We start from the raw sequence: 72089 nt of genomic DNA on the forward strand, positions 1-72089 counted from the left end.
ATGGACCTGCTCTATTTTATATATGCTGAAAGTTTCAACACTTTCCGCAGGTTATTTTAATATGATGCTTTATTGCATAAATCTAGCATATGGTAAGCCTCTCCACTCTACCTGCAGTGCACTTCGTGTCCAAGAAATATTACATTTGAAATATTCATAGCACATGAAAACATAAACAACAAAATTTTAAAAACTCCTACAAATCAACATATTCCATAGACCCACACTGTTTCAGTAAGTGATTTTAATGCAAAAGGACAATATCTTTTTGCTATATGGAGACAATGTTTTGAAATGTAGAATATAACAATTTAGAACCAAGTCACAAGAACATAGTTAAGCCTAATAATGTCTGTTTACCGATACATCAGGCGTTTGCTGAATACATTTGACTTGTTTGTGGAACAGATGGTTACCGAGGGAAGTGTAATGCTCTGATACAAACCAAATTGTGAGACAAAAAAACAGGAAAAATAGAAATATCTTACAATGCATAAAGGGACCGTATTTACAGCAGCTAAAGAATATCTAACTTGGATACCTGGTTGAGTTTATTAGAAGGTAATGTAGCCGTAACGGATGATGGGCATATTCTTACACTATAATTATTTACGCTGCCTTCACAATTGGTATGCATTAATTGAGCACAATGATGATTAATATTCATACATTATTGCTATATTAATTAAGATGAACTTTACTATGACTTAAATTCATCTTCACATTTCCTGCCCACTAATCAGTCGTGGTGAGCAAATTTCCAGAATTGTTGGATTGTTAAATTGATTTTTATATAGAAGATATCTTACAAAAGTGCTGATCTTCTGTTAAATTTAGTTAAAGAGTAATTGTGCATTGTTTAGGTGTTTCTAAGCATTTTTGCAGTGGGTTTTATTATCCTATTCTGTAACTTTTTGAACAAAACCCATCTTCAGCTGTACAGCTAGGTAAAGACGGGGCTAAGAAATTAGTCTTCATCTAACAGCCTAGCAGAAGAGGTCACTCCAGCTGTGCCTGCACTATTCTCTCTAGTACTAGCACAGCTATTCTGTATAAGGGCTTAGTCAGACGGGCGTTTTTAGCCGCGATTTGCGCATGCGCATGCGTCCGGCGATTTTATAAAACCATTGCTTTGCAATGGTATCGGACACATGAGCACTTTTTATGCGCTCGTCCGATAAATTATAGAACAGAAATCGCAGATCGCACCTATCTGCGATCTGCGATTCCTGTTCTCTTCTCTATATGCGCTCAATGGGGCCGTCGGCAGCAGCGCCGACCCCATTGAGAACATATAGAAGACAAATCATTCTTCTCTGCCACAGCTGTAACAGCTGTGACAGAGAAGAACGATGTTTGCCCATTGAATTCAATGGAGCCGGCAATACAGCCGCTCCATTGAAAGCAATGGGCTGCCGGCGTGCGCGGGGTGAATTGTCGGGAAGGGCTTAAATATATAAGCCCTTCCCTGCAATTCATCCTAAAATGTGTTAAAATAAAAAAAAATTGTATACTCACCTTTCCGCTGCAGCCAGAGTCCAGCCGCGGCCGCTGTCAGTTCTCCTGAACTGCTTCTCGGCACTATTCAGCCGGCGGGGCTTTAAAATCCCCGCCTGCTGAATGATCTGCCTCTGATTGGTCACAGCCCTGACCAATCAGAGGCAGGTTTCACTCACACACCCATTCATGAATTCATGAATGGGTGAGTGACTGCTGCCTCTCAGCGCTGAGCCAATCAGGGGCAGGTCTGACTCACATCCATTCATGAATTCATGAATGGGTGTGAGTGAGACATGCCTCTGATTGGCTCAGCGCTGAGCCAATCAGGGGGCAGGTCTGACTCACACCCCCTTCACACCCACTGCAGGACGGCCGCGCGGAGCTCCGGCTGCCGGGAGAAGGTGAGTATATATATATTTTTTATTTTTACACATTTTAGGATGAATTGCAGGGAAGGGCTTATATATTTAAGCCCTTCCCGACAATTCATCTCGGGCTCGCCCGCAGCGCATTGCTTTAAATGGAACCGGCTCTATTGCCGTCTCCATTGAATGCAATGCGCTGGACAGCTCCGGCCCGTTTCTAATGAAACGCGGCTAGGAGCAGATTTTCGGGCGATTTGCGGGCGACTTGCGCGCAGCGGTCACGCGATTTGCGGATGCGCATCCGTCATGCGATCCGCAAATCGCGTGAAAAAACGCCCGTGTGACTAAGGCCTTACACTGTATTAATAAAGCCTGCTTTATATATTTTATTGATTTTGTATACTACTTCTTCTTGCTCGTACCCTGGCACTGTATATGGAGAAGCTGTTCTGTGCTGCAGACGGCTTCTCCCCTTCACAACGCTCACTCCATGCCAAACCTGCTGCCCTTTCAGGGTCTCGGTGCATCGGGTTGTGACTTATAGTACTGTACACCCAATGTAGAGTATAGTTACACTTTAAATTGTTCAATTTATTTGTATTGAATTGTTCATACATCTTAATAAATACATGAAACGCAATATGAGAATTTAAAAATGTTTTCACGTAAAATTTTAATTCTTTTTTTTTTTACTTTTTATGTTGCATTTTAAAGTGATCCTCTAGTCTCCCCCTTAACAAGGTTTATTTGCCTCAGTATATGTGTGTCAGTTACTTTAGAATCTACTTTTTCTACTGTTCTACTAGTAGACTGTACGTTATAATCATGATACTGGCAAACAGCTCTCCATCTTGGTGAGTCTGTGATAGGCTTGTGTTTATACAGAGCAGCCAATCTGAGGAGTGAGAACTACAGGGGAGGAACAGAGCAGCAGCCTGAACCAATCATGAGGTACTGGGTGTGTCTCAGACTGCCACACATCCCCTGAAGGCACTGTAGTCACAGAGCACAGCTTAACTATAACAGGGCTGAGCTAAAAGGCAACCAAGCAGCAAGCAGTGAGAAAAATAAATAGCAAGTGAGCATCACCTCTAAGTATTGAATAACATATCATTCTTAAGCTCACAACAAAGAGAGAACTTGAAACTACAGGAGCAGATTTAAATAGAACCTGTCACATCCCCACAGCACCTCAACTAAGGTATGGTGCTTTAAGGGGGCATGACACGGAGACAGGTGAGGTATTTATTATATTCACCCAGCCCTGTGATACAGAGCTGTCAGTCTCCAAAGATCCTGTGTGCATGCTCATCTATACAAGTCTATGGGAGCGTGCATGCACAGGTCTCTGAAAAGAGTCAGATTTTCCAGCGCCGCGGACACTGTTGGATTCAGGAAGCAGGTGAGTATGAGAGTATTCATCACATCCCCTTACAGCACCATTACATAGTTTATGGTTTTGTGGGGACATGACAGGTTCCCTTTAATAGTCAAAATGTGGCAGAATTTTTGTTCAAATTGAGCAAAACTTCTTGCACACATGCCATTTGCTATATCTATTAAGTGTTTTAGACACTTTGTGCCTCACTAGATAAAGGGTGGGGCTTAGTAGAAAGGGGGTGTAACATGGCGCTAACATTGTTCTAAAGTTAGCCAACTAAGAGGTGATATAAGGTTAGACAAAAGTTTCCAAGGATGTGCCAAATTTTTCATACAGCATGAGTTGTAAAAACCTGTTGTCAAGGCTGTCTCTTGAGACTTGAGGTTCTACAGGTGCTCTAGATTTCCCCTGCTCAGGTGTGGGTGATTGTGCTGGATGGGCATGTGTGTGTCTCCAGTCAGCTAATCACTCTAGGTCAGTACACATATAGCTATCTTCCCAGGTGTGGGTGTGGTCAGCTTTCTCTGTTCTCATTCTCTATCTGTGTGTTGTGTGAGCAGGTTCTTTGTGTGGTGGCTGCAAGAAACGTTTGTGTTTTGTTTGGTTATGTCACTGGACTCCTGGTTAGTGTAAGGACTAGCAGTATAGCCAGGAGCCATGACGTAGCCCACGAGCTTCCATATTTTGGCCAAAATGTCAACAAATACCTGTCATTTATAGCATTAACATGTGCTACTAGTGTTTGTGTATTGGCTGCTGTATGGTGTGATTATGGCTCTGTGTTTCTCTTTATCCTGTCCAGTTGTCCCTGTTGGTGGTGGTGTGTGTATGCGTCCTATCCAGGGTGCGTGGACTCCTAGGAGCAGCAAGCGCTCAGATATGAAAACTGACGGACGGCCCTTTATTGGGGCGATGTCCCTGCTTAGTTAGGTCCTTGGTCATCTTCCTTTGTAGAAAATAGGGAGAGGTGTTAATTGGCAGTTGTTTCACCTGGTGTTCCCTATCCACCGGTAACATTCAGGTGGTCCCGGTGCTCACTTGCCCACATGAGCATAACACCTTTATACAGCGAAAGCTGTCAATCAATGTAAGGCACAATTTAAAAGTAGATATATAGGGCTTATTTTATCTCATGCAGTATTCCAGTATGTAAACCTACAATATATATTGCCGAACACCCACCCTTATGCAACCCTCCTACAAAGAATGGGAAGAAATGACAAAAAAACACCAGGCAATTTTGTCCCAAGAAAAGAGTATTAGGCTCTATTCACATGAGCGATTTATTGCTACTTTATCACAATAATATGCCGTCCGAAAATTAAGACCATCTGAAGCACTGGATTCCAATGCATTTGTTCAGAAGGGAGATTTTCCAGCACATAAAATCGGACAGCCAGAAAAGATAGCACATACACTACTGATTCCACTGAGCTGCTTTTACTCGCGTTCGGAAAAGATAGGTCTTGTAACGTCTTTTTTTCCCGAATGCGCAGACCATTCCCATAGACTCCTATAGGAGTCTATGAGAGCCGTCAGAAAAGGGAAGTGGGAGGGAGGAGGAGGGAGTTTAGTAGCGGCTCGAGTTGCCCTTCCCCTTCCCTTTGCCAGCAGCTCCTATAGACTAGGGGGGGAGGGGAGGGAATTTAGCATGGCAAGTGCTGCTAAAGTCCCTTCCCTTGCTGGCAGCTCCCATAGGCTTCTATGGGAGCTTCTATTGCCCCGATCAGCCGGAAAGCGGAGAGAGAGAGACTTTAGCAGCACTAAGGTCTCTCCCCCTGACCCATGGAATTCCGGGCTGTGGCATATAAATGCTGCACGCAGTCATGTAAACGGACGAGAAAACAGAAAATTTAGCCACAACTTGCTTCTGTCATTCATGCAATTTTCAGCTGTGATGCAAGTGGACGAAAATCCCAACGCCCATGTGAAAGAGCCCTTATATTGTGAACCAGCACCAGCAGAAGATATCTCCACTTTGTTTTTAGCATAGGCCTTATTCTTATTTTTGTGTTAATTTGTATCCATTTGGTGCTGTTCTTGAGTGAAAATGACCAATTATTTGTTCCCAAGTGATGATAATGATAATTGCCTAGCCTAAATACACATATAAGGTCTATGATGAAATTCCGACTAACCATATATTAAAACATGTGGACAGATAAAAACGATCAGAAGTAGTATGTCAGTCACCAACATTTACCTTTACAATACATCAATTGCTCTGAACCAACTTGAGTTAAAAAGTGTAAAAATACATGTGAAATATATATGATCATTGTACTGATGGAATGTGTAAAATACAAGATGATCGTTTTTAAGTGGTTTGAAAATTTGCTCCACGTAAATGGCACTTAAAGAGGAACATGTAATACTGACAAAGCTGTCATGAAGATGTAAGGAGAAAAATCCAAGTTTGATATAAGAAGGCACGGTTTCAGGAAATCGAAGTTGGAAATAAAGCTTATAAAGGCAGCTGTTTTATATGTTTATCAAGTCTGTACACGTCTCAAAAAATGAATATGTATAAATGCACTTAGATGTCGATGTGTGACTGTTTCTCTTTATTTTTAGTTCCCAAAATTCTTTAAATAGTCACTAACTTTTCAATAAACTTGTCCTTATGTGATATCCAGGGGCATTGTTAGATCCTTAGATCAAGTGCCTGTGCCCCACATCGTAAGCCAATTGCCCCAAACTTCATAGCAGCTGCACATTCTGTAATGGTGGTTGCGGACCTCCCAATAATTAGAAGCGCTCATAAGTGAGGTCCACAGATGCCATTACATAGTGCAGTAAGGAAGTCTGACTGCATTGTAAATAGTTCTTCAATGATCTTGAATCTCACACATCCATCGCAGTGCCCATTCTGGCAGCATGTGCACTTCTGACCTGCTCCTCTGACTTCTGCCCCTCACAGTTAGAGAAACCAAAGAGCAGGAGACAAAGGAGAAGGACAAACGATGCATACGCTGTTGGAATAGGCGCTATGATGGATGTGTAAGAGAACAGCTGATTAAACTACAATTTACAATGCAGTCATTCGGCACACAGGAATTTGTCTAAGCATAAAGGGGACTTATTACTTTAGGGGGTATAATAAGACATTATTGTGAGGGTATAAATGAGCTTATTACTCTTTTACAATTCAGAAAAAGAATTATATTTAAAAAAAATATGATATAAAACAAAAGTGATTAATATAAAGATGGGGATGAGCGATTAGTGGAATAATCAGTTAGTGTCTGTACCAGACCAATTTCGTGAAAATCATTGTGGCCAATTCTGACTCCCATTAAAGTCAATGGCAGTAAAAATTGGGTTCACTAATTTGCCCTCCAGAAGATCCTCAATGCCATCGATGTAGGGGGATAAAACGAACCCACCATAAAATATCACCTGCCTAACTCAGGAGGAAATGCAAAGCTGGTTAAAAATCAACAAATTGCCGGGCTCAGATGGAATACACCCAGCGGTTCTAAGAGAACTAAGTGTCGTGATAGACAGTTGGCTATTTCATATATTTAAGAATACTATTGAGACCGGGGTTGTACCACTGGATTGGCATATTGCCAATGTGGTTCCAATATAAAAAAAGGGGTCAAGAAAAAACCTGGTAACTACAGGCTGGTGAATTTCACTTCAATAATTAGAAAAATTTTCAAGGGGTTTCTGAGAGACGCCATCCTAGAATACCTCAAGCAAAACAACGGTGTAACTCCTCATCAGCATGGGTTCATAAGAGGCCAATCATGTCACACCAATTTGATCAGCTTCTACAATGAAGTAAGTTCTAGGCTGGACTTGGAAGAGTCTATTGATCTCATATATCTGGATTTCTCTAAAGCATTTGACACCGTGCCGCATAATAGGCTGATATATAAAATGAGACAGCTTGGACTGGGTGAAAACATGTGTAGTTGGGTAAAGACTCTGATTGGGTCAGCATTGCTAGTAGGGTGCCACAGGATTCAGTACTAGGCCCCATTATATTCAACATATTTATCAATGACCTGATAGAGGGACTGCACAGTAAAATATCGATATTTGCAGACAATACGAAATTATGCAAGGTGATTAATACAAAGGAGGACAATGTACTGCTGCAAATGAACCTAGATAAGTTGGGGTCTTGGGTAGAAAAATGGCAAATAAAGTTGAATGTTGATAAATGTAAGGTTATGTACATGGGCAGGAGAAACGGATGTCACCAATACAAACTAAATAGAGTACTGCTATGGAAAAGTGAAATGGAAAAATACCTGCAGGTACTAGTTGACTCTAGACTTAACTGGAGGAATCAATGCCAATCAGCTGCTGCAAAAGCAAATAAAGTCTTGGGGTGCATCAAAAGAGGTATAGGGGCAAAGGACAAGAACATTATTCTTCCACTATATAAGACACTTGTCAGGCCTCAGATGGAATACTGCGCACAGTTCTGGACACCAGTACTCAGGAATGATGTTGCAGTACTGGAGGAAGTTCAAAGAAGAGCAACTAATACATGGAATGAGGGGACTGGAATACCCAGAGAGGCTATCAAAATTGGGATTATTCATCCTGGAAAAAAGACAGTTAAGGGGCGATCAAATAACTATGTATAAATACATTATGGGACAATACAAGGATCTCTCCCATGATCTGTTTATTCTCAGGACTGCGACATTAACAAGAGGGCATTCTCTACGTCTAGAGGAACGAAGGTTGCATCACCAACATAGAAGGCAGTTCTTTACTGTAAGAGCAGTGAGACTGTGGAGCTCTCTGCTTGAGGATGTAGTGATGGCAACCTTGATAAAGGAGTTTAAGAGGGGACTAGACATCTTTCTAGAGCACAATGATATTACAGGATATAGACATTAAATAGCCAGCGGGGTTGTTGACATGAGTCTTGAAGTCGGGTAGGAACTTTTAAACTTTGTTACAGGGATTATTCTAACTGCCATTCTGGAGTCGGGAAGGAATTTTTTCCCCCAAAAGGGATAATTGGCTTTTGCCTCATGTGTCCATAGTCAGGTGCTCCCTGCCACTGGCGGCATTTTTCAACAGGCTATCACTTCTATTGGGGTGGTATTCATTTTTATGTTCCCATACTTGGGGGTCCAGGGCTGGCTGCTAAACTGGGATACACTGCAATATGAGGTAGTTGTCAATGTTGGTGAAGGTGGTGGTAAAGGTGGTGGCTCAACTTTTCCCACTCCTCCCTCAGAATCCTACAGCCTGATCATCAATTGCAGAGGAGAGGCCTGAAGTAGGTGTGCTATTGCCGCTACACAAAACTTTCTCTCTGTGCTCAGAAGCTATTGTAGGAACAGGGAGGAAGAGGGAGGAGGATGAGGCTGACTTTTTGCCCTGTGGCCCAGGTGGTCTCTCCAAGACAGCAGGAGGTAAGAGTTCATGTGACTGTTCATACATGTTGTGTTGATGTTGTTTACGTTCTTGCTCCAACTTAAATGCTTACCACGGGTCTTATAGTGGACCACTTCTTTGTCATCACATGCAATTTCAAAAAATGCCCAGGCTGCACCAGTTCTGTGAGCAAACTGAGCTATGGGCCTGATATTGGTGCAACTAGTAGCTCACGGTGATGGTGCATCTCTTATGTTTGTCTGCAGCACCCTACTTCCTGTCTTAGAATGTTGCTGCCCCACAATGTCCGCCTCTTCCTCCTCCCCATGCAAGCTACTGTCATGACTCTCCCTGTCTGTCCATATTGGGTCAAGCGCTTCATCATCTTCCACCTCATCTCCCTCTTTGTCATCCTTTTCTTCCTGCGTGGACTCTGTCACTATGTCACAGTGAGCATTGGAAGCTGGCACCTCCATTTCCACATGCCCCTGAGTACACATTGCCTATGGAGGGCTCACTGCATAGACCCACCCTCATCTTCCTCTCCAGAGAAAAACAAAGGTTGGGCATTACTGCATTCAATATCTTGCTCTTTTGACTCTTTTGGTTGTTTCAACTGTCCTGTTGACATCCATCATGCTGAATGATCAAACAGCTCCTCAGACTAATTAATGTGGACTGTTGCGGAGGGTGCGGGGGATTTGCACAGGGTTAAAAAGAGAGTGCATCCACTCTACAACCTGTTCCGTGTGCTGTAGATGTAACACATGGACAAAATCATTTCCCCATTCCCCCTGTTGCCTATATGCAAGATGGAGGACACGTTTGGTGAAATCAGCAATGCTTCCTGCCTGCTGATTGGCTGTACGAACACTCCTTTAGCAGGCATTATGGGAATTTTGATTTTCTCTCAATTTTAGTCTAAAATCAGTTTGAACTTACTCAATATGATTCTGCAAAAATCAGGACGATTTTATTGCCCAGTTGATCAAGACGAACAACGCTATATAAAGAGAAACTTGATCAATGACAATAACTGAGTCTTAAATATGGAATGGTACAAGAGTTTGCCACCTAAAATAAACATAGTTAGTCATACCATAGTTATATTTGATGAGTAAGGTATATAATACCAATGTCTGTGGAGCAAGGAGGGCAAGCATCATGGTTCCTAGTTAGCTAGTTCCCTCTTGTACTTGTTAGCAAGTTCCACTTGTAAGGCTACCTACAGAAGGGCATTTACACTATACTTTCCAAAAATGACCATAACATAATATAGACTGGCTCATAAATAATTAAAGGAACTCTGTTACCTACTTTTAGCCCTATAAGCTAAGCTTAGGGGCTAAAAGCATATGACCTGCTGAGTCTGGATATGTAAGCATTATACTTATCTCCCCCATCATTCCCCTAGTGTGTGCACTGAAAGTCATCATTCAATACATTGAGTGTCGCTGCCAAGTAGTCTACTCATTATAAAATTAGAAAAGGTGGACTACTTAATTCTGACACCACAAATGCATTGAGTGATGGCTTTCAGCACTAACACGGGGGTAAGTATAACATTTACATCCCCGGACTTAGCAGGTCACCTACTTTCAGACCATAAGCTTAGCTTATAGGGCTAAAAATAAATTACAGATTTCCTTTAATGTCATTATGATAATGTGTTGGTGAGCTGCACTGTTGGCTATACACCAATTATACTGGTAATACATAAAATCAATAGGTAAATTACTACCATGAAGCTCTATGTTAGCCTAGGGATGATCTTGCTGTTATGGTAAAATTACTGCACCGATTATACCATTTCATACACAGTGAAGTTTTGTCCAAAGTTCTGGCCATGCGCCGTATTTAAAAAAAACGATTTGCACCTATCGGTAAGACTGGACTCACACCAATGCTAGGTTCTTCGACTCTGTTCTACAAGTTGAGCAAATAGAAAAGCTGGAAGTGCCAAACTCGGAGAGTGCTGAACAGACTCCATTGACTATAATGGGATCCGTCTGGTTTCCAGACTGCCTGCAGAAAATTTCTTGGAGTCAGCAATGAAATAATACCTTTACTTTATACCATTCAGCCTCACTAAAAGTGAACATTTCTCTCTATTTTGGGACGACAGCTGCAATTGTCACCTAAAGCTTTCAGCTATTAAAAGTGATTTTTAAAAGGATCATCTCTTTGAGTTTCTACATGTACTGTTACAGATAATTTCTCATTGCATTTTCAATAAAGGGAATCTGGCTAAAATTGTACTATATGACCTTTGGATTAATAGCCCTGCCATTTGTCTGTCAAACTAATAGAGAGTTTGGGGAATTCTAGAGACTCATCTGGTTGCGATAGAATTTCCGCCTTTGTCTCTCTTCTCAGGACACTAATGGCTTTTTGTCAGCCCTCTTCACTCAGTGTATGAAATGTAGCCATTTGATTTTAGTTGTCTATTAACTTCTAGCATTATGACAAGAACAATGCAGCCCCTAAAGAAGAGAAGTTCAACCAGACAGATTAAATTTCTGCAACTGCTTTACTAAGAAAGTGCTGTTTTTAATTGTCAGCAATGTTTCTCAGAGTGAAAAGTATCAATTACTAATTAAAACCGTCTACCTTGGCAATTGTGGAGTTCACAGAGCATGTAGATCAACATATTAATGATTGTGCTCATTGTGTTACTTTCTTTGCTTATTCATGTCCTTCTAATACATCTTTACCATGGGTTCATTTATATTTATATGCTTCTTGCACAAATGTTTTAATCCTTGTAGACCCAGTGAATGAGATATGCAATTGTGGTCCCTGTACAGAAACTCCCATGAAAAATACAAGTTGTTCCTGTTTGTTTTTCTCTACTGGGGAAGCAGACTATCTTTTTTCTTTCTTCTCTTTGCTCATAATGCCCTCAGGTGTATATTATTTTATATAATTTGTATCCATACATTTGTATCAGCGTTTTTGCTACAATGAAAACATTAAAGATCCCAATATTTGCTCAAAAGGATACCTCTTTTTCCCCCATATTACTTGACCAGTATTACACTCTCTAATAAAGAACATATTTATTAGTAGGTCAAAGGGTAGGCAAAAAAGCAAGACGAGACATCCATTAGAGATACAGCTGAACTGCTGAATACAAATATTTTCCTGCTCCTCATTAACAACAACAGTACTCCATATTGACTGATTATTCTTCACCCAAATACCATCAACCAAGGGAATGACCTATTGCCATTACTGTAGAAATAATTACCAGAAAATACAGAAATGTGTATAAACAAATCCTATGTTCAAATATTAAAATAGTATAGAAATGTGTATAACTACAGTACTGTGCAGAACTTTTCGGCAGGTGTGCAAAAAATGATGCAAGTAAGATTTTTTTCAAAAATAGAAGGCATCTGATTGGCCCCTAACATTATTCTGCAGCAGAACAGCAACCTCAAACATACAACCTGGTTACCACGGGAGGTGGTGAGTTCTCCTTCAATGGAAGTGTTCAAACAAAGGCTGGACCAATATCTGTCTGGGATGATTTAGTGAATCCTGCACTGAGCAGGGGGTTGGACCCGATGACCCTGGAGGTCCCTTCCAACTCTACCAGTCTATGAACCAATGTCATTAAGAACTATCTTTAGCATAAAGAAGAGCAAGGAGTCCTGAAAGTGATGCTATGGCCACCACAGAGCCCTGATCTCAACATCATCGAGTCTGTCTGGGTGGGAAAATTATAATAATGGACAGGCTTGACTATCAAATCATGACAACGAGTCTATTGAAAAATAAAGAAAACTATTGTATTTTGAGATATGATCCCACCGTAGAGAAAAGGTAAATAAACTATCTTATCTCATTCAAATAGGGATGGAGTGGAGGGTATTATCTTTAGAAGCATTTAAATACATCTTTAATCCGGTACCAATAATGGCAACATTTTATGCTTTACCTAAACTACACAAAAGATTGACCTCCATCCCCGGCCAATTGTTTCTGGCAATGATAATTTGACTTCACATGCCAGCATTTATGTTGATACTATTCTTCACCCCTTTGTGACAGCTCTTTCCTCCTATCTACAAAATACTAGGGATACGATCAGAAGATTCAAGATATTGTTATCAAAGAAGAAATAACTTTGCCTACCATAGATGTGGAAAGCCTTTACAGCAATATCAAACATGATTTGGGCCAAAGAGCTGTAGATTGTTTTCTTTCAACTAGAGGTGTTCACTTTAGTGCACATAATGTGTTTCTTTTGGAGTTACCTTGGTTCATTCTACTTCACAATTATTTTCTTTTTGATAATTGGTTGGCATTGCAATGGGCACAGCCTGTGCACCTACATACAGTTAGGGCCAGAAATATTTGGACAGTAACACAATTTTCGCGAGTTGGGCTCTGCATGCCACCGCATTGGATTTGAAATGAAGCCTCTACAACAGAATTCAAGTGCAGATTGTAACGTTTAATTTAAAGGGTTGAACAAAAATATCTGATAGAAAATGTAGGAATTGTACACATTTCTTTACAAACACTCCACATTTTAGGAGCTCAAAAGTAATTGGACAAATAAACATAACCCAAACAAAATATTTTTTTTTCAATATTTTGTTGCGAATCCTTTGGAGGCAATCACTGCCTTAAGTCTGGAACCCATGGACATCACCAAACGCTGGGTTTCCTCCTTCTTAATGCTTTGCCAGGCCTTTACAGCCGCAGCCTTCAGGTCTTGCTTGTTTGTGGGTCTTTCCGTCTGAAGTCTGGATTTGAGCAAGTGAAATGCATGCTCAATTGGGTTAAGATCTGGGGATTGACTTGGCCATTGCAGAATGTTCCACTTTTTTGCACTCATGAACTCCTGGGTAGCTTTGGCTGTATGCTTGGGGTCATTGTCCATCTGTACTGTGAAGCGCCGTCCGATCAACTTTGCAGCATTTGGCTGAATCTGGGCTGAAAGTATATCCCGGTACACTTCAGAATTCATCCGGCTACTCTTGTCTGCTGTTATGTCATCAATAAACACAAGTGACCCAGTGCCATTGAAAGCCATGCATGCCCATGCCATCACGTTGCCTCCACCATGTTTTACAGAGGATGTGGTGTGCCTTGGATCATGTGCCGTTCCCTTTCTTCTCCAAACTTTTTTCTTCCCATCATTCTGGTACAGGTTGATCTTTGTCTCATCTGTCCATAGAATACTTTTCCAGAACTGGGCTGGCTTCTTGAGGTGTTTTTCGGCAAATTTAACTCTGGCCTGTCTATTTTTGGAATTGATGAATGGTTTGCATCTAGATGTGAACCCTTTGTATTTACTTTCATGGAGTCTTCTCTTTACTGTTGACTTAGAGACAGATACACCTACTTCCCTGAGAGTGTTCTGGACTTCAGTTGATGTTGTGAACGGGTTCTTCTTCACCAAAGAAAGTATGTGGCGATCATCCACCACCGTTGTCTTCCGTGGACGCCCAGGCCTTTTTGAGTTCCCAAGCTCACCAGTCAATTCCTTTTTTCTCAGAATGTACCCGACTGTTGATTTTGCTACTCCAAGCATGTCTGCTATCTCTCTGATGGATTTTTTCTTTTTTTTCAGCCTCAGGATGTTCTGCTTCACCTCAATTGAGAGTTCCTTTGACCGCATGTTGTCTGGTCACAGCAACAGCTTCCAAATCCAAAACCACACACCTGGAATCAACCCCAGACCTTTTAACTACTTAATTGATTACAGGTTAACGAGGGAGACGCCTTCTGAGTTAATTGCAGCCCTTAGAGTCCATTGTCCAATTACTTTTGGTCCCTTGAAAAAGAGGAGGCTATGCATTACAGAGCTATGATTCCTAAACCCTTTCTCTGATTTGGATGTGGAAACTCTCATATTGCAGCTGGGAGTGTGCACTTTCAGCCCATATAATATATATAATTGTATTTCTGAACATGTTTTTGTAAACAGCTAAAATAACAAAACTTGTGTCACTGTCACAATATTTCTGGCCCTAACTGTATGTAAACCTTTTTTTAGGGTGGTGGAGTCCAATGTGGTCTTTACGGATGAATTGGATGGTCCTTCTGATCGTATTTTACTATGGGGGCGCTGTATTGATGATATCATGGTCTTTTAGCAGGGGGATGGGGTATCTTTTGAAAGCTTTGTTGCAACCCTAAATAACAATACTATTGGTATGAAATTGACATATCAGTACCAGGAGTCTCATATTCAATTTCTTGATCTCTTTATCAGATTGGATAGTGAAGGTAGAATCCAGACTGACATTTTCTGCAAGGAGACTGCTACCAACAGTTTCTTACACTGGCAAAGCCGGCGTCTGCCAACATTGAACAAAAGGCATACCAACTGTTCAGTATTTGAGAGTGATGAGAAATTGTTCAGACTTGTCCTCTTTCAACTCAGGGAACTGCTTAGATGGAAGCATATATCGGCCGGCCATGAAAACGCCGGCCGATATATGCTCATATAAGTAAGCCCTTAGTCCTCATGTCCACGGGGACAGATCCGCAGCGGGTCACCCTCACGCATGATCCGCTCCCCATAGGGATGCATTGAACAAACGCAGGTAATTAAATACCTGCGGATGTCATTTTTCCTTGAGGCGCGGATTGCGTGTGCGGGAAAACACCCGCAGCTTGCTCCATTTTAGTGGAGGTGTCCTGCGGGACGGCTCCCCCAGGCTTCTATTGAAGCCTATGGAAGCCGTCCGCATCCACAGCACACCCGCAGCTGAATTCCTGCTCTCCGGCGCAGGAGTGTGGGAGAGCAGGAGTTCAAAAGAAAAAAAGAGTGCACGGCGCAGGCGCGCGGCAAGCTTCCGGCGTGCCGAGCACATCCGCCGGGCCGAAGAAAGAAGATCCGAGCACGACGGAGGGGAGATCCACAGCGTCCGGACACGTAAGTAATTGTTATTTTTAGGCCTCATGTCCGCGGGAAAGGAGGGACCCGCTGCGAGATTCTGCATGAAGAATCCGCGGCGGGCCTGATTTTCCCCGTTGACATGAGGCCTTAGTCTGTATAATCTTTTTTTTTTTGCTGCTACAGTATATCTGTTTTTTTATATCTCTTTGAGGTGAAATTTTATATGTGATTAATAAAAGTTTATTTTTAAGGGGATCCACTCAGGGTTGTTGCTTTTGGCAACCAAAGATCTGTGGTTAGTTCTCCAAAATGTTTGAAACTTTTTTCACAAGTATACCTAGAAGAACTGATACTGTTTTGAAGGCAAAGGGTGTTCACTCCAAATTTTGTTCATTCACTTTGCAATGTTCTACTTGACAAAAAAAACTATTAAAACTTCTATTTTTAAAAGCATTATTACCTTGAAGGATTTTTTTCACATCTGCCTAAAAGTTTTACAAAGTACTGTATATTGTGTTAAGCTACGCTAAAATTGAATAATTCATTTATATCCCTGCTCTTTTTATGATGAGAAGTCCATTGGGTGGCGCTATTCAGTGATTGACAGTCTTTCCTGTAGGACTGCACAAATAGCTGTCAATCACTAATAGAACCGCCCATTGCACTAAGCATAGAAAAAGTTGGAATTTAAATGTAAAAAAATGCAAGTTATGCTGAATCTTTTATTTAACTGCAAAAAAGATTCAGCTCACGGAAGTCGAGTAAAAATTGTTTAGTCCTTTATTTCTCAAGATTCCATCAATTTCAGTAAAATCTCATAGATACGGTCCTGGTGACATGTCAACGCATTTGAAATGCACTTAAACATTCTTTCTCAAGGCACAGTGTCACTACAACTTCCCCATCCTTAGACAGGGTTATAACAAATGATCTTCCCCATTTGAAACCCTCATAACTCACATTTAATGACACTCAGATACATATATTTGATATCAATGGTAACAGAAACTCAAAAATTTTCATTTAGCAAAACTGTGCAACAGTAAGACCGTCCTTTTTGTCTGTAGCAACCATTTCTTAAGCTGCTGTGGGCAACAAGGACCTTCTTACTGTTGGACAGTTTTGCTAAATGAGGCCCAAAAAGTTTTATTCTGCTGTAGCCATCAGTAGGGGAATATGAGAAAAAATGGCTGTGTGGAAGGTTCTGCGCAAACATTTGTGATGTTAGCCCTACCAATTGCAGTTGTTACTGACCCTGAAACCGGATGACAAAGCTGGCGACGTTCTTTCCGCAAGAGCATGCAAACTCTAATGGAAAGCGATGGTTTCATGTAATCTTTAGTGTTCAGTGATGAAGCCACCTTCCACCTTCCAGGCAAAGTTAACAAATGGAATGTCACAATCTGTGGGAGTTAAAACCCACATGTTTGCATGGAGCATATGCGCGATTCCCCCAAGTTGAGTGTACGGTGATGATGATTATCTCTTCAGTCACATCCGACCTTCGGTCACTCCATGGATCAATGATCTCCACGTATTCCTGTCTTTCACCACTTCTTTGAATTCCGTGATTGATATGTTACTGGTGGCCTTGATTGTATCTAGCTCTCTTTTTCTTAGTCATCCTGATCTTCTCTTTCCACTGACCTTGCCAAGCATCAGTACTGTTTCCAGTGAGTTAGTTCACATCACGTGTCCAAAAAAAGAGCTGCTGTTTGAGGATTTTGCACTCCAGTGATCTTTTCGATTTGACGCAATCTAACATTACCCTGTTCGTTGTCATGGCGGTCCAAGGTATCCATAGCATTCTCCTCCATCACTAGAGCTCAAACGCATCAATTTTCCTTCTGTCTGTTTTTCTGAGCGTCCAACTTTTGCAACTATACATTGTTATAGGAAAGACGATTGCATTGACCAGTCTGGTTTTTGTTGCAATGCTAATATCCTTGCTTTTCCAGATCTTTTCTATTTCTTGCATTGCAATCCTACGAAGTGTAATCCATCTCTTGATCTCAGGTCCAGATTGCCCGTTGCGATCGATTTTGGATCCAAGGAAGATGAAATCTTGGATCGTCTCGACTTCTTTGTTGTTAATTTTTATGTTCACTGTACCATTGCCTACCGCTGTCATGACTTTTGTTTTCTTGCTGTTGAGGTACAGTCCCATGCATTTGCTTTCCTTTTGCACTCGTTGGATAAGGTATTCCAGGTCCCTTTCACTTTCCGCAAGCAGGGTGCTGTCATCTGCATATCAAGGGTTGTTGACATTTCTGCCACCAATTTTGACTCTGATTTCTCAGGTAAATGGCTGGCAATGTGTTTCGGGGTTACACCATCAAGCCAGATAAAGCGGTATTGTGTACCCCGAAACGTGTTGCCAGCCATTTACTTGTATGTACAAGTGTGTATTATTGCATATTTGCTAATAAAGAAACTAAAGAAAAACATTCTACGAACCTGCAGCCTTCAAATCATTACAAGCGGACCTGGAATGGGGGGAAAAGGTTAAATCCAGATCCCCTAAGTGAGGTACGTTGATCTTCTCCTACTCCACTATAACCTCTAACTCACAGGGTTTAAAGTAGTGCAAAAAGGGTTAACTTTTTTTTCCCTCACACGGTATATTGAAACAGTCTTCTCAGAAACTTGATGTTGGACTCTCTGATATCAAACTTAGCAAAGAGGCAAACGGCACCCAGCAATTGACGACAACTGCTGACCGTGACTCTGTATGGTAACTCAAAGGTGCTTTAGCCTAAATTAAAGAATATCAAATGTCCGGCAAGTTAAGATGAAAAGGCAGCACTCCTTGGTATTCAGAATGAAAAGCAGCACTTTATTTCATATCAAAAATAGTAGGTACAAACACAGGACACAGTGCACAAAAAATAGGGACAGCTGTCTCACGTCACATGGCGCTTTATCTAGCCTTAACCTGTGGCGCGAAACAGCAATCACGTCCTGTTTTTGTACCTGATATTTTTTATATGAAATAAAGTACTGCTTTTAATTCGGATTACCAAGGAATGCCGCCTTTTCATATTTACTTCCCAGACATCAAATATATAGCAGTATCATTGAGCATATCAGCAATCTGTGAACAATAGGCTTCTGTCCATACTAACCACTGAACCCCCTTTATCAGACATACTAATTACAATGTCATCATAATTTCTGAGCCCCCTCAGTACCTGCCATTGATTGGGGTCAGATTAGATGTGTGCTTATTTGTATTTTTATTATCAAACAACAATTTTTAAATCCATTTCAACCAAAGTCTTGGAAAGTTTCCATTAGGGCGCATTCAGATGACCGTATATCGGCCGGGTATTCATGCCAGCCGATATACGGCGTCTCTCCCTGTAGGGGGAGGAGGCTGGAAGAGTCGGGAGCAGTGCTCTGAGCTCCCGCCCCCTCTCTGCCTCCTCTGCACCCCCCTGCACTATTTTCAATGAGGAGAGCCGAGATGGGGGTGAAGCTAATTCCCGACACTTAGCCCCACTCCTGTCCCGCCTCCTCTCATTGCAAATAGTGCAGAGGGGCGGAGAGGGGGTCGAGAGGAGGCAGAGAGGGGGCGGGAGCTCAGAGCACTGCTCCCGGCTCTTCCAGCCTCCTTCCCCTACAGAGAGAGACACCGTATATTGGCCTGCGTGAATACCCGGCCGAAATACGGTCGTCTGAATGCGCCCTTAAGTAAAATATGAGATAAAAATATTTATGGTGGCCGTGTAGCTACACACATGCATATTCTTACCCTCTGCAATATGATATGTGATGGAACATACTATGATTTTGTTTCTGCCCATGCAAAAAAAAGACCTCCTTTTGCCTTTATATGAAATTAGAGGCATATGGAAACTCAGTAAAAAGGTGTATGAACCCCTTAGTGATGGCCTATAGTGTTTTTACGTTCTGCAGCTCTGGACATATATGAAGGGAGATCGCGGGGTGATCTCCCTCATACAACACAGGCGCAAGCTGTTTCCTACAGCTGATACCCAGTGGCAACAGCTCCGATAAGCCATTCGGCTCATTGGTCCGTAAAAGTCCGATCTATCAAAGTAATGCATTAGTTATGTCATGTTTGTTACAGTTTGTGCGCCGCAGAAACAAGACACACAGAAAGATGGCAGAATTTCTTTTTTTTTTTTGCCATTTCTCTCCACTTAGATTTTTTTATAAGTTTTTCAGTACATTAGATTGTACCATTGAAAAATACAACTCGTCCCACAAAAAATAAGCCCTCATACAGCTACGTTGATGGATAGGTAAAGGAGTTACGAGAGGGAGGAAAAAAACAAAAAAGGAAAAATGTAAAAAAGCTTTGTCACTATGGGGTTAAGGATCTGTACAACACCGATCTGTAACACATCCATGCGTAGGAGCCCTAAGCAGTAGAGAAGCAAATAGTATGCATTACTTGAGTTCTGCATATTATAACCAGGCTGTATAGAATGTGAGAAGATCTGCAAAATACAATAGACAAAGGAAAATAAAGTCATTAAGATTGGATGGGAATGATTTATCAGGGGTACAATAACGGTTCATTGGATAGTATATAACTTACCCCCCTCTGATTCTTCAAAAAAAAAGCAGGAAATATGACAAAACATAGGTGCAATGCATTAAAGATTACTTTCCTTGTAACATCTGGTGGTGCTAATAACACCTGTTTAATTACTTGAAAGTAAAAGAAAGCTGTTCATTAAGTCTTTTCCTAGTCATTAAACTTGAGTTATTTGAGCTGGCGAAAGGTATAAGAAATTACTTATGGTTTTAAGGCAGCACACTTCACATGTTAGAAGTCAAACAAAGTTTTATGCAGGAACTTAAAGTGTTTTTGTGTCCTATCCTAAAAGTTTCTTTTACAATACATCTTTTCAGTTTCACACACACGTAATTTGATCCTCTATCGAAACCACTTAGTACAAAATGCTTCACTTACGCATGCTGCTATTTTTCCTTTTTAAGTCACCTGTAAAAAGTAAATGAGTAATTTACTTTTTATGCTTTTAGACATTGCTAATTAATGAAACCTAGCTTCTGGCAGCAGTAACATAAATGAGTGTGGGCATAACTACCAGATTAGCAGGCATAGCTACAATGGGGCTCAGCAGCTAAGAAACCCAGAGATATAATACAGGTAGTGATTATTGTGGGTAATGGAAGGGAAAAGTAGAAGGGACAGAAGGATAAACCGAAAAGTTAACCCTTTCTAATCCAATTTGTATATGGTTTTCCTAGGGGACTTACTCTTTTTCTGCTGTAATACAGCGGCGCTATATGCTGGGTAAAGCCAGTACTGCATGAGGTGACACGTTGGATAGGCTCCAACAGCAGAGAGGCTAGCAATATACAGTAAGAGAACCCCAACGGACGTCTTTCAACATTGAAGCTGTACAGCCTTAAATCATAATGTCTTTACACGTCAGACAGTGGATTGGAAAGGGTTAAAAGTATAACTATTAGAGATGAGCGAGTACGCTCGTTTAAGGCTGATGCTCGAGCGAGCATCGGTCTTTTCGAGAAACTGATTACTCGTCCGAGCACCATGCGATCTCTCTCTCTCTCCCTTGCGCTCTCCGCCGCTCCCCCCTGCCGCCTCCCTGCATGGTGCTCCGACGAGTAATCAGTTACTCGAAAAGACTGATGCTCGCTCGAGCATCAGCCTTAAACAAGCATGCTCACTCATCTCTAATAACTATCTTTATATCATACCCCAAATACAATGCTATCATGTATGGGTCATGGGTGGTGGTGTGACGATGCAGATTCAGGATACGTTGCAGCTAACAATGTTACATATACAGTAAATATGAAACATTTATTTGCAATCAGAAATTATCAAGGTTGTAATAACAAGAAAATAGTTTACCCTTTACTGCAGATTTTCCTACCACTAAGGGCTCAGTCAGACAGGTGATTTTATGTGTGAAGTTTTGTGCGCAAAAAAATTCACGTGACCAAAGCGGGCGGCACGCTGAAAAAAACGCACTTGGCTGTGTTTATCCGTACATAAGTGTGCTGCCCACTATCCCCTGCTGCGGCTGTGACAGCTGCAACAGGGGATTCCTTGGATGTGGAACCCCTGAATGCTGTCACATCCAGGGGTTTCACCTTTGGTCAATGGGGCCGGCGGCAGCAGTAGCGGCCCCATCGATATACAGAGAAAATCGCGATCCTCTGCCACTGCTGTGACAGCTGTGGCAGAGGATTTCTTCATCTCCATGGGAAGTCCCCTTGTCACTGAACACTGTGTCAGCATTGTTACAGTGTTCAGTGACAATGGGACTCCCCGCAGAGATGAAGAAATCCTCTGCCACAGCTGTGACAGCTGTGGCAGAGCACCGCAATGCTATCCCATTGAATTCATTGGAGCCGGCGTTACAGCCAGCTCCATTGAAAGCAGTGGGCTGCTGGCAAGCCCTGCAGTGATTTTCGGGGAAGGGCTTTAAACATAAGCCCTTCCCTGAAAATTATCCATAGAATGTGTAAAAAATAAAAAAAATAAATACTCGCCTCTCCGCAGTTGCCGGGCTCAGGCGTATCCAGCCACGTCTTCTCCTGAACTGCTGTGAAGTGCTTTTAGCAAGTGGGGATTTAAATTCCCACCTGCTGAAAGGACTGCCACTGATTGGCTGAGCATTGTGATCAATCAGAGGCAGCTCTCAGCTGTCATTCAATAGCTGAGTGTTGTTAAGGGGAAAAATCCTTCCTGACTCCAATCTGGCAATCCCAATAATCCCAGGATCAACAACACTTTTGAAGTCATAAATGCTGCTGACCTCCTGCTCCAGCAAACCATTGGCCTACTTCCACTACATTGATGACATCATAATCATCTGGACCAACACCGAACTAGTAAAATTCCATGAGAGACTTAACACATTTCACCCCACCATAAACCTGACATTAACCCTTTGCAATCCAATTTTCAGGGTTTCCTAGGGACCTTTCTCTTTCTGCCATTATACAATGGCGCCATCTGCTGACTAGAACTAGTACTGCAGTATGTGACTTGCTGGAGAGGACCCGACAGCAGAGCAGCCAGTAATATACAGTAAGAATACCCTGCCGTGTGTCTTCAGACATCGGAGCTGTACATGCTTCAATCAGAATGTTGGAAGATTTCAGACAATGAATTGGAAAGGGTTAAGCTACTCCTACACAGAAATCAACTTTTTGGACACAAATTGATCTTACCACATACCTCAGATGGGACAGTTCCCATCCTAAAAACATCAAAAAGTCCATTGTCTACAGCCAGGCCATCAGATAGAACTGGATCTGCTCCAACCCAACAGACCGAGAGGAAAATTTATACCATCTTAAAAGCATATTTTTAAACCAGGGCTAACATGTCACCTCAATTGATGACCAAATTACCAGAGCCACCAGGATACCCAGAAATCAACTACTCCAATACAAGGAGAAAGAAACAAAAATGGACGTGTACCTCTAGTAGTGACCTACAATTCACAGCTGGAGATACTAAGGAAAAATGCAAAGAAGCTCCATCATACCCTACGCAAGAATGATCATCTGAAAACCTTATTTCCGGACCCTCCCCTTCTGTGTTACAGGCAACCTCCAAAAGTGAAGAATCTTATAATAAGTGCATTGCCCTCTGACACACAAAAAGGAACTTATTCCTGTAATGTAAGGAGCTGCAAGACCTGGTCACATATACTGACTGCGGACAGCATACAAATCTCCAACACACAGCAGGACTATAAGATCCCTGGGACATTCACACGTTCCACCTCTGATGTTCTGTACCTGATCCTGTGTAGTAAATGCCCTGTTGGGGGCCTTTATGTTGGAGAAACAGGACAAAAACTTAAAGCAAGGATTAGATCTGACTGCCAAACAATTAAAGAAAGAAAGACAGAATTACCTGTGGCAAAGCATGTTTCTAGTCACGGACACAACATACAACATATAAAAGTAATGATTTATTATTATTATTGCTAGCTGTTTAGTTGTTCACAACGCTCGGGGACCCTAAAGGCGAGCTCCCTCCATGTTTTTTGGTTTTGCACTGCTTCTTTAAGTTGTGTGATATCCATGCTAGTATTAGCTCTTACAGTATCAGCTTTCATGTTCTTTGGTGCTGGGTCTTCTTTTGCCACTGATCTCTCCAACTATTATAGATTTTTCTAGCGACTCTGCTCTCATAACATGGCCAAAATATGTGAGCCTGAGTCTGGCCATCTTCCCTTCCAGTGATATATCGGGTCTCGTACGATTCAGGGCTTCTCTGTTACTCTCGCAGTCCAGGGTATATGCAGCAGCTTCCGACAACACCACAACTTTTACATCCATACATGGCTATGGGGAAATGATGGTTTGCACTATCCTGCATTTAGTTGCTATACCGATATAGCCTACTTTTCCAGATTTTGTCCTTGTGTTAGCATCGCGCTTTGCCCCAATGCTATCCTACGTTTTATCTCTAGCATAGATTCTCCAGCCTGGTCAATTTTTGAGCTAAGGAAAATGAAGTCTTGCACGCATTCTACGACCTCATTGTCAATTTTGGTCATTTTTTGCAGTTGTCATAATTTTAGTCTTCTTTAAATTCAGGTAAAGACCCACTTTCAGTTTTAATCTTACATATCAGCTGCTTCGGACCTGCATTTGTTTCTGCAAGCAGAGTTGTGTCATCTGCATAATGGAAATTGTGATGTTTCTTCCACCTATTTTCACCCCGATTTCCAATTCGTCTAGGCCCATTTTTATGCATGATCACTTCCGCATATAGGTTAAACCAGAAGGGTGAGAGGATGCAGCCCCTTCGGACGCCTTTGCCGATCCCAAACCAATCTGTCTCCTCATACAGTGTTCTCAAAGTGGCTTCTGGGTTCGTATAAAGTTATTTTATTAGCTTGACTAGATGTGCCGATACTGCCAGCTCTTGTAGGGCCTGCCATAGCTTGCCATGGTCGATGCAGTCAAAGCTCTTGATGTAGTCAATGAAGCACATGGATATTCTTTTGGTATTCTTGTGCTTTTTCCATGTTCAATCACAGCTTTGCAATATGGTCGCGCGTGCCACATCCTCGCCACAATCCTGCCTACACATCAGGAAGTGCCACTTCAACTGCTGATCCCAGTAATTCCTGTATAATTTTGAGAATTTTGCTTGCATGCGGAATGAGGGCTATTGTTCGGTAGTTGGAGCAATTCTGGGAGTCATCTTTCTTTGGTAGAGGGATAAAGACAGATCTTTTCCAGTTTTGTGGCCATTGTGTGGATACCCATATTGCCTGGCACAGTGCTGTCATTTTCAATAGTCCTGGTTGCACTAGCTCTGCCAGAGCATAATCTATGCCTGGTGCTTTATTTTTGGCTAGTTGTTTCATTGCCATAACTACTTCTGGCTCCATAATGGAGGGCTCCAAATCCACCGGCTCCACATCATCCAATGGTCCAGGCATGTGGTTGCAGGCATATAGTTCCTCTGAGTATTCCACCTATCCTTGATACTCTGTTGATCATTCAGTTCCTTCCTATTTTTGCCTTTGATTGATACTTAAAGGCAATTTCAGGTTCCAACGTCACAGAAGAGTTTGGGAATATAAGCTTATAACCACTTTCGATGCTATCAGAAACAGAATGAATCTCGAAGGTGTTTTTTTGCATCAGTGGAGATTATAAGATATGAGAAACCCAAAACAGAGGTAACACATTGGCCTGGTGGTGACCCTCTAACATCAATTTAGAGACCATAAAACTTTCACATGCCTTGTCACTGGACTAATTAAGTATTTACTGTTCTGCTCATCCCTTCCTGGTATTTATCTAAGAGCTATTAATCACACCATGTCTGTGCCTTCTTATCCTGTTCTGGAATTCATTTTAAGTGCAAATTAATCACAGCATGTTTGTGCCTTCCAATGTGATCATGTGTATATGTTTTTATATAAATGCGTCTTTAGATCTGATCCATTATGCCTGAGGAAGAACCTTGAGTAGGTTCGAAAGCCCACTACAACATCATGTATTTTTGTTAGCCATTAAAAGGTATCATATCTACAAGATCACTTGGTTTCTTTTACTGAGAACCATCACACTTAACATGTAATGTTGTATTGCTCAAGAAAGGCGCCCAGGCCCCTCTTGAACTCTTTTATCTAATTCACCATGACCATTTCCTCAGGCAGAGTGTTCCATAGTCTCCCCGCTCTTATAGTAAAGAACCATCTTCTATGTTGATGTAGAAACCTTCTTTTCTCTTATCATATATATAATAATTTCCAAAAAAGCATCTTTATATTCTGCAGCTCTGGCTGCATAAGAGAAGCAACACTGCCAGTAAGAAGATAATGAATATATGTGGCCGGTGAGCTTTCCTGAGACATTTAAATGCATTCTTATCTTTTATTATTAGTCTTTAGTCTGTCATGACCATTGTCAGCTATTCAGTAACTATGAAGGTGTTTGTGACTTCAATAGATGACATTAAGTGAGGTTGCTAAGTGTGGTAGGAACAGCTTCTATTTTTTTCTTACTTTGCTCTCTGCGTATCGCCATGTTTTTTATACTTTATATACTTTTTTCTGTACATGATTATGAGGACAGCCATCGTTCTTGGGCTGCTCTAAACCTTGCTTTACGGCAACCGCATGGATATAAGTGACAGTAAGGGTGGGTGAACTGCAAGGAACATATAATTTAAAACTATACTGTCATGTTTTGCATTGTAAAGCAATGTTATTGATGTTATTGCTGCTTAATCCACTATGTTGTTTGACACCAGGGTTCATGGATGCCATCCTGCAGGAGATGTCCATCAGAGGAGGCCATTATATGATGCCATGCACTGGTTAGATGGTGAATGTTGCAGCACTAGAAGCATTGTGCCACAACGTCTGTAGGTGGGGTTGACATGCGTTTATATAACCATGTGTGTTTGACATTTCTGGCAAGTGTTGTCTGTGAGGCAGCGAAACCTGCTCTGACACTGAGCAGAGGTATTGTGGTAGTCAGCTGTAATACGGTGCAGAAAGTTGGCAACAATATAACTATACCAAGGATTTAAGATCAGTACTGAGGGAAACTAATAACTGGAAGTTATTGTCAGTCTCTGCCCGACCTTTAAACAAAAGCCTCCGCCCAGGGGCGGAGAGAGGGAGATAGCCAACTCCCAACAGAACATAATAAAAGGGAGCTCGTGCACGGCAATTGCACTCACAAGTGGGCGCGCACAGAGCCGCGTGCCACCAGCACCACACCGCCCATGCCGGCCAGGCACCTGCGCTGCCGGCAGCTGGACAACAAGCCGGGGGATGAGCCTCGACCGCGGGACCCCGCACAACGCTGCCCCAGGAGGACCAGCAACCGCCGCATGTCCAGGCTTATCCGGAAACAGACGGTGGAAACACTGGAGCATGAACTTCACGTGCAGCCACCCCAGAATGATCTTCAGGACCAAAGCCTTTCCAGTACCAAGAACGACAGATTCTCAGAATGGAGAACACCCATGGTGAACTGTAACATGGGAGTCCTCCATTGTACAACCCCTGCAGACAGAGGGGTAGAATCAATACTAGTGAAGCATATGTGAATCTTTATTGCCGAGAATTCAGTCATTAGAGGTCTGACAAAACTTAAACTAATCAAATTGGTGGCAGCCCCCAAATCAATAAAAGCTTGACTAGACCGAGTGAAATTCCAGAAGCCAATCTGACAAGGCACCAACAACTTAGGGAGTACTTGTGATCCTAGGCGATCCTCCCTAAAATCGCCTAGGATCTGAAGTTTTCCGTCGGTTCAGACTAATGTTGTAGATGCTTCGGAGGACAGGTCGCTACACGATGTCCAGCTTTCCCACAATAAAGGCAGAGGCGATGACTCATCCGGAACCGTCGCTGTTCCTCGGGACTTAGGTGATCCACTTCCATAGGCTCGGCACCAGAAGTTGGCATGGGAGAAGTGGGAGCGGGTCTGCCGGATTCCCTAGCCCTATGGGCCTGACGTTCCTCTTTTTTAGATCTCAGCCTCCTGTCAGCTTTGACCGCCAATTCCATCGCATCATTGAGTGTCACGGGAGAGGGATGAGAAATGAGTAGATCCTTGACCGCGTCAGAAAGGCCCAACAAAAACACATCTTTAAGGGCGCTATCGTTCCAAGAGGTTTTACCTGCATAAAGTCCAAATTTAGAGCAATAGTCCTCTACCCACTGCTGCCATTGACGTAGAGACATGAGATGGGATACCGCCAACCCTGCACGGTCCGGCTCATCAAAAATACCTCCAAGTTCCTGAAAAAACAAATCAACTGACTGCAGGCAAGCCGAACTCTCAGGTATGGAGTAGGCCCATGTCTGGGGGGAACCCCGAAGTAAGGACATAAGCAATCCAACTTTCTGGGATTCTGAGCCGGAGTTTTGGTTCGCCAGGAAGTGAGACAGTGGCTCCCGAAAATATCTTGGCACCTTTGGTGGTGGTGGCAGCTGTAGAATCTGATCTTGTTCCCGTTCCTCAAAATTGTCAGCAGGACGCTCCCTCGGGGGTGCCAAACGGCAGATGGTTTGTGCCAGAGACTTTGCGTCTCAGAGTCCTTGAAGAGTCTCATTTATCTGTTCTCGCAGGCCAATTATTATGTTACGGTATACTACCCTTGATACGCCAGCCCGGGTGCCCTAGATTTCACCCACAACCCCTGTCCCTGCCTACTTGCCTCCACTCCTGGCTAACCCCAGGCGGGCAAATAAGCGGCGATCCCTACTCTCACTAGAACCAAAAAAGGGACGCTCGTGCACGGCAGCGGCACTCACAGGAGCACTCGGGTTCCCCACCAGGACCACGCCGCCCACGCCGGCCAGGCAACCACGCCCCTGGCAGCCGGACAACAAGCCGGGACCCCGCACACCGCCGCCCTGGGAGGTCCTGCAACCGCTGCATGGTAACAGGAGCTTCTTTCTCTGCTCCCTCCAATCAAACCCCATTTATGTTCTCTGCTACTATTCAACCTTTCTACCCAGCAGCAATATATCCTTTGCAGAATATATGTCCCTTTTAACAACAGACCACGTGTTATATAGGCATATAAACAGGATGCAGCTTCAGTGGTTACACTGTGCCTATATTATATATGGTGAGGTCATGGGATGCAGGCGTCAAATGAAACTGCTGACCATATGCAAGATAGTGGACACATTTGGTGGCATCATCAAAGTGCCCTGGCTGCTGATTTGCTGCACTTTGACCCCTACAGCACGCATTATGGGAAATTTGATTTTCCTTGTGATCTTCGCCAGACGTTGGTTCGAACAAACCCCATTTGATTTTGCAAAAATTGGGGCAATTCTATCACCCGGAAGATTAAAATGAACAACACTAATTATGAAAATTGATAGACTTTATCAATTTCAGTTCCTTAAAAACGCGCGCAAATATGAACTCCATTCCCTTTGAATGGAGTCATACACATACACTGAGAATTTTTTTTCCCTCACTGTACGACGGTAAGGGAAAAAAATCACTGCATGTCCTATCTTTTTGTGTTCCTCAATGGGACAGTCAAACACGTCTCACGCTGTGCAATGCAATGATCCTCTTATGCACCTGAAAGCCACGCCAGAGGATCGCTACTTCACAGAAGTGATGGAAGGCCCGACATCGCACTAGCCCGTGTGTAGGGAGCGCAAGTTTTCTGAGTCCCGCAATGCACCAAACTTGCACAAAATTAGCCATGTGAAGTCAGCCTGAGGTATAGATTTTGCCACTGTGTACTTACAGCATAATTGCTGCTGTTTTTTCTCTGCGGAAAACATCTTGCTACGGATGTTGACTTAGAATCAGCTGTGGATCCACAGCTCATTTTAGCCTGCCAGGCGCTCCTCTCATCTCCTATGCACTGCTATACCCAGAGCGCAGTGCACACAGTCAACTACTATTGAGCATCGCCAGGCATGTGATTCAGAAATGCCATCAGATGACCGAAACATCAATGCCGGCCCTCAGAAGCAGTGCGTACAGCAGCGCATAGGAGATGAGAGGAGCGCTGGGAAAGCTGAAATCATCAGTGGATCTGCAGCTGCTTTCAAGTAAAAATGTGCACCAATGGTGTGGATTTTCATGGGATTTTTGATGCGGAAATGCTGCAGATTTCATCACTGAATCCTCCACTGCGGAAAAACTTTTTCTCTGCATAGGTTCCACTCTGGGTTATGGCTTGCAAATAGAGATGAGCGAGTATACTCGTTAAGCACATTACTCGAGCGAGGAGTGCCTTAGCCGAGTATCTCCCTGCTCGTCTCTAAAGATTCGGGGGCCGGCGCGGGTGACAGGTCAGTTGCGGCGGGGAGCGGGCGGGAGAGAGGGAGAGAGAGATCTCCCCTCCGTTCCTCCCTGCTCTCCCCCGCCGCTTCCCACCCCCTGCTGGCCCCTGAATCTTTAGAGATGAGCAGGGAGATACTCGGCTAAGGCACTCCTCGCTCGAGTAATGTGCTTAACGAGTATACTCGCTCATCTCTACTTACAAATACTAGTGAAAAATATAATTAATTGAATACATTTTATATTGTTTAGCTTAATTTTTAGTCTAAATTTCTAGGTGTATAAATGATCTAAAGTAATAAAAGTGTTTTAGAAACCCATTTTGTGTCTATAAATCGAGTAATATGTTTCTAGGGTTAATTCAAAAAGTAGGTTAAAGTAACAGTTGCACATGTTATAATATGGCATTATCTGCACGTTCACAAATAGCTCACGATGATGAACTTAAATCATGCTTAAGCTTAATGCATCACACAATTGGAATTAAGGGAATCCCAGCATGTGTTTATGGAGATTATGTCAGCTGTAGGGACCTCTTTAACAAATTAATGCAGGAATCGCAGCAGTGGACATGACAAGTGGTAGCAATATTCATAGTGAATCACACAAAAATAGCACAACCAGAAATTAACCAGCGCTACCAGGGCTTGTTAAAATTGGCTTTCCTGTTACAGAAGGAGCAGGAAAGAGGAAATACTGTTTTTTTTAAAGATATTTTAGTTTGAGTTTAAAAAAAAACATAAGAGTAAGTTCCACAAGGAGTGGAATGGCCGTGGGTCCTCTGCACGTAAATTCTGCTGCATTTAGAGTAGCAGCAAAGTGAATGAGATTTTTTAAATCTCATCCACAAGCTGCAGAAATAACCTGCCCAAAACCCGTGCGGAAATGGACTTGGAGTGGAGAGTTTACCCTTACTCAATGAGGCGGTGAATTCTACACAGGAATGGAGCCGGTTCGAAGGCAAGCTTTCTACGGCTGATCTGCAGCAGAACGCCCACTGTCCACATTCCACTGGAAATTAGCCCCGTGTGGACCCATCCTAAGGGCTTATTCACAAGGGCAAGAATCTCACGCGAGTCTTGTGTGTTGTGAGATGAATATGAACTCCATTCTTTTGTATAGACTTATTCACATGAGTGATTTTTTTCCTTGCAGCATGTTCTATCCTTGAGGTGTTCCCTCGGAACACCTCGCCCATTGTTTTCAATGGGACCTAAAAAGACATTGCATTACACTTTTTTATACAATTGTATGCAGCAAAAAGCATGTAATGCATGGTATAAGTCTTTGGTTCAAACTCTTCATGCAAGTTAACATTAATTAATGTCCGATGTGCTAGCAGGGAGCTTTCTTTATATATCTAATCAACTCACATATGTTTATGCAGTATGGGAGGAAACCCACAACAAAGATGTTGATCATGATGGGATTTGAACCCAGAACTCCAGTGCTGTAAGGCAACAGTGCTAACATCAGTGGAATTTAAAGAGAATCTGTCCACTTTTCCTACTCTATAACATGCTACCTGCAGTTTAAACAGCATGCTCAAGCCAGCAGATTCCCTTTAAATGGCTTGACAGAGGGAGGGGGCTTCCTCTGTCCCTTGAACGCCTCCCCTACACTGAGATTGTGGGATGCCTTTTAGTTGCGGTGGCAGCCTAAGGCTTTTTGAAGGTCCCCAGGCCTGCCATGGATTTCAGGCCTGTTGCAGGACTTAAAGGGATTGTCCCGCGCCGAAACGTTTTTGTTTTTTTTCAATAGGCCCCCCGTTCGTCGCGAGACAAACCCAATGCATGTGTTAAAAAAAAAAAAACGTTTTGTACTTACCCGAATCCCCGCGCTGCGGCGACTTCTTCCTTACCTTAGCAAGATGGCCGCCGGGATCTTCACCCACGATGCACCGTGGGCTCTGTGCGGTCCATTGCCGATTCCAGCCTCCTGATTGGCTGGAATCAGCACACGTGACGGGGCGGAGCTACGAGGACCAGCTCTCCGGCATGAGCGGCCCCATTCACCAGGGAGAAGACCGGACTGCGCAAGCGCGTCTAATCGGGCGATTAGACGCTGAAATTAGACGGCACCATGGAGACGGGGACGCCAGCAACGGAGCAGGTAAGTGAATAACTTCTGTGTGGCTCATATTTAATGCACGATGTACATTACAAAGTGCATTAATATGGCCATACAGAAGAGCTGAACCCCACTTTCTTTCGCGGGACAACCCCTTTAATAGGATGCTGGTAGATATCCAGTATACTGCAATACAAAAGTTATGCAATATATTGTACAGTGCCTTGCAAAAATATTCACCCCCTTAGTGTTTTTCCAGTTTTGTTGCATTACAGGCTGAAGTCAAAATGGATTTATGAGAGGTTTGCACTATTGGATTTACACAACATACCGACCAGATTGAAGGTGCAAAATATTTTTTACTGTGACGCAAACAATAATTAACAAACAAAAAAAGAGAGAACTTTAATGCGTGACAGTATTCACCCCCTAAACGTCAATACCTTGCAAAGCCATCTTTTGTTGTAATCACAGGTACAGGTCTTTTGGGGTATGTCTCTATTAGCTTAGCATATCTAGACACAGGGATTTTTGCCTATTGTCATAGGCAAAATCACTCCAACTCCTTCAAGTTAGGGTTAGTTCACACGAGGGACCTAACCATGCAAAAATTCTGTGCACAAAAATATCACAGCTAACAGTGCAAAAAAGCACGTGAATGGACGATTTTCCTCAATCGAGTTCCGAGCCTCATTAGCATGAAAATTGCTATTCACACCATCTCGAGCGGCGTGTTGCAGAAAAAATGCGCTGCTGTTCAGGATTCCCTCGGGCGGTAGAATTCCTCCTAGTGATTCCTAATATCTTAAATACAGGCACCTGTCTTCGTTTCCCAGCCTTAGAGGCAGCTAAACTCCCTCGCCCTCCCTTTTCTCCAGCTCCTATAGGAGTCTATGGACACTCCTGTGTTTTGCACACCAATGACAGGTCAAGAACTATATTTTCAGCAGGGAACTTCAGTGGCTGATGTTCTATTTTTTTAGGTACGCTTTCTTTGCATGGCTAAAATTTCTTCCTCTAAATGTTCGTGAAAAGTGGCATCAAAATTGTGGCAAATTGCAGTAAATGTTTGGCTTAATTTTTGGCTTAAACTGAACCAACTAATAGGTGGTATAAACCTAGACTACACAGTGTTAAAATTCAACAGAATAACCATCCAGCATGAGTCACCGTGACGAATCTGTCACATTTCTTGGGCGGTTTAAGACGTGCTTTTCTCCCCTTATTTGTCAGTGATAATCACAGCCGCATAACAGGTCAAAATACTGTCTCACATGAACGGCTCAGATTCTGCATGGATATCTGCAGCAGAAGACCTGCGAACCATCATGGAAATTAATTATGATTGTTCACAGAAGTTTGCTGATGCGTACGATTTTCGGTGTGGATGTACGCTTATGCACAGCGTAACATCTGCGCAGAAGAAAACTCACGGGCAACTGCCCAGGCGAAATCTCTCTGGTATCCAGTCAGGCTTTCCTATATATTCTCATTGGTAGTTCTGTGGCTCATACGCAATTTTCATTGTGTATAGGCTGCGGAACACACACATCTATTGACTTCAATGGCAACCGCCTGCGCTGAATGCACGCTAAAATAGAGCATGCCGCAATTTTTGTGATTTTAATCTGCTGGACCAGACCTTATTCAGGAGACATGTAGCAAAGGGGGTGAATACAAACACACTAACAACTTTTCAATTTTTTTTTTTTAAAGGTTTTTTTTTATTCCACTGTAAATATTTGGATTCTTTTGTCAGATCCAATGCATGAAAAATAAGCTAAAATCCAGTTTAATTCCAGGCTGTAATGCAACAAAACAGGAAGAATGCCATGGGGAGGTGAATACTTGGCAGGGAACATACAAACAATCAACGATTGTAGGTTCCCTGGCGGGACAAACAATAGTCAAATTAAAGGGGGTTTCCAAGTTATTTCTTTTATATACCCCAAACTATATAAAATAAATATACTCACCTGTAGAACTGTCATGTGCGCTTCTAACGTGAAAACCCCAAGGCGGGTTTCCATTGGATGCAGTAGTCACCTTTGCAGCCAATGTAAGTAGAGCATCGGAGCTGTCAGGGAGCAGCACTTTGCGGGAGGTGAGTATGTGCAAATGTGCATGCAACGCATGCACAGATGCGTAATACGCTGCGCAATTCCATGAAAACAGAACACATCTGGAACTCATTAGGCTAAATAGCCATTTAAATTGTGGCGTATTTGCGTGCATGAACATGCCCATTTCAATAATGGGAGCATTATTGCAAATGCGCACAATTTCTGTGCGTAAAAACTACAGTAAAACACATACATGCACGTGCAAATATGCAACACCCATTGCGCAAATACACGGCACAACTGCACGCATACGTTGTGCAACAACAGCCGTAGGTTACATTGACATGGGCGAGCAAGATATCAGGCCGAGTTTCTCGCTTGCCAACTTATGTGTTACACACAGTAGTGAGGCATTTTTCATTCAAAAATGCCTTGCATCACTTCTGTGAAGTATCTATCCTCAGGCGCGTGTTTCACGCCCGCAGAGGTTTGCAAGTGTTTCCCATTGTTTTCAATGGGAAACATCACATGACCCTTACATGCACATTGCACGGCATGAGAGTGCCCTACAATGTCTTTAAAGGTTCCATTGGAAACAATGGGCAAGGTGTTCTGGGGGAACTCCAAAAAATAGAACATGCAGCGATTTTTCACCTTGCAGCATCGCTGTGGGGGTAAAAATCGTTCATGTGAATAACTCCATTCAAAAGAATAGAGTTCACATTCACACACGTTTTTTTGAGTCTCGCAATGCGCAAAACTTGTGCAAGATTCTCCCCCAGTGTGCATGTAGCCTTAGTCTATTTTACAATATATTTCAAATGCAGGAGTCCGGCTATTGTGAAGAACCTTGCTTTTATTCCAATAACTTCGTGCTCATACAGACAAACAATGGCTGACTACAAAATGCAGTTAGGGCGCATGAATGCAAGTTCATTTTACGAGAGATGCTATTTGCTTCCATGGAGTTGCTATTTCTAGTAATATTTGAGAATGGAACAAAGGTTATGTATATGAAGGTGAAAACGTCCGAGGTCACTTATCTCTATATAACTTCCATGTTAGATACGGACGGCACAGACTCGATGCGTCCACGCCAGCACTAGGCTCTGGAAATGATCTCCGTCTCTTTTCTAGGTGCTGTTCTCCCTCTGTTGGGCATGTAACAGATATACAGCGTCTTCAGACTTGCATGCACAATGGATGCTGCTGGACGGGGAAGGCTCCAGGAGACCACAACGTCTATTCAGCGGTAGATTCATTGCGATTTCCCATACAGAATATTATATAGAGATGAGGCACTGGTGACATAAAATACTAAAGGAATTCAGGTTTCGGATATCAGTTTTGTAAGCCTCTTCTTATGTGCACATTATAACTATCCAAAATGTGGCTTCTGCCTAGGCTTTTTACTTTTTGCGGATTTCAGGCTTCTAATAAAATAACAGGGAAGCCAATAGCGCGCAGATATAGCAGAGCTGAATTTCTCATCTAACTCCCTAGGACTTGCAATAATAATATATTATTATATCGTACTGTAGGCATACAGTACTAAGGCTGCTTTCACACATCCGAGAAAATTGCGCAAGATTTGTGCATTGCGAGACGTACAAATCTAGCATGTATATGAGCCCCTGAATGGGGTCATACACATGAGCGATTTTTTTCGCATGATGTGATGCGGGAAACAAATCGCGGCACGTCCTATCTTTAAGCGTGCCCTCACATCGTCCATTGTTATCAATAGGGCGGGTGGCAGCATGCTAGGTGCACACAAGTGCAATGCGAGGTCTCGCCATTGAAAACAATGGGAGATACTCTGCGATCCTCCGTCGTGGCTACTTCCCCAAAGTGAGTCGAGGTGGTTTTGATATAAAAACGCCTCATATCCGCAGGGAAATCGCATGTTGGCGATTGGGATATCGGCCACCCACATGAAGATAGCCTAAGTAAAACTACAAGAACTAAGCGATATCACTGGGACAGCTTAAACAGATGAGCGTGTTATGCAGTACACTCGCACCTGAGCAGTTTTTTGGCACAGTGAACCAGTGTATTTTGCCCTCATGCCTGTGCAAATATGGAGCGTATTTGCGTAGGCACCGCTCGTTCACACTGGTGGGAGAAGCACCCTGCCCTGATTTAAATGGCTAATTAGCCTGATGTGGTGCCAATGATTACGATACATGCAGCGTTTAGTGCATTCCCACGCTGGCAGATGTGCGTGTTTGCACACCTACCATAGATCTCATGCACAAAATAGAGCAGGTCCTATTTCTTTTGCGCCCGCACAAACAACAGGTATTTTGTGCACGGGATTTTCCCAAGCGTAAAAACATGCTCGTCTGTCGGGTGATTTCACCCACCTTTTTTTTATTAAAGTAGCTTTTTGGTGTAGAAACCTCTATTTGTCCAAAATGGGAAGCACTTAGAGATACACAACACACCCATAGCAGGCTATGAGCATTCTTTTAGAAATCCTTAAAGGGTTATACAGTCCTCCAAAGTTTATGAAACAAACGAAGGGTGGAGGTAAAACATTCTAAATAGTCATACTCGCCTCACCCAATCCCCCACTGCTCCCACTGCCAATGCCCAATCACCACTTCCTGTTGCAGTGATCACATCACCAACACCCAGGACCTGTGACTGCTGCAGCCAATCATTGGCTCACTTTGGCTGCTTGCATGTGACTTCTCAACAGCAGCAAGAGGAAGTGAAGAGCAGACGGGGTCTGTGTACCGGCTGAATCGGGGAATCCAAGATTGGGTGAGGTGAGTATGGCTTTTTAAATTTTTCCTACCACCATGGGCATCTATGAAGAAAATTCTTGTGGGCTAGATAAACCCTTTAATATTGTCATGCGCTCTAACTTCCTCTCTAAGGCCTGGTTCCCATATGTCCAATTGTAAATTTTTTTCTTTCTCCGGCATGGTAGTGAAAAACCAGAGGGAGACTGATGACAGAAATGATCCTATAGTGTTCTTTTGTAAATTCGTTATTTATTGGTTAAATTTCAAGGAGTGGGGGGGGGGTACAAAAAGAAAAAGGCGACGGAGATTGATAGATGCAGTGTCTTACGACTATATTGAGGAAACAATTTTGTTGTTTGTCAAAAAAATAACAAACTCTAAAAAAAATCTTAACCCTAAATGAACACCTAGGTTACAAGCTAGGTATATAATCCAATGCTTTATGGGAGCATTCAAGGCATCTGGCAACAGTCGTGATGTCAGATGTTTCCCTACACTGAGGGCTTCGACGGACGAGCGTGTTACGCAATACACTCCCTCCTGCAGGCACCGCTTGTTCACACAGGCAGTGGAATCACCTTGATATAAATGGCTAATCATCCTAACGCAGTGCTGCTGATTGTGGGTATGCACAGTGTTAAGTGCATACCCATGCGGCAGACCTCTATGGGGCTCTTTGGTTCGCAAAGATGCTCAAGATAGAGCTTGTCCTATTTTTTTCACCTGCGAAAAGAATCCGCGCAAAAAAAAAAAAAAACAAGTGAGAATAAACTCATTAAAATCAATGGGTTCTATTTTCTGCATTTGCGGGCAGAATTTTCCCACACGCAAAATCGTGGCATGGCATGCTTGTCTGTTTAAGCCCCGACTGAAGTCTAAAAAAATGGCAACAGCCATGTCCCCCTTAGGCCTCTTTCACATGTTTTTACGCTCGGACGATTGCAGCTAAAAGTCGCATGAAAGAGGATTAGCTGTGAAAAAGTCCCGATCTTAATTAGCATTTTTTCGTCCATTCTCACGGGCAGCTGTGGCGTATTGGTGAAAAAATACTCTGCATTGCGAAAATATCTCGGTCAGCAGAAATCCCGGGAATGACTTCTAATACTTAAATAGAGCCAGCTGTGATTGGACGCAGCTAAACTCACTCCCTCTTCCTTTTTTTTCAGCTCCAATAGAAGTCTACGGTAGCTGCCAGCGTATCTCGGGAAAAGATAGGGCAAAACCTATCTTTTCAAGTGTCGCATAAAATCGGTCGCCGTTTTCAGATGCCGACATCCTATTTTTCCCACAGTGATTTTTTTGCGTGCCTAAAAATCGCTCATCTGAGAGAATGCATTGGAATCTAATGCTTCAGATGGTCACAATTTTTGGACGTGGCTAAATTAGCTGCATATGTACGGAGTGAATACGGCCTTAGGGTGCATTCACACAAGTGTGTTTATGTGCGTACAGTTGTGCGCACAAAAAGACGCTCCTGTTAGAAACATTGGTTCCCTATGGTGTGTTCACATGTCCGTGTTTTACATACGTGCAAACGCACGTACCTGCAAAACATAGGACATGCTGGCACCATAGGTCCGTGGTGCCCGTCAATATTCCCCAGCGGGTAGACCCCTTGTCACTGAACACTGTGACAGCACTGTCATGGTGATCAGTGCCAAGAGGACTCCCCGCGGGGAGTAAAGGATCCACTGCCACAGCTGTCAGAGCTGTGACAGCTGTGGCAGGGGATTCTTTACTCCCCATGGGGAGTCCTCTCGGCACTGATCACTGTGACAGTGCTGTCACAGTGTTCAGTGACAAAGGGACTCCCCATGGGGAATATTTACAAGGCAGCAGTGGAGTGGTGAGTATATATATATATATATTTTTTTTTTTTTACATTGCAGGGGTTTCTGGCAGCCCATTGCTTGCAATGGGGCCGTCGGCAGCAGCTGCAGCCCCATTGAAGGCAATGGGTGCGGACCTGCATTCACGCGTGTTTGTGCACGTACGTGGGTGCGCACTTTTGTGCGCACCTATGTACGGCACAGGCACAAACTCGTGTGACGCCACGCTTAGGCATGAAACAAAGGGCCAGGCACATCCGATACATCAACACCCAGTCTTAGCGCCCTTCTACATGGAACAATTGTTGTTCAGATTATTGCTGGATCGTGCAATTTTGAATGAATCATTCAGTGCAAATGTGCCAGCAACGGAACAACAAATGATTATTCATTCACTTATCTTTCATCGCTCAGTTTAGGGAAGCATAAGAATCAAACAATGATCGGCCTGTGTATACAGGCAATCGTTTATGAACGACTGCCTATTTGCTCTAAATAGAGGCAGGTGGCCGGAATCGATCTCTGGCTCACTCCTCTTTCATTCACTGAGTGATCATCACTCCCGTGTGAAAGCACAGGAGCTATAATTGCTGGGATGACTGTTGAGCGCTGAAGACTCTGACAATCATCTCATGTAGACAGACCCTACCATACCACTATCCTCAGTCATAACTAATTGAGTTGAGTTGGACCCCTTTAGGTATTGCATTGCTATGTTTGCTATCCTGGTAGGTGTGGCCATCATTTGTGATGAGTGAACTTTTCAAAAGTTCAGTTTGGTCAGTTCGATAACTTTGGGCAAAAAGTTTGGTTCAGTTAAAATTAGTTTGTATGAAATCTGAACTTCACCAATTCCACAAAAACTGGTGTACAACACTGTTTAAGAGTATAATATGACAAGGAGGAGAATAAGGAGGAGGAGGTGGAGGTGGAGGGGGAGGGGGAGGGGGAGGAGGAAGAGGAGGAGGAGGAATAATCTAGGGGGTTCAGCCCAGATGAACTACCCAAGATTCGAGTTTGTGCTGAACTGAACTGAGGAGGAGGAGGAATAATCTAGTGGGTTCAGCCCAGATGAACTACCCAAGATTCGAGTTTGTGCTGAACTGAACTGTGGAGGAGGAGGAGGAGGGAGAGGAGGAGGGGGAGGGGGAGGTGGAGGAGGGGGAGGTGGAGGAGGTGGAGGTGGAGGGAGAGGGGAGGAGGTGGAGGAATAATCTAGTGGGTTCAGCCCAGATGAACTATCCAAGATTCGAGTTTGTGCTGAACTGAACTTTTAGCAAAGTTTGACCAGAAATAAGATTCGACTGTTTCGATTCACTCAACACTACCCTTCAGATAAGCTCAATTATTCCCTTCATCTGACAATTTCAGTTTTTTTATATCTCTATTGTTACAACCACAACAAATTGCCATCATAGGTAATACAATGCATTTCAGTTAGCACTCTACTTGAATAAAGGTTAAGTGCAATGCCTGTATGGTTTTGCAACATGTATATAATATATCAATTGTAAATAGTAAGCGAATGCTCTGCTAAAATACAGTAGAGTGTACTCGATCTCTATAGGTCATAATTTCTTGTGCTTAGCTTACTTTTTATGCAAATGCAGATGGAAGTAGAGCATTTTATAACATGTAATTATGATTTAAGTGAATAATAACCTTATACCAAGTGCCTGCATTCAAGAGTGTAATGATATATTGGGTAGATGTACTGTAATTGGAACATCCAACCGTCATAGCCTACACAATGTACAGAATAGATTAGTTGTGTTTAGTGATATTTTCTAAAATGATTGGCTCAATAATGGCTCTCACAGTCATCAAGACACCATTATTCTTACAATGATTCTGTTAACTAATTTATCTACCAGAAATGGGTTCCTTTGACCAACCCACCCACGTTTTTTGCCTACACCAGCCATGAATAAATAGCTGTGTTGATTGCATTCAATCAACTCATTAGTCTGATGGGTCAAGGTTGGGTCTACCAACATACAAACGGAATACTCATTAATGACAGCTCTCCATATATTTCATATATATTTAATGTTTTCAATGCGAGTGAGCAAGTCTTGTTGAATGCAGATACCACATAATAGATTACCATTTGCTAATTAATTTCCCTCTAGTGTCAAAATCCATTTGCGACAGATCGGAATTTTTTGTTCATGCATTTCCTTTTTTGTCATTGCTTTTTTAGCCATTATTTAAGGTTACTGGAATGCAACGTAATACTGAATACGTTGCTTACATGTTTTATAAATGGAGACTTTAACTAAAAAGGGCAATTCTGATTTATGCTGCTTGGTGTAGTGTTGGGGTCTTTAAATAAAGGACTAAAATAAATAGCACCCATTAAAGCGATCATACTGTTGTAACACAAATTGTGTTTATTATGCTAATGGAACATGAAATTAAGAAAAAGACCTTTATGCCGGTGGAATTAATTAATGAGTTTTATGAAGGCATTGGGATGTAATTTATTTCTAGATAAGTAAGTGTAATTTGCAGTTCCACGGGTCTCTGCAATGCTGATTGTAATAGTTATTTCTGCAGATGTGTTACTCACAGCGTGTCTTTCCATTAGAACTGAGCACCTCATTATATAAACCTCACCTAATTAAACATAATACAATGTTGACTCCATACAAGCCCTTTCAAAGCCAGACACTTTAATAACAATAGTCTATATAGGACAGTATAGATAATTTTTTCTTCCCTTTTTGTTATCAAATTCTAATCATGACATATATGTCTTTATTTGTATCAACAATTAAATGCTAATTTATTTTACCATGCACCTGACCTGAGGCTTAATAACCCAATTCCCGGTCACATATTAAGCCACGAAAAAAAGGTTTGGTGCCGTGTTAGCCAGTAGAGCAAAATGTGATTGTTCTCAGTAAGAGAAACCAAAAAATCTTGTAGATATGATAACTTTTAATGGCTAACAAAAATACATGATGTTACTGCAAGCTTTCAAACCTCTCAGGATCCTTCCTCAGGCATAATGAAACAGATCTCTTTCATCATGCCTGAGAAAGGATCCTGAAAGGTCTGAAAGCTTGCAGCAACATCATGTATTTTTGTTAGCCGTTAAAAGGTATCATATCTACAAGATTACTTGGTTTCTCTTATTGAGAACAATCACATTAAATTCTCACTATAATACCACAAATATATACTTTCAGGGTTCTTTTAGGAAATGGAATGCATGAAGCTATTGAGAAAAGAGCCTAACAAAATAGCAATTTAACAGACAGTAAAAGTAAGGGAAGGAAGAATTATACATATTGTTAAAAACATATAAAATATTTATCCTCAATCCGAAAATATCCTGAATAATATTAAATACCTGCTCCAATACAACTTTTTGCAATTCCAGCAAAGATTGTCTAGATTGGCCATTATATCTAAACATCTATTACATTTCGGTGAATAGAAGTGTCATATAATCTGTGTACAATCAAAAAAGGGAGTTAGTCAATGTGAACTCGGTCTAAGAAATTGATGACCCTTGTACGTACAATGAGAAATTCCCGAGTGAATGAGCTGGTGATGTCATCATCAGCTCATTCGCACTTGTGCAGCTTGTTTAGACAGGCAGATCATCGTTGGGAATCGTTCACCTCCTGTTCACTTCTCGTTCAGTGTTTCACATCCCTATGTAAAATACTGAGCAGGAAGTGTTTAAAAACAACGATAAGTGAATGAGCCAACGATGACTTTTATGCCAGCTGAAACTGAAAAATGAAGAAAAAGCGAACAATTCATGTTCGTCGTTTAGTCTTTGTTCATTTTAACGATTTTTTCAAACGATAATCGTTCCATCTAAATGCACCTTTATCCTCATTTTGAAATCTAGAAGCCCAAAACTGTTGACCTTTAGGTTGAAAAGACTCCTCTCATTACCGTATAGTAAAACTACATAAATCACCTACAGTGTTTTCTTAGCACTCAGTGATACTAATAATAAGTGAAACGCCATGGTTCTATCTGCATTATCAAATTCATGGTAATTTATTTACATAACTCTATTTTATTCTTTGTATATGCATTATCTGCAAACTTTTTTTGTACAAAACATGATTTTTGACAAGTCTTTGCTTTTGATACATTACTGAACCTGGGAAAAACAGCATCTTATTTTTATGCAGTGGCATATTTAAATTGTGTGCCTGTTTTCCTGTGGTTTATGAAATCTGGTGTACAGTATGCTGAGGAATCTATGCCAGATAATTAGAAAATAACAGTTACTAGGATGCCAGTGAAGAAAGATATCTAGACCTAATTTCCAAGATGTACTGGAAGTAGTTGCACATAAAAAATTAAGATTTAACCATTTTGTTGTTTCGCATCTTTACTGAGTTCCTAGTTTTAGGAGACTATATAATATGATCACATGTAGGTATATTCGCAAACTATTATTCCTATACTCACGGAGATAATTACAAATTTTGTGTGACTGAAAGGGAAAGTATTTCATATAAAGAGGATGAAGTGCAATACTATTCAAGTAAACTTTATTGCTTTGAGTGCCCAGCTTGCTGGGGGGTAAAGATGACTGGGGAAGGCAACGGCAAACCACCCCGCAAACACTGGGATGCAGTGGATGCGGTTGCACCCGGGCCCTGGTGCCTTAGGGGGCCCATAAGGCCTCTCTTCTTCATATAGGGAGCCCAGTATTATGAATAAGGCATTATAGTTGAGGGCCCTGTTACAGGTTTTTCATTGGGGCCAGGGAGCTTCAGGTTACACCTCTGCCCGCAAAAACAGTCTGCCAAGAAACGTTACGATGTGACGTCTCCCTAGAAGTCAGTCATGACTCAGTGCTTGCAGCAGGGGAGTTTACCTTTACCTTATTGCTTTATGTAATATTGGAAGATTAGATTAAATTTACTAGATGTTTCAATATTAAGTAAAGCTGGTCATACACATTGGATTTAGATTGCCTACTATGCCATGTGTCACAGATACCCAGAGCTCAGGGTGTATGACGTAGGGTCAGACCACAGGGCTAACTTATTCCTGACTCCTCAGGTCCTGCACTCGTTGCAATATGGAGCCTAAATCACACTTAGGCCTCATTCATCGGGCGATGCATATGTATGCCGGCCGCATCGTGGCTGAAAATTGCATCAGTGAAGGCTAGCCAAAAAATCACAGAAGTGAGAAACAAATGCTCAAAGACATAACTCACAAAAAAGAGGCCAGTCTGGCTTACCGCATGCTACCAGGTTAAACGGCGATCGAGCCTTTCCTGCAGTATATATGGTGATACCAGGTTAAACGGCGATCGAGCCTTTCCTGCAGTATATATGGTGATACCAGGTTAAACAGCGATTGAGCATTTCCTGTAGTATATATAGTGATACCAGGTTAAACGGCGATTGAGCATTTCCTGTAGTATATATAGTGATACCAGGTTAAACGGCGATTGAGCATTTCCTGTAGTATATATTGCGTGTCTGACCTCTTTTTCTGTGAGTTATGTCTTTGAGCATTTTTTTCTCACTTCTGTGATTTTATGTAGTTAATTGTGAGATAGCGTAGGTTCTGGCGTATGCGCGGTGGCCTTGCCGTGGCGCACCAACTTATGTGTTTTGGACCTAAAATACTAACTAACACCCGCATTTATCGCTGTGTGTTTTCTATGCATGCGGTTTTCTATAGATGCTGGAGGAGCCCAGGATGGCATGCCAGTGGGGCACACTTTTTTAATACAGGTCAATCCACTGCTTAGTCAGTGTGGGGTTTTACTTCAGTATGTGTGGCGCACCCATCTATAGCGGTCATTCTTGGTATCAGTTCATATTGTGCAGACTGGGTTTGCTAGCAGTCACCCCTCCCCTACTTTGGGTTGAGTTGAGTGGCTGATCAATCAGCGGGCACCTGAACGTTTTGCTCCTCTATATTACAATCTGGCTTACCGCATGCTACCAGGTTAAATGGCAATCGAGCCTTTCCTGCAGTATATATTGTGCTACCAGGTTAAATGGTGATTGAGCATTTCTTGTAGTATATATTGCGTATTTGGCCTCTTTTTCTGTGAGTTAATGAAGGCTAGCCATGATCAAGCCCCGAGATTAATTAGCATTTTCTTGGCCATTCACACGGGCGTATCAAGTGAAGAATACGCAGCAACGTTGAATTCCGTCAGTCGACAGAAATCCTCGTAATGACTTCTAATGATTAAATAGAGCCAGTGCTCAGAAGTTAACAATCCAGTTTCAAAAGAGAAAAAAATTGCAATTACAAATTTGTATATGTTTATAGTACGAACATAATCTCTACCTACAGATGTAAACCTTAAGAGACCTTCATTTACTCGTAACTCAAATGTAGATCCAATTCTCATATTAACATTAGAGATGAGCAAGTATACTCGCTAAGGCACATTACTCGAGCGAGTAGCGCCTTAGCCGAGTATTTCCCCGCTCGTCTCTAAAGATTCGGGGGCCGACAGGGGGCGGGGAGCGGCGGGGAGAGCGGGGAGGAACGGAGGGGAGATCTCTCCCTCTCCCCCCCCCCCCCACCTCCCCCCTGCTCCCCGCCGCAACTCACCTGTCACCGGCGCCGGCCCCTGAATCTTTAGAGACGAGCGGGGAGATACTCAGCTAAGGCACTATTCGCTCGAGTAATGTGACTTAGCGAGTATACTCTCTCATTTCTAATTAACATATCTTTAATGTTTCTTTGGTGCTTTCTAATTTACTGGATTTTACTACATGTGGTCCGACAGCCAATCTTGATACAAGGGTGCTGCTGAGTGTAATGAGATATTATTTTATATTGTAACTCTATTGTAATTCTACTTTATTTGATTACACGTGGTCTGGCGGTCAATCTTGACACAATTGTACTCAATGTAACGAGACTTTTTTTTATATTGTAACTCTATTTTATTTTTATGACTTTTATAACATTAATGTTCTTTCAATAAAAAAAGAGATTGTTAAAAAAAAAATAGAGCCAGCGGTCTTCTTTTCCGAACGCGGACGCAGATAAACTCCCTCCTCCTCCCTTTTTTTTCAGGTACCACAGGATTCTATGGGAGCCTCCAGCATCTTTCACCAAAAAAAGGTAAAGAATCTGTTTTTTGACGCAACATGAAAAATCGGTGACTGAAAATGGTCATCGATTTGACACTGCGATTTTTCATGCGGCTGAAAATCGCAGATGTGAATGAATGCATTGGAATTTAATGATTCACATAGTCACGATTTTCAGCCAATGTTTTATTGCAGCAAAATAGCTCTGTAAAAATGCTCATGTGAATAAGGCCTTAGACATGGTCTTGCATGCCCCTAAATACTTCACTGTCACTATCGACTATTTTGCTGCAAGGCAGGTCTGCCACCTATGTTCTGCTTATTGACGGGATACAGATTCTTACGGCTCTCCAGTGGCCAAATTCCAATACTTATTGGGGTCTGTGGATTGTTTATATAGCTGTGCTGGTGGTATGGATGGGCATCATGTCTGCTGGGGTCAGCTATGGGTGCACAGCTGACTTCCGGCCAGGGTCCATGCATGTTTTGGCTCCGTTTCTTTGAAGATTTCTTAAAAATAAAATAAAAATTGAAATACCCATTTCTACGAAGTGGATCTATGCGAGAGGACACGCTGGGGGATGGACAGTTCCTTGTATTCTTGTACAATCCTCAAGAATCTTGGGTTTGTAACTCTAGGTTGAGCAAATGAAGATGCTCTCTAATGAAGATCACAAGGCAGTAAGATAAAATATCCAACTTCTCTTTTATTACATGAATTAAAAACCAGCAGAAGATACACATTTTGGGGTGGACCTCTTCATCAGTCAGCTGGGTGAAACTAGCATGCAAAGATGATTGAAACAATTGCAAAACAATATATGCATTGCCAGATTTATAAGAGGGTAGAAAAGCTCCCACTGAGTTAAAAGAAATCCCAAAATTCTGGGAAAACCATTTTAATCAGGAGCATAGCTATAGGGGGTGCAGAGGTAGCAGTCACTTCTGGCCCTGGAACCTTAGGGGCCCAAAAACCCCTCTATCATACAAGAAAACACCAGCATTATAAATGGCAGATGAAAGGTTGAGGGTCCATTACAGATTTTGCATTAGGGCCCCCTACATTTAGCCTCTGCCTAATCTTTTCAGATTCTAGAAATGCCCCCACCTGCTAGTGTTGCATTGATGGTCTTCTTAAAACAATCCAACAATGCAGAGGAAAGTTGTGGAAGGGCCCTCCATGCTGAACATTAGCATTCTGTCCCACCAGCTTTTAGCTGCGCCTCTGCATTTAGTGTATAGTTTTCCAGAAAGAGATCAGTATATTGATTGATTTAAATCCTTGCTCCATCTGAGACCAGTTGACGATCTTATGCAATGATTGACAGCTATTTCTGTATACATATACATAGGAAAGCGGTCAATTCTTGAATAAGACTGTCCACTGGACCTCTAAACTGAAAAGCAGCGGGGATTGAAGTAAATAAAAAAGTGATACTGGATCTTTTCCCACCAACTATAAAACAAATTATTTACTCATCTCTTCCTGCACTGTTCCATGTAATGCTTTAGTTTGTGAACACTGTGAGCTCCAGTAACCTATTATATATATCTATAACCAGTAAATACACCAGATTGCTATGGACCACAACTGCTTGTAACAAGGGCCAGGTTCATAATGCGAACAGAAGGTAATTTTCTATCTCAGGATGGGAACCAAATATCCTAGCCAAAGTTAACCTGCCTTCTCTGTAGGAAACGCAGTTAGTGCTCATAATTACCAAAGTCCAGAAAATACGTGCATTTAAATGTTTGCTTGGCTTCTTGCATATAAGTAGGTGAACACTAAGAATGCGACTATGCTAAACATTTAAGTTTGTATAAATGCATCAAATGAACATATGAAAGAATGTAAGTGCTCATGCACACTGTCGGATTATGTTCTACAGATACATACCTCGGTGTACAGCATGGACCCATGCTGTACATCCATTCGCCTCCGATTTCATATGGAAGCCCACAGACTTTTTTTTATCATATGCAATGTACAGGTAAAAATGATGGCCTATTCAAACTCATGTGATCCTAGAGATGTGTTCTTCCCAAGAAGCATAGTCTTTAAGGATATAATGCCTCATTGACGGTCAAAAGTGCTTATTAGTAGCAAGTTCACGTTACCGGTCCGACAAGTCTCTATGTGCTACTACTAGAGATGAGCGAGCATACTCGGTAAGGCGATATACTCGAGAGAGCATCACCCTTTTCGAGTACCTGCTGGCTCGTCCCTTAAGATTCGGGGGGACCGCAGGGGTCGGGGGCGGCGCGGGGCAGCGAGGGGGAGCAGGGAGGAGAGTGAGAGAGATCCCTCTCTCTCCCGATCCCCTCTGCAACCCCCCGCTCACCCCCCCCCCCCCCAAATCTTCAGGGATGAGCCAGCAGGTACTCGAAAAAGGCGATCCTCTCTCGAGTATATCGCCTTACTGAGTATGCTCGCTCATCTCTAACTACTACACATGTGGCCTCGCTATGTGCATGGGCCCTAATGCCTATATTTCATTGCGGGTCTAATTTTACCTTTCATGAGATGGTTTTAGAGGAAAAAATATCTCTAGTATAACATGTCACAAATATTGCATTTCCAATAAAAAGCTTAAGTAAAAGAAGCCATATAAAATATGAGATTTAAAATGTTAAGGACGCAACCAGTTTGACTTCTCACTAATGATGGGGAAGAACAAGGCTACTTCTATTGTGCATTTATAATAGGCTATTTAACCACATTTATGGAAATGTCATTTATTTACGCTGATAAAATACAATAATCATCCTTGGTAATAAACAAATGAATGATATAATTTGCCGGTATTATCAATCAGTACACAGAAGAGTTAAAAGAAAAATAATACACATATCTCTGCCATTACTTGACTCTGCGGATCAGCTCTATACTTCACTAACAAAATCTAAATGAGAACATAACGACACATCAGAGTATCCCATTTGTTTCAGTATCATTGGATTGTTGCTCCCATAACGATTATACTGTTCACCATCATAAAGGCAATATGGCCTAACATAAATTGTTGACATTTTGCTGGTAAGTTCATTTGCTAACAAACAGCAACTGTTACAGTCCTGCTATAATGTTTTATACCTTCTGAATGCAAATTGAAATTGTTCATTGACTTGCCCATTTGCTGGTAAAATGGCCAAGAAATGTCCGATACCAGATAAATCAACTGGCTGTAATGTAAAAGATGATTTAGGAAAAAAAATGAAGAAAGGTTAAAGATAATTTGAAATTCGACATGACTGTATACTGTACTATGGACTTTATATAAGGTAGGCGCTGATGAAGACATACTCCATGCTGTAATAATTCTCGGTTAGGGGTTAAGTAATGAACACTTGATTTTAAAAGCCATCAAAACTAAAACACAAATGGAAACATTTAATCTCGTTTAATTTCCATTTCTCTCTTCTAAAATTGGAACAGATTAACGGAAATCACTAATATTGTGAACAAACCTTAGTACTGCCTCCTCCATCGTGATGAAGGTAGTACTACTTTGTGTGTGTGCAAGAGGGAGGGAGAAACAACTTTGCTGAATCCTTACAGCCTCTGCAGGGCATGCCAGGCAAGAGTCATTGTCTTGTATCTTCATTTGATCTATTCTGTCTGCTCCATGTGATATCTTCATTCATTCTCTTTTGTCTGCAGAGCTGGACTCCTCCAGATTGGACATGCAGAAAACCAATTCTTCTTCTTTCCCAACATCAGAGAATGAGCAACTGTCAATCTGCCCCCATGCACTTCAGGTGTCTGATGATCCTACCAAAATCAACAGGCTGGGCTAACATTTATCTAATGTTTATGGCTAGTTTACTCTTGTAGATACCTTCTTTCAAGACCAAGCCTGTTTATTCCTTAATGACCAAGTCAAATTTTATAACTTCGGCATGAGTCACTTTAACAGAAAATAAGACCACATTTACAATGAAAGATGATTGCTCAAACGACAGTTTGAGTGACAGTTTTGAGCGATCATCTTTGCATAGTCTATGGTAGCTAATTAGCTACTAAAGAGCTATGCAGGCAGAGCGTGGTACTGCTGCTATCGCTCAGCGAACAATACAGCTGTTTTGCATAAGCAAACAGCTGCATTGTTCTCCGAGCTTACAGCTCGTGTCCTGCTGTGAACTACCAGGGAGACATGAGCTGAAAAAAACTTATCAGCGCTGCCGACTCTGATAATAGCCTGCACTGCTGATAAGAGTTCATCACTCAATTCTAGAAAACTAGAATTGAGCGAGGAATGAATCATGCATGATTACTGCATGATGTCTGTGCATTTAGACGCAATGGTTATCGCTCAAAAGATGGCTTTGAGTGAATTTTGAGCGAAAATCATTGTCTCTAACTGGGCCTTAACTCTTTAAGCGGGACTCTCAAACGGGACTCCTTTATTTCCATCACAAATACACACCAGCAAGCAGCCGCAATGTTTCGACTCTGTGTGAGTCTTTGTCACGCTGTTTCTGCACAGACAGGACATACAATTTATACAAAACCACATAAATAATTAAAATCTAATTAACCGATAAGGTAACATACCCTTAGTTGTACCTCCCACCATTCTGCTGCAGCGCTGTGATTGGCTGTCAGTCATGATGTCATTGGGACCTGCATGTAAGGGGCTGGTGAAGGGCCCAACATAGATTTACATCGCTGCTGCACAGAGTTCGGGCCGCAGTGACGTAAATTTATTGTCGTCAGTTGCAAAGCGGTTAAAGTAACATTTCAGAAGAAAGTAGGCAATGTATTATGTTCCTTCAGTTTTACTTGATATAGAAATATTGAGAACATGCTGCAAAAAAAAAGTCCTGAAAGAGAACATCTCTCTGAGGCTTCTTTCACATGAGCGCATATCGGCCAGCGTTTTCACGGCCGGCCGATATGCACTGTGGTCTGATACATTGGATTCCAATGCATCAAATCACATGGGTGTATTTGTGAGATGTAAAAACGCCCGGCCAAGCCAATATAGCGCCGGGCGTTGCAATGTCGGAGCCAAAGTATAGTTCTGGAACTATGTTTTGCCTGGAATACATCCAGCCGCTGCACGGGCTCCTATGGGAGCCCATGGCAGCGGACGTAGGTGGGAGGGAGTTTAGCAGCACGGCTACTAAACTCCCTCTGTCTGTCCTCCCACCCATGCAGGCTCACCTGTTTTCCTCCCCTCTCATTCTGTGCAATGGGAGGGGGCGGGCAGAGGCGGAACTAAGTGCCCACCCTCTCCCCGCCCCTTATCCATAGCCATCAATGGGTGAAACTAACTAGTCAGTCCACCCCCGCCCCTCCCATTGCACAGAACGAGGAGGAGAGGTGAGCCTGCGATGGGGAGGGGAAGTGGGCAATGCCTTGGTGAGCTCGGCGCATTTACGCTGGGCTCATCAGGCCATATGAACGGGCGCACAAACGTTTGATTTGTGCGCCCGTTCACCAAATCTTTCACTAACAACGTAGCGTATATCGGCCGGCTGTGAAAACGGTCAAGCCGATATGAGCTTGTATGAAAGAAGCCTAAAACTGACAAGCACTTCAGGATGACCATCAGGAAAAGAGTAGTTCCAGGGTAACATGGCAAAACAACCAAGTAGAGACTGATAATTAACAAAGCCACTGTCATTGCATTAGAAGATAACCGAATAGTTACAATGTAATAATCCAGCAATAATTCAGTTTTATTATATATCTGCTCTGTACTTGTAAAGGAAAAACTAATTATGCATTCATTTAAAGAAAGATTAAAAGTATTAAATCTATCACAGCATCCGTAATTCTCTCAATGGATAAATAAGTAGCAATAATGAATAGGAATTATAATAGGCACTGCTGAGTTAGTTGCTATTTGCCCAGGACCTTTTTTTATACGGCATATTGCATTTTCTTTATCAGTCTCCTCATCTAGTAGAAATGGGCATTCTTCATTTGGTCTTTCACCGTCCAATCTCTTGGAATGAAAAAAAAAACAACAAATTGAGAGAAAAAAGAAAAGAGATTAATTTATCATTAAGACTCTCCTTAATTGAAGTCAATTCCGAACAAACTTGAATTCAATTTTTGCTCATTAAATTGAATGTGTTCTGCTATTCTTTCTGCCTAGCTTTGAGCAAGCAGCTGAGAACAAGGGGACTAACATCAAAATTATTAAATTGAGGAGATTTTTATTTGGTCTTCATATCATGCCAGAACTGCTTTGATGGGGGAGCTGCTGCTTTTTTTTTTTTTTTTTTGGCACCGAACAGGAAGAAGAGCAGCTGGAGGAAAAAAAATCAAATGAAGCTGAGCCTTGAAAATTGAAGAAAACGCAAGCTTAATAATATTTAATAATTAAATTTCCACAAACAATAGTAGCAAATGAAGTAATCTGCAAAGTCTGTGAACTCATTTGCATAATTGATGCCAGTCCCCTGTAAATGAATAATGAAGATAATAAAAGATGTTGCTAAAATGAGTACAATAACATGAAATTTCATCAAGCTGAGCTCCCTGATTAATCTGCTCTTGCAAATCAGTACTGAGAGGGGAGAGCGTGATTAACCACACTGAGGACTGCAGCGGCAGTCGTGAGGCCCTTTTTGTGGTCTCCAAGCACCCCCTGCTTTCTTCCCCCCATACTAGGCGCCCCCCAGGTGTGCAGCCCTCCTCCTCTTGGTTCCTTCTGAACTCTTAGCTGCATCTCCTTCCCATCTTTCTCCTATTGTATTTTCTCTATCCCATAGCTGTCACTTCTATCTTCTCCAGTCTTGGTGACAGCTGCTGCTGCAGGCACTGTCTCTAACTGAGTTGCGGGGCCCAGAAGGTAATAACTAAACTTAAACAGCAATTAATGTTGTCATTAACCACTTCTTCCCTGAACGTCTTCTCTTCGAACAGCAGGCGAACTGCTTATTGAGCTTAAAAAAAGAGTAAATACCTTCATTAATATTTTCTTAATCACATGTGGAATAGACGGTGTTGGTCAAAATGGCAAGACAGCAATTAAAGTCTAAACCACTTGGGTTTTAGGAAGACGGGGGATCAAGCAGCAGAGTCACAGAATGTTAATATTTACAAATGTGACATTGCTTTTTAAATCCGCTATGCCTGAGAGCATTTTTTGGCATGGTTTTAACATGATCCATGATTATTATAATGAGCTTTTCTAAGCTTTAATGTTGTTGTAATTGGGATGGAGCGCTGCTATTGCTGCTTTGCTACTAGCCAGTGCCCCATGCATAAGAGTAATTTAACCTCCAAGTTCAGGAGTCACTTAGCAGTAGACACTCTGTCCGTGCACAATGGATCAGATGCTTCCTTCCATCTTGAATATTGCATTAGTCAAAGAAGTAATAATTAAAAATAAATACATTAATGTTACTTCAGGCAATAACTCACCATAGTTGGGCTTGTATTGTTTTACAAGGACACTAATTTGAGATATTTTCCAACAGCTCTTGCTGGCCCGAATTTAATATCTAAAACTGTGAAGCAGGGTTAATCCATTAGACATCGTGGGGCAAATATGATTGTCTTACTATGTGTCATCTCCATCCAGTCCAGTTGAGGAAACTGACTAACAAATACAGTAACGGTACAGGGACAGGCTGAAGGATGCCTAGATTACTGGAAGTTTCAGAGCTGCTAGAAGTGCAGGTGTTAGGTTGTGCTTCTGGAATCTGTAGTACTATGGGCTTCCAGGAGCACATTTCCACAGATGTGGGATGATTAGCTGGCTGGGTGTGGTGTTCTCCAGCCAGCTAATACTCGCTGGTCTGTTGCGTACAAATATCAGCCCTCTGGCTTGAGGGAGCTGGTGTTCCTCATTACCCCTTGTGTTTGCATTCATGCTTATTGCTCTGCGGGTGTGAGCTGCCATGTGTTCTGTGTGTCTGAGCTGGTTGCTGGACATGTGGCGTGAACAATCCTGTTCAGTTGTGTTTGCATTCCATGTTGTGTTAGTGTGAACTGTGTCCTATGCTGCTTGGATTGTTTACCATCTCTGGGCTAGTTAGGTCCTTAGGTTCCAGCGTGGGGTCATTCTTATCAGGACGATTGCCCTGCTTGCAGGCAGGTTTCCTGGCGTTAGTTGTTTTGCTAGAGTAGGGAGCCGCGAGACAATGAGGACCCTTAAAGTGGGCTTGCGGGCTTAAGTGACTTGGCCAATCCACAAACTAATACCTTATGCTTATAGAAATTATATCTGGCTATGCGTGCAGGTATGCTTGGTGAGTGTTTTGGGAGGTTTATGTTTGTATTCCTATATCTGTTCCACCTGTCTACTGGTTGTTGGACACCCAATTCATGTTTATTTGTCATACCCATCTATTGGTGGGAGGACGCCTGAGGATTGTCCTGTCCCATTCGTCCGTTTTGTAGGCGGACATTAGGGCCATGTTTCTCTGTCTGTTTCTGCGTCTAGCCACCCATAAAGCAAGCTGACACGTCCATCCTGACTACATTAGTACCAAGTGACCTCAGGTTTCCATTGGCAGTCCAGGATGGATGTAACAGCAGGAACAAACAATTGATGAAGGTGAGGGCAAAAATGCTTCCCTAATCTGTCCTAACTTGACCTGCCACTAAATGCTGAGCACCTGTCCTGAAAAGGATGACCACATGTCCGGACCTGAATTTATTCCCAATACATGTACAGGTGTAATACGGAGAAAAAGGAATATATGAGGACAGGACTGAACAGAATAGACAAATAAACTAGCCAGGGTCTAAGTCTAAGAGTGTGAGTAGTCAGTACCAAAGAGGGCAGCAGACAGTCTTATTTTGAAGTCCAAAGTACATAAAAGTAAGGCACATATGAAATATTCAGAAGGACAGAGGCAAAGACCACTGAGAAAGAGCAGAATACAAATGTATTACTGGCATCCTCTGTAAAAAGGAGCCAGAAAAAATACCCAAAAGAAGCCACTGATAGGCTGAATGAGACAACAGACAGCTCAGCCAGCCTATCAGCTCTACAACAGAATGAAAATACCCCTCCCTTGATGTTTAGGGCCAAATTGTACTGCACTTGCATTGGCAAGTGCATCATATGGTCCAACTCTCATGCCATCGCAAAACTTGCGCCTGTTGGTGCTAGCGGCACTGTGACACTCTGGTAATTTGATCTTAAAGTCGGCCATATGAGTCAAATGCTCTCTCCCAAACTCTCTCAGCAGAGCATACATGTTTGAGGATAGGGGAATAAGCCACTATCAGACTTCTCTGGCAATGGTTTATCCCCTATGGCCATACTGAAGTCTATCCTGCCCAACCCTTCTTTCTAGCGATGGCCGACGCCAGGAACTGTCAAGCAGCCCCCATGCACATTAGATTGCTGGTCATTCAGCTATAGGAGAATATATCTGCATTACTCATTTAATAACTGCGCCGCCATAGTGGGGCCCATTAATAACAAACACCACAAAGTTATAAAGCACAAACTAGCCGGAACCAGTTGTACACAGTAGAATTTGCGCTTGTCCATTAGACCTTATTGAAAAGGTTAATCAGAAAACTAACTGTATTTTTCAAGAACTTGTAATTTTGGTTTACAAGGACTTTCTAAAGAGGGTCTCTCAAGCCAAACCATGAGGTAATTGAAAGATTGCAGTTTGTAGTAAGGCGCTGAGATTCAAGAAGGCAAGTGCACATGTTGGTAGGCTGTAGAGATGAGCGAGCATACTCGCTAAGGACAATTGCTCGATCGAGCATTGTCCTTAGCGAGTATCTTCCCGCTCGGAAGAAAAGGTTCGGCTGCCGACGCAGGTGACAGGTGAGTTGCGGCCATGAGCAGGGGGGAGCAAGGGGGAGAGAGGGAGAGAGAGATCTCCCCCCTGTTCCTCCCGACTCTCCCCCGCCGCTCCCCGCCCATCGCCGGCAGCCAAATCTTTGCTCCCGAGCGGGCAGGTACTCGCTAAGGGCAATGCTCGATTGAGCAATTGCCCTTAGCGAGTATGCTCGCTCATCTCTAGTAGGCTGTAAAAGCCTGTCTTTTTATGCTCCTTTTCTCTCTTTTTCTTTTAATATTCATTTTACGATAAAATGTGATTTCTTCTTCTTCTGAAGAGCCTTGAGGTTCCTATGATGCTTTCAGCACCTGATTTTCAAAAACTAACTCCCACGTTTGTGTGGGCAGAAGCAAGTCAACATTTTTCTCCATATGTCAAGTGTAATACTAACATTTTATAATTAAATTAATTCTCTACTAAAAACATGCTTTACACTTTAAGTTATTAACACTTATGTGTGTTTTAATAATTACGCTTTACATTATTTTAATGCAAACTAATAATTAAGCACACTGTATACTTGGCAGACGGCTCTACACACATGGCAATATTTTCATGAACACTTTCATGAATTTATCCTGCAGAGTTTATCCAATATGATAAGATCTTTTAATACAAATAGAAGGACAAGTATTTGTCAGGCAGACGGATTTGGATCCACCTTGCCACACACCATCTTAACTTTGGGCTATTAAAGGGGTTGTCCCGCGGCAGCAAGTGGGTCTATACACTTCTGTATGGCCATATTAATGCACTTTGAAATGTACATTGTGCATTAATTATGAGCCATACAGAAGTTATAAAAAGTTTTTCACTTACCTGCTCCGTTGCTAGCGTCCTCGTTTCCATGGAGCTGACTAATTTTCGCCGTCTAATGGCCAAATTAGCCGCGCTTGCGCAGTCCCGGTCTTCTTCTTTTTTCAATGGGGCTGCTCGTGCTGGATGCCAGCTCCGTGTAGCTCCGCCCCATCACGTGCCGATTCCAGCCAATCAGGAGGCTGGAATCGGCAATGGACCGCACAGAAGCCCTGCGGTCCACCGAGTGAGAAGATCCTCGCGGCCATCTTCATCAGGTAAGTAAGAAGTCACCGGAGCGCGCGGATTCAGGTAAGCGCTCTCCGGTGTTCTTTTTTAACCCTTGCATCGGGGTTGTCTCGCGGCGAACGGGGGGGGGGGTTGGAAAAAAAAAAAACGTTTCGGCGCGGGACAACCCCTTTAATGGAAGCAGCACCTGGGAAATATCAGTTTTCACCCTTGACCCCTCCAAGCAGAAGTTGGTCTTTCCTGTGGGCTCCCAAGCCATTACTCGTAGAGATAACCTCAGTTGAGTTGCTGCTGACCAAAGTAAAAAATTGGGTTTGTCACAATGGAGAGGAACCAATTGCCTAGGCATCCACTCTAAGATGTGGATGACTAATATATTGGTGTTGTGGCAAGATTGGAGGGGGACAGATTTAGGCAGCATGCGCTAACCCTTTATGAGAGAGAGCATGCGTGAGCCCTATGGGCAGACACCAGAAAGCCAGAAAAGTGAGCGCAGTATGCATCACGTGGATGACAGTGACGCCTGACCACAGCCCCAGCAGCAGATGAGTGAGGTGAGCAGTGGTGGCACATCCTGACAATATTGTAATAGTTGGAGGTATGAGTTTTACAGATTTATAATCTGTATCTTTATTTGATTATAATTATCTCTACTCAAGTCACATGGGAAAATGTAAATATTCCGCAACAGAATCCAATTCTGTGCCCGGCTGGGGACCCCGTGTACCTGTCATTTCTTGTCGTGTGCAGGCAGCCTTCTGTACTGTGGATGTGTTGGCGAGCCGTCAGACATGCGCAGTACAGATTTTCCTACGCCGGCGCTAGGCGATGATGCGGGTCCCGCGACCTTTCCGCAATGTCAATTGCGGAGAGGCACTGGTCGGACAGCTTTCATTGACTTCAATAGAAGCTGTCCGTGTGGAGCAGTCGCATGTCTCGTATGAGCAGACATGCGGATGCTCCACGGTTTTGAATTGGTGCGGAATGTCGTGGATTGTCTGCTTGAGTGACAATCGTGGGTTCCTCAATTCAAACTCTGTCATTTGCAGCTGGCCTTACAGATGATATACGATTGAGCCCTATTCATGTGACCTGGTGGGCTTGTAGCCCAGTCTTTGAAGTACCCAGAGAGCTTGTGGTCAAATGCTCTGTTTTGTCTTACTCTTTGATACAGTTTAGAATCCATGATGGCCAGATACACATCTACATTTTACATCTGGGGTGTTTTCATGCTCTTAATAAATTTTGTGGACTTTTTCTTCTTGATTTTTTTTTCCTTTGTAGGGTGTATAAGAATTAAAACAGGTAAAATTTGCAAATGTTTTAATTTCCACCTTTATTTAATTTTCTAGGTGTGTAGAGAATTTTCCTGCCCCACTTCCAGATGTCCAGTGGTCTCCGTTGTCAAGTGGTTCGTTGCTCTTGTTCCTGGTGTCCATTGATTAGTTGCTCAAATTCCTGGTGCCTAGTGGTGTGCTACATCCAGTCTCTGATGTCTAATGGTTCAGAGACTGGTTCATTTCTAGTGTCCAGTGGTTTATTGCCTCAGCCTTATGAGGGATTGAGGGATTCCATCAAAAAACCAAAACTATCAAATAACTTTATTGTAGATTAAAAAAAAGTAGATGGAAAGGTAATGTCATCAGGACATGACCTTGTAATATGAGTATTTCCCATAATGAGAAAATGTGCCGCCCTATTAATAATAGGATAATCTTAAGATGTTTTGCTAATAAGGAACAATTGATATTGCACCTAGACCATAACTTTACTGAGGCCTAGCCTTACTGTGGTCATGGTATTTTGTCTAATACAGTATGATAGAATATCAAGCCGTTTACATGATTTAATATGCATTACCGTAGTTCTTTAATTATTTTAAGTACTATTATTATTATGTTATAGTTTGTGGAAAGTTTATGCCTAAGGCTCTGTTCACATTTCCATTTACACAGGGGTGTGCTACCTGCAGATCGGGGGGCTACATGCAGTCCATGATACTCCCATGCAGAATGGGAGCAGGGACAGATGCACTGTGTAGCCATCTCTGGGATCTCATATATTGGTAGAAGGGGTTTCTCCTGACCTCCGTATGGCACTTCTCAAAGGAGTAGATGAGGTTGATAGGTGCACATACATGTATACAGTTATCTTCATTGTAGTTTATGGGAATAGTAAAATACTCTGTTGTTTCAGCATCTCATAAACTACAATGGAGAGCAGCATGCATGGTCTGTTCCTTTCTGGACTGTGAAGGACGCCCAAGTTCTCCAGATAGGTAGGTGTTTTGGAAGTGGAACCAGCGATTCTCAGACATCTATGGCATATACTTTTGATATGCCATAAATGTCTCAGATGGTAAACCCCTTTAAGTTTTATTACAGCCCTTGGGATTGGCTAAATTCGATAATGTAGCCCTTGGACTAGAATATGTTATGTATCCCTGGTGTAGGGCTTTCCATCATGGTTTCCATCATAGATAGCACAATTTTTTCCACTAAAATGACAAGAGCCAAGACAGAAAGCAAACAAAGCCCATTATAGCCAATGGCTTCTGTCAGGTACCGCTAGTTTCCATAATTTCATGGATCCAGCAAGCAATTTTTTTTTGTTATTCTGTTCCATGACAGAAGAACAGAAACTTAAAGTGAAAATGTGAACAGAGCCGGATTAGGACTACATCATATGTCATTTTAGACATACATAAGAGAAATATACATACCATGTTTCCCCAAAAATAAGACACTGTGATATAAATTTTTGCCCCAAAAGAGGCACAATGTCTTATTTTTGTGGGTGTCTTATACTCACCTGGCCTGCGCGCTGCTGCAGGCTGCAGTGTAATCCTCATAGCCGGTACTCGATGAACCAATTACAGCCAGTCAGTGATGTCATTCATTGAATGGCTGTGAATAATTGAGCACTGTCTCTGATTGGCTGAGCCAGTGGCTCTCGTGATCCAATTACAGCACTTGCTTGCTTGTGGTGGGGTTTTCAAACCCCCATCACCAGAAAGAGAGTGCTGTGTCAATGCTGCGGACACGGCAGCCTGCTGCAGTGCTGGAGACCAGCGCAAGTGACTCAGACTCTGACGGCTAGGTGGGTATTGCTAGTTTTTTTTTTCCATGTAGTTTAGCTAGGGCTTATTTTCAGGGGGGGGCTTATATTGCAAGCCTCCCCTGAAAATTGAGGTATGGCTTATTATCAGAGTAGGGCTTATTTTGGGGGAAACACGGTAGTAGCAGATAATTAAAGCATCTTAATATTTATGTGTTTAGAGATGTATGTATTGTTAAGTGATTTTCTTATTACTACACTATATTGAACATTGAAATAGATTCCAAAGGTCGGGCATATGTGAAACTATAAAACAGACCCAAATGTGCCTTTACAAAGCAAAAGGACTTACAAAACTTTTAAGCAGATAATCATCCGATATTTTATCTTTGATTATGTTTTTTTTTTTCCACTGAATAACAATGACTACTAATTAAATGGGGAAATTAGGCTTCGCTTTAATTACTGAGTTGGATGAAACATTCTCGTGTAAGACTGTGAGGATTATTTGATGGTATCTTCCATAATAGCCACTTAGATTCAAAATAGAACACCTGTCTGGAAAGAAGCACCATACTGATGATCATTTGTCTAGACATGGCTTCATTTTCAAAATAAGTGTAGTACATTTTTACAATTCTCTTTTTTTATGATGAACATTAAAAAAAGTTACCATGGTTATAATGGAGTTAGAAATAACATGGAAAACATAAAAGTATGTACTCTTTTGTGCTTGTTTATTTACTGAACGTTTAGGTCCACTTTTATTAATAACGTCATATTTTGCACAAATTACCTTGAAGAGCAATTGCTGAGAATTGTGCCTAATTTATTAAAAGATGAATGCCTCTTAATAAATCTGTTGCATTTCTATATGTCTGGCTGTTTAAGGGAATTACGTAATGTGATAGATAGACCATTGTTTCTTATATTTAAGGACTCTATAGTGAGGGCGTCTGTTCTACTGGATTGGCGCAAAGCCAATGTGTTGCTGATTTTCAAAAAGGGGTCAAAAAGTGAACCCAGAAACTACATGCAGGTAAGTCTTACTTCTATTAGGGCTAATATGCTTGAAGGGTTTTCTAAGAGATGCTATCCTGGAGTACCTCAAGGAAATTTGCTGTATAATCGTTAGGTGAACTGTTCAGACACAATCTTCTGCTTCTGTGTCTGGTAAATATGGACGTCGTCCCATTCTCTGTTCCCTGGGCTTATAGTCACTCTCTTCCAGCACTCCTAGGGTTAATAGTTTCTGGTCTCCCATTCAGCTGATGCTCCTTTTCTAATTACCGTCCTATATAGGTGACCTGGGCCTTTCAGACCTTGCTGCAGGGTTGTTGGGAGTTTGTTCCCTTCACTTCATGTCCATCCGCTGCTTCGGTAGTTACCTTGCTACCTTGCATTCTGCTTGTGTTCTGTGTTCTTCATTCATGTACTCTGTGGTCTGTTGTTCCCGTTGTCAGCTTCTCTGTTTATCTTTGTCTGCTTGTTCCTCCTTTGTTTCTGTACTCCCTGGTGTTCTATCTTTGTCTTATAGGAGTTTTGACCCGCCAGGGTAAGTCAGCGCCTAGAGAAAGAGCGTGGGGTCATCCTTATCGGGACGAGTGCGCCGCTTGTAGGCAGGGGTCTCCTTCTCCTGGTTATCAGTTTAGAGCGAGATACCTTTCCTAGTTTCCATCCATATACGGGGCTGCTCATCTGGTATCTTACCCCCATGCTGGGGTTGACTGTCAGCCATGCTGGATCACATCTTCACCTACCTGCTAGGTTGACACAGTGGTTCCACACCCACAGTCCTTACAATAACTCAGTATCAACATGGGCTTATGATGGATTGCTTCTGTCAAAACCAACCAAATCAGCTTGTACGAGGAGATAATCAGAGATTATTAAAATTAGGATTATTCACTTAAGAAAAAAGACAGCTGTGGGATGACTTGGAGTCGGGAAGGAACTTTTTCTCCCCTTAAATTCGGAAAATTGGCTTCTACCTTAGGCCGGCTTCACGCGGCTAAAAAATCATGTGTGAGTTGTTTGTTGCAAGACGCAACAATCTTGCACAAATATGAACCTCATTTATTTGAATGGGTTCATACACATGAGCAATGTTTTCCTGAATAGCACCGTGATGCGATGCTTTGCAAGAAACAAATCGCAGCATGTTCTATCTGGCTGCGTGATCTTGCATTGCAGCCCCATTGTTTTCAATAGGGCAGATGGCAGCAGCGCCGGCCCCATTGAAAGCAATGGGAGAACTCCGCAATCCTCTGCCGTGGCAGTGACAGCCGCAGCAAAGGATGCCTTCATCCCAGAAGTGATGCGAGGCTGTTTTCACATGAAAATGCCTCATATCCCTGGGGCTTTCACATGGTCGGGAGTGCTATATGGGGGGGGGGGGGGGCAGGATTCACAGCCCCACACAGCCAGTGTGAAACTAGCCTCATTGTTTTTTTCCCCTTCCTCTGGATTAACAATAGGGGGGATAGGCTGTTTTAGATGAACATATGTTTTCTTTTAGCCTAACATACTTTGTTACTATTTCTTATTACAGTTATAGATTTGTGAAGCTAATTTGTGCCTTTTTTTAAACTGCTCTTAAGATTAAAAGTATGTTTACAACTTTTCTCAACAGCTTTTCTTTCCTGTCTTTCTTTTTTGGAATGAGACAAATGTTATAAAATTCTGAACAATTATGGTGCAATTTTGGATGTAACTTCTTAATCTGTGCAATTTCTGCAAAAATCAGGTATATACCACATAATACGTGGTCCGTGGAGTCTTATGACACATTTGGACACTCTTTGTCACATTGGTCATTATTGAAAAAATAATCTGTGTATCCTTTAAGACAAGAAGTGCTCCACCCCTTCAGGACTCCCTGACGTATGTAAATGCAACAAAAAAACACAAGGTCTGCACATCCATCCTAGCGCACATAAACCATAGCTGCGACAATACAGTACAAGCAGAAACCCATGGCAACAGCACTCATGTACATTTAATATCTGAATAAAGATGAACAACTCTAATATATACTAACCACATAAAAATGCAGGGTTCTTAACATATTTTAATCAAAATCAATTAACCAATCAGTTATACCCAGCTGTAAGCATGGTTACCTGGACATGGTGCATGGGCCCATATATTTTTTTAATCAAAATTTATTCTAAGAACTAACAACTTTTTTGTGTTGTGGCCCCTGTAAGAGTTAGAGAGTTAAGCCCAGTTGCAGAGTTGAAGAGTAGCATGTGGGAAGCAGAAATCCACTTTCCGTATTTCTATACGTCCCATGGGACCACGGCTATGACTGAAGTAAGGAAAGCAAGTGGCCTCCTTCTGCTATGATAAGAGCAATCATTCAGGAAGTCATCCACCGTCATCTGCAGAAGATTCAAGTACCGATCCACGTTGAGAGTCTAATGACCACTCCATGCACATATTGTAGCAGAAGGAGGCTACTTTGAATGTGTTTTCCTTGCTTCAGTTATAGCAGTGATAACACAGGACTTAGAGAGATCTAGAAAATGGTTTTCTGCTACTCACATTCTATTCCTCAGCTTTGCAATTGGGATGCTTTCTATCTCTTACAGGGGGCACAACACAAAATTGAAATCCATGTTCTGGGGCCCCCAGGGTCCCATGTGCCATACCATTGTGTAGAGCATCCATACCTTCCTATTCAAGTACACTAATGCTATTTCAATATAGGACACCAGTATTGAGATCTAGCGCTGGATCAGTCTTTTTGACTACGCTCTATATAGCACAAACTAAGGAAATTAACGGGAAAGAAATTCTTCAAATGTAGTCAGTTATGTAAAAGATAATTAAGTTGCACTTGTGTTGTTTTATCTGGATACAAAAATTCTTAGGGTCGTTTTACGCGAAGCAATTAATTGTTGGAATGAGTGAATGACTACAAAATTCCATAGAAGTTAGCCTCGCTGCTAACTCATGAGAAAATCACGTGAATGGATGATTTCCCGCTATCAAGCCCAGAGCTTACTTAACGGTAAAATTGCCCATTCACATGATTGGGCGCTGCATGCTGCTTTAAAAATGCGCTTCTGCTCCAGGAGGAGAGAGAGAGATGAAGAAAAGCCCCATCTCATCATCTCAGCGGGCAGGGAGGGGTTCCCTTCCAGGAGAACTGGAGGAATATCCCCGCTGTAGAAATGGAGGGATTCGGGAGAAAAAGGAGGAATTTCCCTGTAGTGGGGAGAGAGGGGTTCCCTGCAGCGGGGGAATCCCTCTAGCTTCACTGAGATGGAGCGAGTTGCCAACGATGAAGGGGGTTCCCCTTGGGCTTCCCTTCATTGCTCTCTCTCTTTCCCCACTGTGGGGAATTTCCTTCATCTCCCATAGGAGTCTATGGAGGTTTCTGCAATTTTATGCAACAAAAGAAGTAATTATATTTTTTCACGCAGCAGGGAATTTTAGTCGCTGAATTCCAATGCTGATGCCCTGTCTTTTTTTGTGCAATTTTCTTGACGCAGCTACAAATCTTTCATCTGAAGTTTCCATAGGAAACCATTTGTTCTATTAGATGCAATTTTTTGACCCATGTAACTTTGCAGAAAATCATCCATGTGAAGGAGGCCTAATGCTTCTTGACACGACCTTATTTGTGCATGTTTTTGCATACATAAACACAGAGAATAGAACCCATTGATGTCATTGATGTCTTCCCCATGCGCGGGTTTTGCATCAGAATTTCACACCCTCGGAAAAAAAAATAGGACCTGCTCTATCGTTCTATGTTTTGCGCAGCAAAGACAGCCATAGAAGTCTATGGGAGGTGCACAAATATGCAACGAGATGTGTGCAAAACTGCAAAAAAAGAACACATCTGGACCTCATTAGGCTAATAGCCTTTTAATCTACGGAAAGAGTGTGTCATGCGCGCTTGTGAACTAGCCCTGCTTGCACAAACAGTACTGTGCTATGTACAGACACGCGCGCCAATGTACTTTATCCAATCTCGTTCATACGCTGCAATGACCGTTTTTGTGCATACGCTCGTATGAAGAAACCCTTCAATAGGCTGTGATCTTTTCATTACCAAAAATGGGCTACTTACATTTACCAAAACAGTAAATATAAGAGCTTATTATTATGTTGCCCAAACTTGACCTCATTGAAATCTTTCTGCTCTTGAAGATTTGTCCTGCATTGATAAAGCACCCAAATCCCCGGCGAAGATCACATGCATCCAAGAGGTCTACTTCCCACAGAAGTAATTACTGCACGATGTCATACATCATGATCACATGGGTACAACAGCTATGCCTGGGCAACCGCCAATGGGGGCATGGCTGTGATTGACAGCCGCAGTCCTGCGCTATTGGACTCTTAACCTCTAATGCATCACAACCAGTACTGATCACAGTGGAAAAATAGAAAGGAGGCTGCTTTACTACTACCAGAAGTTTTTCCCAAAAACCTAAGTTACCGTAAAAAATTACTGATGCACAATGCTTTTAAAAAGAAGTACATTTCTGGAAAAATAGTGCTGTGAGTTTTTCTACAATAGCAGGGTCATTTAATCAGTCTTTATTTGACTACAGTCAGAAGCACACAAATGACTGATATAGTTACTTAGTTTATTGTTCCATTTAATGCTTGGAATATTGCTTGTAAAGTGAAATTTACTGCTGATCATTTATCAAGTAGTGCAGAGACATTTCTGCAGATGTGACAATAAAAATAGTTCATTAATGGTCATTTTCTCTGGAAACATTTAAAAAAAAAGTACAAGTTCCATAATTCATCACAGAGAAATTATAGACGTGAACTTACACCTCATGCTCAGACTTTATAGTACAGGGATATTAGCTTCAAATTTCTAGATTCTTATATCAAATTATATTAAAGAGTACCGCCTGTCCCTTACACACAGAAAAGTGATTAGGGGTGTAAGAAGTCTCTCTCTGATATATGTGTGTGTTCCCCTTTAAAACTATCCTCAGGTTGAACTGTTTTCTTTTATGGAGTGCCTATAACCATAGTAGTGCTCTCTATGCTGCACAGATAGAGAATTCAATGGGAGCTGTGCCTCCAGTAGCAACGCTTATGGCTGCGCAGACCCGAGACAGCAGACCCGGGAATCTGCTGATCGATGGTGATCCGAGCAGCAGGTCTCTGCTGATTTGGTATTGATGACCTATTGGTCCTCAATATAAAAAATTTTAAAAGTTTTGAGATACCACTTTAAGCAGGAGACTCGTTTGGTAACAAACGGTGTTGAATGAGTTTTACTGGTTAAAGGGGTTGTCCCGCGCTGAAACAGTTTTTTTTTTTTTCAATAGCCCCCCCCCCCCCCCCGTTCGGCGCGAGACAAACCCGATGCAGGTGTTGAGAAAAAAAAAACGGATAGTACTTACCCGAATCCCCGTGCTCCGGTGACTTCTTACTTACCTTGCGAAGATGGCCGCCGGGATCTTCACCCTCGGTGGACCGCAGGTCTTCTGTGCGGTCCATTGCCGATTCCAGCCTCCTGATTGGCTGGAATCGGCACACGTGATGGGGCGGAGCTACGAGGAGCGGCTCTCCAGCACGAGCAGCCCCATTCAACACGGAGAAGACCGGACTGCGCAAGCGCGTCTAATCGGGCGATTAGACGCTGAAAATTAGACGGCACCATGGAGACGGGGACGCTAGCAACGGAACAGGTAAGTGAATAAATTCTGTATGGCTCATAATTAATGCACAATGTACATTACAAAGTGCATTAATATGGCCATACAGAAGTGTATACCCCAACTTTGTTTCGCGGGACAACCCCTTTAAGTAATTTCAATCGCAGGAATATTTGTTCAAACTATGTAAATTGAACTTATCACTGAGAAAATGACCTTTGATGACAACATCACAGGTCGAGTAGGCATGGAGAACTGATACAGTTCCTGCACAGCTATGCAGGGAGGAGACACAGATTAGATATTACAAGAAACTTTCAGTGAGAGTGATCAATGAGTGGAACAGGTTACCACTGGAGTTGGTGAGTTCTCCTTCAATAGAAGTCTTCAAAGAAGGGCTAGACAGACAGTCTGGGATTATTTAGGGAATCCTGCATTGAGCAGGGGGTTGGACTTGATGACCCTGGAGGTCCCTTCAAACTCTACCATTCTATGACCTGGTTGAGAAGCTGTCTATAGGATACTGGAAAATCTGTGACCTACTGCAATAAGAGTTTTTTTTGGTGCCAGAATGTGTGTGTCTGCAGCAAGGAGAGCTTGGTAGAGGAGTAAAGCTGTTCTCCTCTACGTTCCAGCTTTCTGCCTCAGTGCTGTTCTAATGAAGGGAGTCAGGTGGGGTGTCGTGTCTCCTTAAGGAGAGCACCCAAAAAGTGTGTGGAGACACCTAGCAAGTGAGTGGGTCGGGGGATGGTATAGTCTCTCTCCAATGGGACCACCCAAAAGGGGTGTGGTGACACCTAAAAGGTGAATGGGGAGATGTATGAGTCCATGCAAGCTCCTCTGGATAATTTATGCAAATAAGGAAGCTGGAAAAATACCTCTGCATCGCCAACTATTGGATGGCAGCATTCCTTCAAATCAGTGGGACTTTTTAACAAGTCTTAGCAATAATTGGGAATAGGAAACCAAGCCAGGTTAAAAAATCACATTGATTTTAAGGAATGCTGCCATCCAATAGTTGGCGCTGCAGAGGTACTTTTCCATGTTCCTTATTTGAACATTTAGTGAAAGGAGTATCTCTTGGGTGAAAGCAATGGCAGAAACAGATAAATCGAAAGAGAAAAAAGAGAATACTATATCTGAAGTAGAACAGGAAGACATTTGTCAGCAGATCAGTTGTGATGTGTTTTACACTGGTTGAGTGTATCCAGTGGCGTAGCTATAGGGGTCGTAGGGGTCAGAATTGCAAAGTGGCCCCTATGCCACACTTGCCAAATTAATATGCCTGCTTTGTACCCCCTATAGCATTTCTGTCCACTCAGCATTGCTATCAAGTGCTCATTGCATTCAGTCTCCTAACCCAAAAGTGCCAGAGCCCAACTCCTCGTCTGTGCCCACACTGTGTTCTAAACACTGGAGACACAGAGGGGCAGTAGATCTCTGATGTTGATGTTAGATGAATGAATGAATGGCAGTGAGAGAAAGTTAGAGTTCTTGTCTTGCTCATTCAATGAACCCAGCAGCATCAGAGTTACGGACTCGGCAGAAGCATACAAATTTAGGGTAGGCACCCAAATCAAACTAATTTAGATGCTGCCTGGCAATATTAGAACTTGAAAAATAAAAAAACATTTATTGGAAGTCTCAGTGACTCAAATGAATATTTACAATTGGAAGCTAATTTGTTTTCCCGGACCTTCCATTTAATCAATTGAAAAGCTACGATCTATGATGGCAGGGCTGGAAAATGAATGTGGGTACATTTCGAATCGCCCTGATTAAGTGCATTTTACATTTAAATAGTTTTATAGAGCTTATGACTGGTACAGTGTTCTGAACTCCCAATGTGACTTTCTGTTTACTTAAATTAAGCATTTAAAAGCAATGATTGTTTCTCATTTCCAGCCGCAGCGTTGTTTATTGCATCATCGTGACTGCTCTGTCAGAGAAGGTTTGTTTGTGCTTTGTTTGAAAATGTCGTTGAGCATTTGATGGAAAGCAAACTAGTCTTCCCGAGCAGAAAGCACACATACTCCTTCAATAGAATGAAAACAAATGTGTTCATTTAATAACATTGACTTGAGTAGATATCTTCAACTCCGTTCTAAGAAGCATTTATTGAAAATGTTCGTTAGATTTCTTGTATGCTTTACTTTGCTCTTCACAAAAAATAAAGCACAAAACCAGCTTTGCGAACAACTTATTTTTACCACTTGATGGAATATTCTTAAGCTACAAACAAAGACTCCACGACTGTTATAATGACATTACTTGGTACCTGAAATAGATATTTGCAGATAAACGATTCACGCTAACTTGGCTTCATACAGTTGACATCTGGTTAGCATACATCATACAAGAGGCCATCTGGATCCACATGATGTTTTTTTTCTTTCCTCTTCACCACTTTCTTCAAAGTTTACTACATCTTGAAAAATCTTCTTAGGAATCCATTTTGCAGATTCTTTCTTCACTGTATGCATGATGCCTGAAAGGTGACATCACTATAGGCATCATCCCCATGCAATGATATCACAGTTTGCATTATTACTGCAAAGTAATACCTCTGTATGTTATCTATTGACGGCATTGATTTTCTAACCACATTGTACTTTGTTCTTTATTGAATGCTCTGTGATATTCATTGAGCATCTCTGTTATGAGGTGGCATTAACTGTTTCTTGTGACATCACTGTGTTTATTATTAATATACTGTGACATCATTCCAGTACTTTGACTTCCCTTCTTGTATTATGCTTGTACTGTGCATAGGGTAACTAGAGATGAGCGAATGTACTCGTTTCAAGTAATTACTCGATGGAGCACTGTGATTTTCGAGTACTTCAGTACTCGGGTGAAAAGATTCGGGGGGTGGGGGGAGGCTTGGCGGTGCGGGGGATAGCAGCGGAGAACAGGGGGGAGCCCTCTCTCTCTCTCCCTCTCCCCCCCACTCCCCGCTGCAACCCCCCAGTCACCCACGGCGCCCCCCGAATCTTTTCGCCCGAGTACGGAAATACTCGAAAATCGCGGTACTCGAGTGAAAAAGGGGCGTGGCCGAGTACGCTTGCTCATCTCTAGTAACAACCTATCATAAAATCAGGGGCGGGTTGATCTCAGTCATAGGGGGTGTGACCGCAACCGGGCCTTAAGTGGGGGGGGGTGCATTGGCCCCTATCTAGCAGAAGAAGTAGGCAGTATCTGTACGACATCACATGAACATAACCACATTATCAGTTCCAGGTTGAGAGGAGAGGAAGCAGCATCGGGGTAATCACTAATCAGCTTCATAGAAAGCAGCGAGCAGGATGAGGTGAGGAGGGGTCCTGAATCTCGACTCTGTAAGGGACTCAGCCTGGAGGGCAACACGGGTCCCATGCACTAGTGAAGAGGCCATATAATAGAGGCCTCCAGGATCACATGCAGCTGCTGCAACCTGGATTGTATCTAGCTATAGACGGAGCAGGACAGTAGGGGCTGGAGCTAAGAGTCTGACTGAACAGGGGCTGGAGCTAAGAGCCAGTTGTCAACATAAATAAAAAATAAATCTTGTTATTCGCATAGTGACAACTTATTCCACAGAGCTTTCAGGTAATTTATTTATTAACCCCCTCCAAGCTGGGTACTCATTTTACCAACCTCGGAAGGATGCACGGCTGAGTCAACCTTGAGCATGCTACCCGAACCAAGCGGGGATTGAACTTGCAACCTTCAAATCATGAGTAAGAGCTTAATCAGAGAATGAGAGGACCCTACCTAGAGATGAATATAACCCCAACTGTAGTAGAAGTAGTAGTACACTTATGACTACCTGCTTGGAGAAAAGGGTTCCAGTCTGGGGCACTGTACTGTGTTTGCTTAAAGAAGCCTAAGTGGAGAAATTTGAGGTATAAATTATTTTCAAGCAATGACATGTAAACTCGTCTTTTACTTGTGGGGGGGATGCATAAATTCAGAATAGTCACAAAAAAGGGAGTGGGTTGGACATAAATTATTTTATAAAGCTGGGTTCACATGTGTCAGAGGTATCGTGGCCAAAGTGTGCCCAGGATGTAGCTGAAATTGGAGATCAGCCCAGTTGATAAGAGGTGAATTGAAATTTTGCTACATAATCATGTGGCCATTAAAAATAAAAGTGCTTTTAGCAGCAATTTTTTTAAAACAGGTCAGATCTCCATGTTGATGTGGTTTTCAGGCCACATCCTAGGGGCACGTTGGTCAAAGTGCATCTAGAACGTGTTAACTCAGCCTAAGGGTGGACGCTCACTGGTGGGTTTTTTTCTTTCTTGCGCTGCGAGAGCACGAGAAAACTCTCGTCTCGCAGCGCAAGAAAGACGCCGGTGTAGAACCGGCATGTCGCTAGTGGTTTCAATGGGGCCAGCGGCAGCAGCGCTAGCCCCATTGAAAACATAGGGAGAATGCAACGGACTTCTGCCACAGCTGTGACAGCTGTAACAGCTGTGGCAGAAGTCCGTGGCATTCTATCCCATTGCTTTCAATGGGATCGACACTGCTGCCGATCCCATTGAAAGCACTGCTTTGCCAAGCCCCGCGGAATGATTATCGGGGATGGGCTTGAAATATAAGCCCTTCCCCGATAATCAGCAAAAAGTGTTTTAAAATTTTTTAAAAAATTTACTCACCTCTCCGTCACTCAGACGCGTCCTCCTGGCGGCTCCCCTGCACTGCTATTAAGCTCTTTCAGCAGTTGGGGATTTAAAAATCTCCGCCTCCTGAAAGGGCTGTGCAAATTGGCTGAGAGCTCAGCCAATAGCAGCTACTGCTTAGCTATTGGCTGAGCGCTCAGCCAATGACACATAGCCCTTAGCTATTCATTCATAGCGGGGATGAAGGAAACTCCAGCCACAGCTGTCACAGCTGTGGCAAAAGTCCCCGGCATTCTGCATCTCTTTTCGATGGGGCTAGCACTGCTGCCGCTGGCCCCATTGAAAAGACTGCCGATATCCCGGCGTGATGCCGGCTTTTTTCTAGCACTGCGCTGCGAGACTTTAACTTTACTCTCGCAGCGCAGTGGAGAAAAAAACACCAGTGCGTGTCCACCCTAAGTCTACTGTCTACAATCATGTGTACATCTATAATCTATGAGGTCTTGAATTCAAGTCAGTAGGTTTATGGTTGCACCAGGGCACTTTTCTGTATTACAGGTATACAAATGCACCTGTAATATGCTCATCTGAAACTGGCCTTAAAGTCACTTAGATTTGCTATGTGAGAGAGATAGTGGGCATTGCGAGCATTCCAGTCTAAGGTTTGCTATGGGGTACAGAAGACACTAGTTACACCACTGAATAAAACCCATATTTCCTGCCTGTAGTCATCAAGCTGAAGCATATTAAACAAGGGTTCTGTGGATTCTTTGGCCCTCTCTTCTATGTATGATTTCTTCTTAATCACTTTCTTCAAAGTCCATAAATTAGCATTAGGGTACAGTTAGTTGGGAAACCAAACCCACAGACTCGACCGTCCTCTATGATAATAATAATTAATAATAAACTTTATTTGTATAGCGCCAACATATTCCGCAGCGCTTACATAGACGGGGAATACAGAAAGTACAAAAATTACAGAACCACGGTTACATAGTAATCAGTTGATGAAAACAATAGGGGTGCGGGTCCTGCTCTACAGAGCTTACATACTACAAGGAATGGGGTGATACAGAAGGTAAAGGGGCTGGAGATATGCACAGTATGGAGAGGTGAAGAGTGAGGGATGCTATACAGATAGACAATGGCCAGACATTTGGCCGTGTGACGGCAGAATCGGTATGACTGCAGGAGCAGTTTATAATGGCTAGCAGGGATTGCAGTCAATAGGTCAGGGAGCATGTTATCAGACGGAGTACAGAGGGGTTTGTTTCGAGTATGCGGTATGCCTCCCTGAAGAGGTGCGTTTTTAGAGCACGCCTGAAGTTCTGCGAGTCCTGGATTGCCCGGGTATCCTTTGCTAATGATTTCCAGAGGACTGGTGCTACTCTGGAGAAGTCTTGGAGACGAGAATGAGAAGTTCCAATAAGGGGGGTGCGCAGTCTAGTTTCGTTAGCAG

This window comes from Eleutherodactylus coqui, chromosome 3 (assembly GCF_035609145.1).
Source record: "Eleutherodactylus coqui strain aEleCoq1 chromosome 3, aEleCoq1.hap1, whole genome shotgun sequence".
NCBI classification, from domain to species: Eukaryota; Metazoa; Chordata; class Amphibia; order Anura; family Eleutherodactylidae; genus Eleutherodactylus; species Eleutherodactylus coqui.